Raw genomic sequence first — 72,089 nt, 5'->3', positions numbered from 1 at the left:
GTTTCGATTATCAGTATCCACAACCCATCTTCGGATGATGACAAGATTTTTCTTGCTTGAAATAATTTTTATCTTCAGCTATTCACTTCAATTTCATTGATTTTTTCACAGATTGCAAACCATTTCATGTCATATTAGACAATGGAATTCCGAACTAATGAACGGCACCATGAAACCTTATCAACTACCTTCAAACAAACATCAAGTTGTAGGGTTTTTCCTACAACTATTCAGTTTAGAAACATTTCATTTGTTTATTGATTTTTATTTAGTATCATAAATTTTTATCACAAAATTAACTTTTCATAACTTTTTTATCGCGCAGTCGTACTGCTTGGGTTTTTATGTTAATTCTTTTATTTTTATATTTACCTATCATTTTCGTTTTTTTTTTATCACATATTGAAATGCTCTCTTCTCTCGAAACAAGAGTTCATTGCCGAAAAACAGATGATTATTTAGAACGAAACCATTTGGGATGTTTTGAGTAGGTACTCATTGTTAACACTCCTTTGACTATATTTATGACTCAACCATTGTCAGTTAGCAAGTTACTTCGAACACAATTTTCAGCCGGTACATTCATTCATTCTGTTCTGACATTTCGGCCGAGAACTATTTCTTATTCAGGGTTTTCCGCCAAGAACTAAACCTGCTCTAGAGTCTCCTCGCTGATCGAGAATAGACTTAGCGTGGGTTTTTGTTCGCCAAAAGATTTAGCTAATCGTCTATATTGAAGAAAAATCAAATATATAAATCACAATAATGACATGATGATATAACCCTCTTATTTGATCAATAAAGGGCGAGATTTAGCCAATGGCTACTTTTACATCTGAACTTCTAATGATCAGCCATCAATAAAAGTACAAAATACCGAATAGTTGTAAACATGAACTAGGAAACACGATTACGAATACAAAATGAAAAGAAAGAAATGTCACTGACCTCAGGAGCATGATCGTAGGGTGCAGAGTAGTAAGATGCAAAGTAATAACAAATATTCACGCTAGCGAATATGTTCCCTTGAAAGTGCCTAAAATAATTTTCTTGACATGAGTTGAGACAGAATTGAATAGTGAAACTCCTCTAAAACATAGCTGTCGTAGTTCAGTATGAGCTGAATATCATCCGCATTAGTCTGAACATCACACCTGGTTATAGATTTCAATATAATTGCTGTATAAATTATAAGAAACAGGGGACTTGAAATAATTCCCTGAGGTACACGTGCTATCAAATGAAAGAGTCTGAATATCCTTCACCTGATTCAATCCTCTGCTTTCTGTTATGACAGTAGACAGTGGATATTCAGGACAGGACAGGAATATTCTTAGAATGTATCAAAGGTCCGTCAGGAGCACTTCCAGGGAATATTTTCCAGAAGTTACATATATCCATAGCATATTCATAGCATAATACAATATCCTCAAATGTATATTCATGAAATCTTCCTGGAATATCTATTTTTATGTGGGTTAGGTACGTTGGGACCTATTTGAGAGATCATTCTTGTATCTTTTAATTTTATATCGTAATACTCCAGTTTGTCGAGTAAAGTTGGAAAATCAATTTTTTTGAAAGCGCGTTTGAAATCCAAGAAAATGGCAAATATAAATTCATTCTCATCGATGTTTTTATCATTTCGAAACAGTAAGCTGTGAAGTTGTTTCACACGAATGCTTATTTCTGAATCCAGACTAAAAATTCATGAAGCGTTCATTTATCCCAATATATTCGCAGAAGTGAGTCGTACGAGTACCTGGCGAATTGAAAATGAATTTCATTGGCATTAAGTTCGATTAGGGCAAAAACTATGTGGGAATGACTTGGATTTGTGAAATCAAGGAGAATGATACTGCATATATTGAAGAGGAAATAAGTTTCCACAAACGATGCTTCTCCACTCCACTCAAAAAATGTGCGTAATTACTTGATAGACCGGTTTTAGAACTCATTACATTGTCCACCCCACTTACCAACTGAAAGACTTGCAAAAACAGATCATTGATTGAATTGAAGGGGTTATATTTTTATACAGAAGATACTTTTCTCTTCTCAGTTTGTATTTCAAACATTTGTTGTGGATTAAGAATCAGATATCATTCACATGAGTTCTACTTTGAATGAATGGTAATAAATTGTACTAACATGGAACACAGTCCCCCTCACTGGTATACACCGATGTTTCGCCTTAAGACTCTTGCCCTAAGGCTCTTCAGTACCAAATTGGAAAACATTATAGAAAATACACACACTTCATTCATGAATTACGGTTTTGAATGTCACGGAATAAGCTTGATTTGCTTATGTCATCGATGACATCGTAATGACATTCATTCACCTATTTGATTTAATCCCAGCCAAGAGGAATCTTATTTGAATTGAAGGGGTTATATTTTTAGGAGTGATTAATTTTTTGGGAAAAAAGTTTTTGGCTTTCTACTACTCCATCTGATAAAAAAAGGGATGAGATAATCTTCCAAAGAAACGAAGGAAGTAATCAATTTGAAACTCTATACATGAATGTGTAGATCATGCAAAGAAGTAACTTTCAGACACAAACTGAAAGAAAGTCCTCCTGAAACAGCTACTTTCATATAAACATTGAATTACACGAAAGAAAACAATTCTTTCGAAACAAATACTTCTATATGAACACTGAATTATATAGAAGATACTTTTCTCTACTCAGTTTGTATTTCAAACATTTGTTGTGGATTGAGAATCAGATATCATTTACATGAGTTCTACTTTGAATGGAGTAGTAGAAAGCCAAAAACTTTCTTTCCAAAAAAAAAGGTCATTGATATTTATCGCGAAGTAGTATATCAAGTGCTGCAACATGTACAACAGTTTGAAGACCTGTATCATTGTATGGTAGTTGGCGAACAACATCCAAGAATTCACTTGATGTATATAATGAGTAGATTTTTTCGTTTTCCGAAAAAGATGTTGGCATTTCAAAGCTTTAGATATTCTAAACGACTGGATTGATTTTCAAAAGAGATCGACATTGAATAGGAAGTCAGAAGCCCTATTCAATGAGAGATCATTCAAATCCCTTCACAAACATACTTGATTTACTTTTGGATTTCCGCGAAAAGTTTTATACTTCACCTTATGTTTTCGAAAGCTCACATTGTAAGCTTTTTCCAAGATCATTGGATCTTCGAGACCCTTTCTCATTATTGGTATTTGCGGTTTGATTCTTTTATCGACCATACAGAAGGCATCTTCGTAGAGTAGATGTACATTCTTACTTGTGCTGAGATTTGTCTTTCAAGAACAGTTGAGCATTGATGACATCGATGTTGGGGTGAAACTGCTCTGTTTGGTATCTGTATATATAGAGTAGGGAGTAGAGTAGGCCAAATGTGACCCATTGTACATCCTCCAGAGGAGTTGTCTTCCTTGAGATGTCTCACAGTGGCCTCCGTGAAGGTTATGGAAGGTGCAGCTAAATTACTGTCATTGCGCGGCTTCTTCAACGTTCTTGAGGTTCCCTCCGTGGAGCAGGCAGTTCCTTACCTTTATTCAGGGCGGAGCCCTTCGCACCCGCTGCAGGAAGTGTCCTTGCCGTTAGAGATGGAGTGAGGGAGGTGGAGGGTGAACTTATTATAGTAGCTGCCACTCCAGCCTCTTTCGCTTCCTTTCTCCTTTTGGCTTTGGCGCCGTAAATTGTATCACATCACGAGTTGATGCTATGTCTATCCTCTTTTTGAATGATAGATTGGGGTGGACATTTCTATTCATCCCCAGCCACCTTAGATTGAGGTGAGCATTTCTGTCCAGTCTTGGGATTGGTTTTTGTTGTTTCTGTTTTTATGCTTGTTTCATTGATGACTGTTCCCACGAGTAGTAAAGGAAGAGTTGGTCACCTCTGGCAGAGCCATGTAATACTGATTACAATGAGGTTTCACTCGGTTCCCAAAGAGGTTCGTTCGTAACCGCATATCACCCTGCGGCCATGCAGCTGTCGGCACGACCTTAGCTTGGGTAGGCTGATCTATGGTGGCATGTTTCGCGAAGGCTTTTGTGGAGTTTTAGTTCCCCTCACGCTACTTATTTCTGCCACTGACCAGGAGTCCAGCGACCCTGTACGTGAGGCCACAATGGCTTCCCGGACAGGGCCCCCAGTCCCCTGGCCGTTCCCCTAGCCGCCATCTGGTGACGCGCCCGATAGGTAGCACAGCCCAAGGGCTTTGTTTGGTATTATTTTGCTTTGTAGGGTTATTACACTGATTTAGAACCTGCTAGAAGCTATGACAAAATTATACTTCTAACTCTCCTCTCGAACGCACTCTCTAACAAACTAACTTCTATAACGGTTATATCTGAATATAAATAGTTTAGAACTATTACCGGAGAGAAAATAATTAATTTCCATGTTGTTTTGATGAGATGACAGTTCAAAAGTTGGACTATTTTTCGAAGGTCGATTTGAAATATAGAAATGAAAATTGAAATTGAAACTCAGCGTGAGCGACACTCTTTCATGATTCGTGTAAAAATATAATTTTCAGATTCGAACAAAACTGTTATATCAGTCTACAGTATTTGCCTACAGTGATAATGCAAAAAAATCATTTCGAATTTTATGTTTAGGGTTTTATATTGTGGACTTTTCACAACTGCCGTAGGCAAAGGATCACTTTTTGAGCCGGTAAATCTTCGAAATCGAAGGATGAGAGAGGTTCATATAGAAAACAATCCAAAATATGCTTCCCTTGGTAACTCTTCTGGAATCGACACAGCAAATATTTCAGAACTACAAGAATTCTTTCCTCAGTTATTAGGTTCACTGTACTTATACTGTCAAAGCCCTGTATATGTACATAAAGTTACTACTGGAAATTCTCAATAAGTGGTTGTCGACTTGTTATTATTATCATCATCCAACATGTTATTACATGTTACATAGCTTATTGGTTTCTACTTTTTCGACAATTTATATTCCACACCTTTCTGATTAGAATATTCAATATCTAGTGAAATATAAGACGCCATTAGTTAGGAAGAAAGGCTTGTCAATCTTGGGTAGCGTTATTATCAGACCCATTACTACCAATTTGTTACCATATGATCCTCACCGCGTGCAGCAAGGTTAACGTCTCTATTATCACACAAGATGTTGGCCATAAGTCATTGTCTAACGTTTGTAAGATGCCATTAATAATAATTAGAGTGCCATTAAAATTCATCAGGCGGTTCTGAGGTAGCTATGCTACGCACTGTTTAGAAGTATCGGAACATTGGAAAAAATACATTGGTTGGAGAATGTAATTGCCGTAATGAGATAAGTTATTTTATTACATAAATCCGTTATTCGGAATCATTTTTTTATATCAAACATTTTTTTTATCTCTTATATTCCAAAATTGAAATTATTGAGTGGAAAGACGATTTGAATAAGTGGACAAATACTACGTTTGTTCAGAAAATGAAGTGAATTTTCATTTATCACTAAAAATATTCATTTATCCATCAATTTCTATTTTGTCCCTTTCAAAGTAGCCTCCCTCGAATTTAATACAAATATCAGCATTTTTGCCAATCCTCGAAAGAGGAACTAACACGAACTAGTAATGACGAGTAAGCAGGTACATTATCGTGATGCGAAAGTTATGGATTGTTTTTCCAGGATACCGGACGTATTGCTTCTCGCAAGCAGTCCATAACTTCGGAATAATACTTCTTATTGACCGTACGACCATCTGGCAAGAATTCCTGCTGCACTATTCCACGGTAATTGGAGAAAACAGTGAGCCAACCTCTGACATTCGAACGAACTTAGAGTTTTTTTTTTGGTCTTGCTATCTGGAGCTCTTCCATTAGGACATTTGGACTTTGGTTTCAAAGGCATAATTATATACCCATAATTCGTTACTAGTACTGACCCTTTCAAGAAAATCTGGATTGCCGTTAATGTCATTGAACAATTCCCTAGCGATGCTAATGGATTTTTTCGTCTAAAATCAGAAATTTCAGAAAAAAACTTCATTGCCATAAGATTCATGCCCAAAATTTCAGAAAAAAATGCTGCATGGCAAGAGCCAACCGATAAGCTGACATCCTCAGCAATTTTTCTAATAATGATTCAACGATTCTTCATTACAAATCACTCCACTAGCTCAACATATTCATCAATTGCTGATGTGCTGGGGCATCCAAGGTGAGCGCGTCATTCACATATTCTCGAGCTGCCTTGAAAAGCTTGTACCATTTGTAAACATTTTTATGACTCAGAGGTCAAATAACGTATGTTACTGTCAACATTTCAAGTATTTTTGAGAACTCATTCAAATTTTTTACACAAAAAATTATGCAAAATTTTTTATCAAATTTTTCATAGTTAAAAGTCGCAGAACACGCAAAACACTTGTAACTTTTATACCTCTCACCAACAAACTAAACATGAAAAATAAAAATATGGCTAATCGAATACACGTAGTCTACGAAATTTGAACATTCACCTTATTTTTTGAACAGACCTGATATTCCAAATTAATTTTTTTGGCACTTTTTCAGCAAATGGAATATAATGCCCCAATTTCCAATTGAAAAATCCATAAGCACAACCATCAAACGGAATCTGATCCAAAACTGATCCTTTTGGAACACCTGTCTTACTCAAAATTAAAAAATGGTTGATTTTTAAGAGTAGTTTAGTTTTTGAAAATGTCTCCTTGTGGTAACTTGAACAATGTTCACAGTTTGCGTTATGTTACTTTTGATCAATTGAAAGGGTTTTCCTCATATTTTCTTACCTTCAAGTGTTTCTAGAAGCAGATTATGATTGACTGTATTGACTCCTCGATAAACTTTATGATACTGGAATTCGCGGCCAAAGTCTAAAATGGATTAAGACTTATCTGACTGGTAGATCACAATCTGTTAAGGTTAGGCTCAAATCTGGAATATATCATTCTGAAAATCCTAACATATCAACAGGTGTTTCCCAAGGTAGTGTCCTGGGTCCTACTCTCTTTCTCTTATTCGTCAACGACATCTCTAATATTAATCAACAACATTGTACTGTACAGTTTGCTGATGATACGTCCTTCTTATTGAGTTCTTCTTCTTGTGAAGGGTTATCTGATCAGGCTGATATTGCAGTTGCTAATATGCTTAATTACTGCGCCAGAAACGGCCACGTACTAAATAGCAATGAATCTAATACCATTGTTTTCTCGCTTAGAGAAATAGACTGCAGTATATTAGTTAGAGCTAATACTGAATCTATTGTGCAGAAAAAATCAGTCAAATTCTTAGGTTTGAACATTGATTCCCAATTATCCTGGAATGATCATATTGACTCTATTTCTATGAAATTATCCAAGCATTGTTTCGTCATTTGGAATCTCAGAAATTCTGTCCCTATAAATATTTTATTGAGTTACTACTATGCCTATGTTCACTCAAATCTAAATTATTGCTTAGTCTGCTACGGTAACAGCAGCAAATTGAATGATCTGTTGATTGCTCAAAAAAAGATACTGAGAACCATGTGTTTTGAAAAATATGGTGATTCTTGTAAGCAGTTATTTACTGAGTTACAAATTCCAACTGTGATATCCATGTATATTTTGAATTGTGTCACTTACATTAAGAATTATTAGCATGAGTTTCAGCAAAGGGATACTATCCGCATAGCTGCTGGTTATAGTCTCAGGCAAAATTATAATCTGATAGTCCCTGTACACAAATTAACATCTGTATCAAACGTACCTCATGTTATGTCTATAAAAATATTTAATTACCAACATCCATTAGGAAAATTTCAAATCACATTAATTTCAAAAATAGCGTTGAAAATATTCTCTACAAAAATGCCTTTTATTCACTTGATGAATATTTTCAAACTGATCTGGCTGCTTGACATCACGATTGTTTGCTTGCTAATATTCTACTGTTCATACTATGTATTTTTTTAATTGTTTTATATAATTATCTCTTACATCTACTATTGTTTTAATTTTTTTATGTATGTTCCATATTTTATTACTTGATATTTTTCAACTCCAATCTTTACTGTGTATATGACGACTTCCATGCTTGTAAAAAAAGTCTCAGGAAAAATAAAGTATTGTATTGTATTGTATTGTATTGTATTGTATTGTATTGTATTGTATTGTATTGTATTGTATTGTATTGTATTGTATTAAATGCTTTGGACAACAACTCACAGACAAGGCTTTCTTTCATTTGCAGTGGAAGAAGAGCCAATATCGTGTTTAGAGAGGATATGCTTCGTTTAAAACCATACTGATGTTCAGATATCAATTTATATTTCGAAACATGAGTTGAAAGTTTTGTCGTATGTCAATATGTTGAAATAAAATCGTTTTTCCAGTTATTATGATTACTTTTTTGAGCAACTAATGAAAAATATGGTCAAAATAAAGTTTTCTTTTCTGATTGATTCTGCCGTTACTTGATGAAGATCCATAGTGATTTCAAAAACTACACATCACGATTTGATCTACACAAACTTTATTTGAAAAATATATCACAACATGTGAATATTCAAATCATTTGACAAAGCTACTGTTCTAGCGAAACATGTGGTGATATATTTTTCAAATGAAGTTTGTGGAGATTAAATCGTGAGGTGTAGTTATTGAAACAACATAGAGTATGTTGTGGATTATCAGTGAACTATATGACAAACATGTCTCTCGTAATAAAAAATTTTGTTGTTATATTGAATATGGCAACATATCAGCTTCGGATGCTGGAAGGTACCAATCCAATTATAGTTACAACCATTGTTTAAATTATAATTTTAATAACAGGCAATAGGCAATGCACTCACATGTGACGCTCTCAATGCAGCTGCCAGATGATTTAACAGTCTCTTTGAGGAATGATATCTATTTTTTACTATCCCACAAAAAAATGAAAGGTGCAACGAAACACTAGATCAAGATAACGTAATTAGAGATTGAAATAATTATCGTATTTAGCGGTCATCTGCTCTCAGCTAAAACAGACTCTCGTATCGAAGCAGGAAAAAATATCCAACCTATCTGGACAATATCAGGGGAGGTTATCGATGAAGTTTTCAATTTACATACGTAGTGAATGCATTCATTTTTTACTGTTATTCTGAGGAGAATTCAAATGAAAATGATGATAGGATCAATGGGGCAAATTGAAACATATTTGATTCAAAAAAACGCCATTAAATCTTTGAACATTTATATATTCGGCCACAATAATTAGTTGAGGAACCATGTTTTTTTTATTCTATATTCGAAAACCATACTTGGCATTCCTCAGCAGGATGAAAACAATTTTTATTGATTTAACTGGTGTGTGAAGTGAAACTTTGTTAAAACAATTTGACAACCAGTTTTTTATATTAAATGATACCGATCGCTTGATGGAGTTGAGAAAATGGGAAAAAACTCCATTTCGTTTCTGAAGAACGTCAAATAATTTTAGAATTGTGTTAGGCAATTTGTTAGGGCAATTCGTTTATGAAAATTCGAGTTTTTTTTTCTATTTTGCTAACTCGTGTCCCGTTTTATATATTTCACTTTTTATTGCATCATTTTATTTTATTATACTAATGATAAAACTCCAGAATTTGCCTTCAATTTTTCATTTGGATTTATTGATGAAAATAACAATTTTTTGTGTGTTGTACAAAATAAGAATATATTTCTTCATTCGTCGTTATAAATCAAGGAACTTTATGTCTACTGAACACGAATTTCAACTAGATTTTTAGTGAAGATGCATCACTTGAGCATCCCAACAAGCTCCTAAAGATAAAAATTGATCGCATGTTTGATAGAAATTGAAAAGGCTACTTTGTCATCCCTATTGAATGAAATATACTATATACTTAATCATAGCTGTAAACTCAATTATATTTGTCTTGTAAATGGGATTACTTCTGTTAGACAACAAACCTTTTTTTTTACACAAAATAATCAAGTCGTCAATCACACATATATTGGCTCGTATGCCGATGTTGAACAGTTTGTCAGAAGTTACGTCATTGCCGTTTCGTTTGGGCTTATCCTTCAAAGACAGCTAGATCCTGCAATGCATTATTAGTTCTTCCATTGATGAGATACATGACTGGTTGGAACAGCGTCGTCTGATGGTTTTGAACTCTGGTTCCAACCAGTTACTTCCTGCTGACAGCTGCAGTGAGAGACAGACAATGCTGAATTTTGTTCGGCGATCAATGTTGATACTTGACTTTGGAACGGACTGCTTTTGGTATCCTCTTTTATTATTGATAGTCATAGAATGAGTCGTCTGTCGATCAAGAATATGGTATCGTCATAAAAGAAAATGTCATCGTCTCTTCTTCGACTTGAAGGAGTTGAATATTTTTTGTAGTGAATTCTTTCCATAGCATACTCGTAGTTCAGAATCGTTCTTGATTAACTGGTTTTGTTACCGTTTCAGAATTTAGATATCTCTTTCATATCGAGAAATGAATTCATAATACTTTGATTGAATTGATCAGAGAAATTACATTTTTTTTTAGAAAACTGCATCTTCGATAAACAACTATTGTAACAAATCACAACTCTGAATATCCCCACATGAGAACTGTTAAATTACAGGCACAATAACAAATAACCAGTAAATATCATATCATATTGCAGCTCCCGCAAGAATACAATACAAGTCATGGTGGATAACCTGCTCTGTAATGATTTACGTTTCTACTTCACGTCCAACCTGTATTTATGATATACTACCAATAAATATAACAACCTATAGTAACTTAATAACACGGTAAGTGTACAGTGTGTTTGTAACATAACCTTCAGATAAATTATAATGTAGATAGATGTCAGTTGAAAGCATTCTGATTCGAAAAAGACATTTGGATATTTTTTCATCTGAGAAATAGAAATGATCGAAAACAGGTTTTTATTACTCTTCGAAATCAATGATTTTGACCATAGAAGAATGCGTCAGTGAGAGATAAAATATAACATCAAATGGAGTTCAAGTAACGTTTACTATTGGGTGTACAAGATGATCCAGAAGTCACAGATCGAAAATAGAAATGTTAATAGGACAGTGAGATTCAAGAGTTATCGAAATTCATAATTGTGAAGGAAAAGTGGGTTTATAACATCATGAAAAAGCATCGCGCAGGTAATATAGACGTAAAAATATAATCAAATTTCTAGGATTCAGTTTAGTTGGACATCATTAAAGTATTTAATTCATGTTTTGGCCTTCTACTTCTTCATCTTTATACTGAATTGAGGGCAAATTAAACTGTTTGCGAAAATGTGCAGATCTTATAATATAATATTATATAATATAATCTATAATATAACTTGTTAGGAATCACATGTTAAATGGTGAGACTTCGTTAGTTTCGTACAAGTTTCGACTTCTGAGGGTTGTCGTTCATAGGGGTGCGAAAGTTGGTTAACGAAAAAACATATATTGAACGTATGAAAAATTATTAAAAGTAACCCTGAAACTGAACTGAAACTGAAAGAAAAATACCTTCCTCCTAATACAATCATTTTCATATGAACATTGAATTACAAAAAGAAAGAGTATTTTCAATACAACTCATTTCATAAAAAATTCATGCGATATTTTTAGTCCCAACATTTGTGATGGAATTGAATCAGATATCTTTCATGGGTGCGTTATAATGTACGGAAGAGTAACGCTATAGTTGCACACACACCGATTTTGGACGGCCGACTTTGTACCGATCGTCCAAATTCCAATAGTAAACCACATGTGGGAACGGGACCTTGCACACACGCCGACCGGTGATCTTCGCCGGTAAAATACCGGTGAGCAGCCGTCCACTGCCACTGTATCGCCAGCAGTACCGGGAAGTAGTGGCATACATGACTAAATACACTCATGCATACTCACCGGTTTTTTACCGACCATTCCAGTCTCGAATACTCGGTGAAATTGTAGTTATTACGCATTAACTTCGTTTTGGTAGTGCAACTAGCGTTACGCTAGTTCTGTGTGTGCAACTAGCGAAACGCTAGTTACACACACACCGATTTTGGACGGCCAGTATAAAATCGGCCGATATTTTATTGTTAGCGGGTGCTTGCACACTCACCGGATTTTTATCGGTCAAACAATCAGTTGCTTTGTTGTCGTAATTAGCACGCACTACCAAAACGAAGTTAATGTGTAGTAACTACAATTTCACCGAGCATTCGAGACTGGAATGGTCGGTAAAAAACCGGTGAGTATGCAAAAGTGTATTTAGTCATGTATGCCACTACTTCCCGGTACTGCCGGCGATACAGTGGCAGTGGACGGCTGCTCACCGGTATTTTACCGGCGACGATCACCGGTCGGCGTGTGTGCAAGGTCCCGTTCCCACATGTGGTTCACTATTGGAATTTGGACGACCGGTACAAAATCGGCCGTCCAAAATCGGTGTGTGTGCAACTAGCATAACGAGAGAAGCAAATAATCATTTTTTCAAGGATTGTGCAATGGATATAGTTCAGTGAGACACAAAATTATCATAACTGATAACCGGATAAAAAACATCGTCCGGACTGTCGTAATCTCTGCGTGTCCCTATGTAACAAATGATTTTCCAGAAGGTGGAATGAGTATTGAAGTGACTGGGTCGACAGCACATCAAGTTTCGAGAAGACAAATGTGCATTGTTTGTATTTCACTTGGAACAAACTTATACTTTATCAAAAAAGTTTTTCGAAAAGAAAAAGTTACTTTCGAGTATGTGGTCTGAATGAAAAAACAATGTGGAAGTGGCATTCAGACAACACGCCACGTTATCTGATTTGTTTTTTAATGCCAAAGATGAAGACAAGTTGGAGAAATTTGGAGTTTAGAAGCTTAAGTGTTTATGTGGGACAATATGGTCAAAATTTTCAAAAACGGTATGCTGAACATGAAAGATTCTTCAGACGTTTTCAAACCATTCCTTGGCATACAACCCTAAGTTCTAGAATCTACACGATACGGAAATTTGGCAGTATGCAAGGAAGGATTGCAAACTCAATTATTTGGAATCCTTGGAAATTCACAGGTATAAACATTGTGTGACACTGTATATTATGAAAAATCATGAGTTGTTGAAGCTTTCTTCTAGTTTTTCATTACTTGACTTTGCGAAGTGATAACTTCTTATACGAGGGAAAACCGCTTCATAACTTCATAACGGCTTTCCTGTCTCTCACGCATATGACAACGGCAGGCAGGCTTCGCCTCTCTCATTCTAGCCCACAGTGCTAGCCGTATTTCGCATAACTCAGTGTTGAGTGTGCGATAGACATATACTGTAGACAGTGCCACCTTATTTGAAGGTTACCTATCATAAAAAAAAGATGAAACAAGCAGAAGGTGATTCTTGTTATATATATATATATATATATATATATATATATATATATATATATATATATATATATATTTCTGAATTTTAATTCCGCTATTGCATAAAGTTTATACTCTACCTTCACACCATGTGGAGCATTTCTTTGCATCTCAGGGGACATTCTTTGGTAACCAAGCTCTCTTGTTTATAATGTTATAGAATTCAACAAATCAAATTCAAAAATGACATTTGTCATTTGTTGGGTCACCTGAATATTCACCACCAATAACCAAGTGGAAAAAAAGAAAGTTGTATGAGTTGTATGACTACTTGTGAAACACATATTATAGAAAAAAAAGGAGTATACGAAACGGAACTGCATCAGAATGTGTTAACTTGCAGGAAACTTTTGAGCTCTTTTTTGAATTTATATAAATTACTATGGTGTTTTAGCGAATCGGGAATAGAATTATAAAGATGAAAAATCGAATACGAAAAACTTCTCTGGAAAATTGCAGTCTTGTGTTGTGGACACGTGATTACATTTTTGTGGCTCAAATTTATGTTGTGTACGTCTGTCCTGAATGTTATTTTACGATATAAATAAGGCGGATTCCTGTATAATATAATTTTATGAAATAAACATAATGAATGAAATTTGAACCCATCTTTCATATTAAACCAGTTCAGTTCCGCAAGCTTGTGGGACACATGTTCATACTTCCTAATTCCATATATATAACGAATACAAGAGTTTTGAACACGTTGTACTCTGGACCAGGTATCGTAGTCAAGACAAGGTCCATAGACCGGAAAACAATAATTGAATTGTGCTAAAACTAGAGACTCGCATAACATTTTCTTTATAGGTACATTGAGGTACATTTTGTGAGGATATAGTAATCGTAGTGCACCATAGGCTCTCTGAATATTTCGATTGATATGTTCTCTAAATCTTAAAGATTCATCTAAAATTAAACCAAGATTTTTGCATTACTTTCAAATCTAATTACTTCATTATTCAGATACAGTTTCAAGTTATTTTTAACTGATGCTACATGAGCATTGCTTCCAAATACTAGTGCTACTGATTTTCTTGTATTGAGCACAAGGGAATGCAGTTCGGCAACATTTGATATGGTTTCTAAGTCATTGTTGAACTTTCTAGCAGCGTTGTTCAAGTCATCAACTTCAAGAGGGAGGTATAGTTGTATGTCATCAGCATACATGTGTATTTTGCAATGTTCAACACGTTTATGAAATTGGCTAGTATAAAGTGTGAAAAAAAGTGGTCCTAGAACTGAGCCCTGAGGTACTCCCAAGATGACATTTCTAGCTGCAGATAATTGATTTCCCAATTTGACGCTTTGTCTACGATTGTTGAGATATGATTGGCAAAGCTGCAGTGATTCCGTACAGACTCCACTTGTTTTCAAGATCTTTAGTAAGGTATCATGCCTAACCGTATCGAACGCTTTACTAAAGTCAAGCATTACCAATACCGTACAGTTATTTTTATCAAGTGATCCAATAATATCATCAGTTACTTGTAGAAGAGCCGTCGTGCAACTATGTCCCTTTCGGAACCCCGACTGAATAGAGGGTAAGATTTTATTTTCATTGAGATGTTTATAGGCCTAAGGTCAGAAAACTGTGAGGGATTTTCGTTTTTCGGAATAGGGGTAACAATAGCAAATTTCCAAGTAGAGGGATATTTAGATGACAGTATTATACTATTAAAGATATGTACCAAGAAAGGCAAGATGTAGGGACAACTTAAGTTGTCAGAGCCAGCAGAGCTGTTTTTTATTCGTATAAGGAATTTGAGCACTGTAGCTTCATCTATAAGTTGAAAACTGAATTCTTTTTCACATAAGACAATATTATCGTAGAAAGTATTTATGGAAGTAGTAGCTGAGTTCTTAGGTATGTTATCTATAAAGAAATTATTTATTGCATTTGCGTCTTTGAACACATTTGTTATATCAGTATGCGAGTCATTAGCACTGGTTAGGGATGTAAGTTTTTTCCATAATTCTTTTCTGGAGCTATTCAAGAAGGCATTATTAAAGTACTCACGCTTTCGGTTCTCTACTTCGCGGTTAGTTAGGTTTCTCAAACGTTTGAATTCATTCCAGTTGTCTAGTGTTGGTTTTTTTGTATGTCTCACTTTGGCTTTATCTCTTTTTTTCATTAGTTCTTTGATTTCAGTATTCAACCACGGAACATATTTTTTAGTTATCCTAACGCTTTTCTCTGGAAAATGCATATTATATAGACTGAGTAATTTTCTTGTAAGAATTTCGATCTTTTCGTCGATATCTTGTATATAAAATATTTCACTTAACCCAAGTTCAGAGAAGTCATTAAAAAAATGAGTACTCATCTAAGTTTTTATTATCTCTAATTTTAATTATCAAAGGTTCAATTTTAGGTTTTCTGCAAATTAATGTAGAGCTAATGCACTCATGCAAGGAAAAATCCGATTCTATTATCTCAATAGATTCAATAAAATTCATTTTGTTGCATATCAACACATCAATGAGAGATTGGGAATGAGATGTAATGTGTGTAGGTTTTGTAACAAGATGGTGCATTTCCATTGCTGAGAGCATTGAGTTGAAGTATTTTACTGATGGGGCGGTATTATTTAAGAAATTCACATTGACGTCGCCAACACATACTATCCTTTCAGAATACGACATAGCAATGCTTATACTGGCCTCAATATTATCAATGAAAAATTTGTAAGGTTGATCTGGTGGTTTATATGTAACACCAATTTCCCACATTCATTAGTTCCTTGAATTCTATTGAACAATTCAGCTGTAAATATTGAATTTGGTTTCACTATGTTTATACAGGATGCTGAAATTGGATTCTGAAAATTGGATTCTGAAAATTCCCAACTGATATTAAACTTTTCCACCGGATTTTGAATTCTTTGTTATTTGGATTCAAAATGATGGTAATACATATTACGTTTACGATTACTTATTCATTGTACTGTACTGTAGTTATTGTAATAATGAATAATTGTAAACAATACATATTCAGCATTGAATCTTTGAATTTACTTTTAAAACAAAAACACGCAACAGCTCTATGGACGCGCATATATCTAAGCACGTAACATTCTTTCATTAGGTGAAACTTGGTTGAAAATGATGATACTAATTTTGTGTCTGTATATTATTTATATCACATTTGAATGAATGAAGTGTTCTATTTCAACAGATTATCAGAAAATAGTGTTCAGGTTTCGAGTCTAAAATGTTCTTTCTGCACACAGAACTACACTTAAATCGTTCGATAAAATGAACAAGATCAAACTGAAAGTTGATGTTATTGCAATTACAACAGTGAAAGGAAAGGAACTTGGAAAATGGAGATGGTAGCTCAACGTTTTTTTCTAGGGCGCTCAGAAGTCCCATCATTCTTCAGCTGTACAAATGTGATTTCAAGTTTGATTTTGTTTTTCTCCAGAGCCATCGGGTCTGTTGATACTTCGTGTCACTAAGCAACAGATGCCAATCTCTATTCCAACAAAATATGGAACCTCGTTTTTCCACTGGACTCTTCAAATGTCACCGATTTATCGTACTTGAACTATTTATTTCCTGTAGTAATATTAGTCAACTTGATTTCTATTGACGTGTGTACCCACACTGCATTGCTATTTTTTCACCTTTCTTAGAAATCGAACTAAATGAGAAGTAATTCATTTCCCGTAGTTATAATTGCACTAGAACGGTCTACTTGTAGAGTAAAGCACGCCACCGGCGATTCGCTGCACTATCATTAGACCTTATTCTCTGGAGAACCGACAGTAGCAAATACAAGAAGCTCCTTCTTATAACTTCCCAGTTAGCAATTAAAATAATTTAGAGAAGCTTTGCAAAAGGTACAATTAACTATACACACGGGACAAATAAATAAATTATTGAAACTGCTCGAATAGATTTGCGTGTTGATCTCGTGTAATTATTAACATAGGCGTAGTTTCAGTGTTAGTCGTTTATATTAGTTTATACTATTTTCAATGATACTGATGATGATAGATACATTTTCAATATGTATATACCCAGTAAAATATAAGTAATACATGAATATGTGGTTTAAGATCAAACATACAAAAATAAAGGACACAGAAGAAAGTATATAAAAATATCTATCTAATATCTAACAGAAACAGATTTAACAGATCTATGTATGTTTTGGTTATCGAAATAAATATCCCTCGACACGTAGCTCATCGTTCGTAAAATATTTTGTGAATTGGTGACCAAATGAGTATATTTATTTATTCATTTATTTTTTAGTAATTGACTAGTTCATTTATTCATTCATTTATTATCCGAACAAGCTATTACAGCCTAATAACAAGGATGAAAAAATGAAAATATAATCCTTGAAATACTCATGAATGTGTTAAACTAGTAAAATATTTACCAGAACTGTAGAAGAAATACTGTTTCAATAGGTAAATCTAACATATATGATCCAATTGTTAATTCAAAGAAAGGTAATTTTTTTAAACTGTTTTATTTTGCTTTTCCTGTTTGTTTAGGTCAAATTTAGTGATTGAAGTTTGACCCACTTTATATCGACAGATTGATCTGATATTTGATACACACATTTAGTTTTGATGACAATACAATTTAATACATTCTGTTTCATTGTGAATCCAAGATGGCCGCAACCACCAAACGGTGGATTACATATTGTTACACAACTACCTCCTCAATATGGGTATCAAATGACAGGGCTTGACTGGAAGAATAGTAGTGAACTTTGAAGAAAATGCAAATTCAAAATGGTCACAGCTACAAAATGGCGAATTTCATTAGTTCGGACTTCTGATATTATTGTCTGATATTATTTGAAATGATTTGAAACTAAAAAAGAAGAATTAGAAATGAACAGATGAACATATTTTATATAATATAAGACAATGGAAGACCGAACTGATGAAATTCATCATGAAACATTGCCAATCACCTTCATACAAAATGATGATTCACATATTTTCTCACAACTACCCCAATATGGGTATCGAATGACAGGGCTTGACTGTAAGAATAGTAGTAGGTATACTTTGAAAAAGATGCAAATTCAAAATGGCCGCAGCTACCAAATGGCGATTTTCATATTTTTTCACTATTACCCCAATATGGGTATCAAATGACAGCTTGACCGGTTGAATAGTAATACCTACTCTTTGAAAAAGATGAAAAGTCAAGATGACCGGATTATATATCATCTTGTGATAGTGAAGCACCAAATGAACTGAACAGAATGAGATGAATTCAGTGACAAAACTAAAAACTTGAAAATGAAATAAGTAAAAGGACTGTTTCATGTTCAACGGGTTTTTTGAAGAAAAAAAAATTATGATGTTGATAATATACTGAAAACTAAAAAATAATTTGAAAGGTCCTAGGTAGAGTCATCACACCACTCTCCTCAGCAATCTACGGTATTGATCAGATAAAAAATAATAAAATAGTTGGGCGTAGCGATTGGGACCTTTCGGATTATATTTTAGTTTTAAGTAGGTACATTATCTACATCATTATTTTCTTTTTTCTCCAATAAAAAAGTTTGATATTCAAAAAGTTTTTCACTTATTCCATGTCTCAATGAACTTCTCTGTACATTTTTGTATTAGATCTGCCCGCTGTCCTTTCAAAAAAATTCCTGATCCAGCTTTTTCAAATTTTTCCAGTACACATAAATGAAGTGAAACTTTCCCTAGTAATATTAAAATATCAAACAAAATTAAATTATGGGCATATTTGGATCAATAAATTACCATCATATTATAAATAAATGAAATAAAACTTTTATTATAAATGGAATTTTGTTCTCTGCAAAACCATATAATTCATTTCACAAACAGACAAATGTCTATTGGTATCCTCTAAACATTATAATATTCAAACAACATGTTACCGTCAGAAATAAAAGAAAAATGTCACACATCATAATCTTCACTTAACGGTGTGCTACAGGTGGTCATTTTTTGTAGCTTGAAATGTGTATTTGGTTCACCTGCTTTCAAATACCCCACGCATTTTGATTGTTCCTCAGGTAGATCCTAAATTTCTACAATTTGTCGGTTTAATACCGAAATTTCAACCCCTTTCATATCTTTACTCTAATCTTATATTTTACTGTCATTATTTAATTATCTCTGTCACTTCCCTTTTTTATCTTCAGCTACTGATTGACTCGCGTGTGGTTTCCTTAACAGATAATTTTTCTACAATTCTTAGGAAAATGAAATGAATAAAGTTGAATTTCATTGATTTACACTATAGTGTTTTATTGTCCAGTTATCAATTACATAATAACAGACATACAGTGCACTTTATGAAACGTGCAAGCATAAAACAAAAAAGTAGTTTTTAATTGAATTATCAATAACCTCCATATCAAATCACAAAATATTACATTGAAGTATCTAAAGGTAGAATTATTCAACTAAAAAATTCGGTTAGAAAGCGCAAATACAACGTTTTTTATTCATGTTTGATGATCTGAGTAACAGGTTTTTATAAGATACTATGAAATTTTAAAAAACTGATTATTTTGAAGGTATACTTTTCCCTAAATATCTGTCAGCAACCGACGTACTCTTCCATCTACCATGGCACTTCAGTGGTATCATTTTCCTCTAGAGAAACTTTGGAGTTTGGCAGAGACATTTACCTGGATCGTGTTACCGCAGGGCTAGTACTAGAGTGCCACCAAGATTTAGTCAAAGCCTCGGTAGATAATAACATTATCCTGAGGGGGGTCAAAGGGCACGACAGAAGTAAAGGTAATCGCATTGCCGACTCTTTAGCCAAGGAAGCAGCTGGACTAAGAATTTCAGGACCCAGTGGCATTCACGGTCTGATGACTTCGACAATTACGGAAATAGCCAAACGTCACACCCATGCTCAATACCTAAAGGGGTGGGATGGAATCAAAGGATACAATCTTGCCAGGATCACCCTAGGCGACCCTGTGAAGCTGGCGCTGAAGAAATATCTAGCGATTATCAGGAAAAATCTACGCTTAACAGTAGGATTTCTGACTGGCCACTGTCAACAAAGAGAACACCTCCATAATATAGGGCTAGTGGACACACCTCTATACAGGATATGTGAACAGGAAGATGAATCTATCAGACATGTTCTATGCGAGTGTCCGGACATTGTCTAAGAGAGTGTGTGTTCGGCGAGCCTTGGACTACACCTGCCGATATAAAGGAGATGTATCTCAATTACCTGTCTACCTTTCTGGAATGGACAGGATGGTCGATGACGTAGGAGGACAACTCCTTGGGAGAATGTACAATAGGTCACATGTGGTCTAAGTGCTCCCTAGTCTACAGATACAGATACATGGATCATTCAAATTCAGATATTCTACATTGACAAACAAAATTTTTCCGGATATGTTTCATCTAACTGGATGTACGGTGCAACGACTCTGTCTATAAGCCAGAAAAAGTTTTTGTTTCTGGATAACGAAATGGGTCTTAATACATGTTATCTGCTCCCCGTTAACAACGGTAAAAACTCTTTTTTATCAGTTATTGTCTCCACAACAAAAAGCAAGTTTCTACCTTCAACGTGGGTAAAATTGGTTTATTAAGAATTTCCTCCCGTCGACATTCAGCAAATACATCGAATAATAGTTCAACGAATACATGGATAACATTTGGAAATGTTTTCGTGAGGTCACCGAAGCATCCACGAAGCTCAGTTTCATGTTCTACATATCATCTCTGTTGTAGATGTCTCTTAATCAATGTTCTGAGCATATTTCTTCTGCTTTTTAGACATACACAATACACATTATCTTTCAATATCTCATTCTGCCTAGATAAATAGAATTTGGAATTTCTGTAGTGAAGAGAATCTATCAAAAACACTTTTCTTTATAGAAGAGAAATGCTGTCACTTGACTCGCGTTTCATCAGGAGATGACTGAAACTTTCGGTTACAGCTATATTATTGTTTATGTCAGGGTCAATAGAATAATTCCTAGTATTTTGTTATTATATCTATTACTACTTACTACCTGATTGATACCTGATTGATACCTTATTTTTATCGGTATACTACACACTCAGTTTCTACACACGGACACTCTGTTTGAAGGATACCCGTTACTTTCAGCTATCTCCTTGATGACATTTTTCTCGATATTTCAAAGGAAACGTGGCCAGTGACCAGCCTATGAACAAGAAAATGTAGCCCCGCCATTTTCTGTCGTGGGCAATGTTGATAGCTGTCAGGGTTATATCTGGAAGTGCTAGTGTTCTTTCTGTATACATCAAATTCTAAACCCATATCGATAGTTTTTATAACTAGAATATCCAAGAATGAAAACTGTTAGTTGATTTCAAGTTCACGTATGGAATTTACATTGACAAGCTGATGTTCAGGCTTATGGCCACTATTGTAGGGTTCAATTTGCCGCAAGTATTGAAATGACAGACAGTTTATGGCCATATCTCATCAAGTTCAATCACAGAACAGTTGGTTGAAATCATTCAAGCACAAGTTTTCAATTGTGGGCCTTGTTACACCCCGGACTTTTTTCCTCATGTACCTCATTTTCATTCAAATATTGCATCTTGATTGCAGTGAAAGGTTACTTAGACTTACATGGTACACAAATAACTATTATATCTGATGGTAGCTGGTTGGGTTGACGTGAGTGATTTGTTTCACGAACTTGTTTCACAAGAACTCGTTAATCCTCTGCTCGACTTCTGAGGGTTGTTATGCGTAGAAGGGGACAACTGAAAACATATATATTCATTAGATATAATTTTCAAAATTTCTGATGGAGATATCAATCAATTTGTCGGGTAGAAAAACATTTGACGAAAATTGTTTCTTCGAATAATTGTAAATTCTTGTTAGAAACTGTCATCAAAACTTTAAAAATGGGTGCAAGAAAGGTTGATGATTCAGAGTAAAGATAAATTAGTATACCTATGGTAATATTTGATTGAAAAAAAAAAGTGCAAGTGCATTTATTTTTTTCCAGCCGCCCCCTAGTAAATTAAATTTCGTTTACGAATCTTGTTTTTCTGGTGTACCTATGCTTTTTCATTTAACATACTTAAAAGGCTGAAACCAATTCGAAAAATTTCGGAATTCATATCAAGTGAAATCAAAGTCTCTGTACATTTGAGATCATGGCAAACCTGCTCCATCAAATAGCAAATTAGTGAAATGCATTTTGGTAATGAAATGTTCAATCGTAGATTACCGCGGCATCTGTTAGTGAGTAGTGGAATGAATCTCCATGAATGAATTCCTATGTAGGTAGCACCTTGCGAATACTATAGAGATCTTATGTATGTTCATATTCAATGAAAAGTATTTACGCCATTGTCCAACAGATAGTTGCCTATACATGAACGGCGAATTCAACTTAAATTCAATGTTGGAAATACTTAGTATAATTTTTATTTTTAAGTAGAAGACGAAAATGTTTCCAATGAGTTCATAGTATTATATATAAAAGGTGAATCTGACACATTCTACAATAATGATTATAAAGGAGAACTAGATGAACTAGAATTTTTTTGTTGAAAACATGTCATTTTGAGAACATTTACCTTTTTTTTTTCATTTTGACCTAACGTTTTCTCTTGAAGTATACTCTTATTTTTTTTAATCAATGGTTCTGAATGGATAACACTGAAATTCATGTAGACCCACTTTTGTAAATAAGTAAGATCTTCAAGGTAAGAAAGACCACCATAAGAAAATCGAAAACCGTAGGAGATTTATGAGAATTTATGGAGAAAACAAATGGTAGATGATTATATTTTCATATAGAAAATTAAATTTGATGTGGTTTCCCAGAAACAAAATACTGGTTTAAAAATCTATCAATGCAATGAAAAAGAGTTTTCGTTTTCCAATATTGGTCGATAACCGATGTCTAAGTTTTTCGTCAATCTTACAAATGACGTGTCCATGAGAAAAATTATTCATATTTTTATCTGTTGTATAGATTTAACGGAAAGGTAATGCTTGCCTTGATTCATAATGGGTAGATGTTGAAACATGCTAGTTTTCTTTGTACTGGAAAATTTTCCATTCTTCAATATTAAATTAACTAAATCATTATTTAGTTAATTTAATATTAGGTCTCGAGAAGGAACTTGACATCATCAAAAATGATCTTCAGCGGAATGGATACTCCAAAGCGATGGTAGAAAAGACTTTGGCTAAAAGACAGCAGGAGCCTCGCAAAGAAGAGAAGCCGTCACAACCAGTGCTTGCACTTCCCTACATCAGAGGATTATCGGAGAGGATAAGAAGAATTAGTTCCAAGTACAACATTAGAACCTGTTTCAGATCCGGTAACACTATCCGCAGCAGCCTCACGAAAACCATGCCCCTAAACGCGGACTGCGATTCCAAGAATTGCATTTACCGGATACCCTGTGAGTGCGGAAAATCCTATATTGGTGAAACTAAGAGGCCATTGAATGTTCGCATTGCCGAGCACAAGAAGCACACACAGCGAGGAGAAACCAGAAAATCAGGAATAGCAGACCATGTTTGGACCCATCAACACAACATCGAGTGATCCCAAGCTGAGATCTTGCACAGAGAGGAACATTGGTTCAGGAGAAAATTTAAGGAAGCCGCATACTTGTTATCCAACAACGTATTCAGCCAGGCCAGCGTAGATATACGAAACATATGGAAACCCATCATCAAACGAAAAATGACCAACTCCCGCCAAAACGGTCATCTCTCACGGAATCAGTGAAGCGGAAAATGGAAAGCAGAGAAAGTGAAAGTATTTCAACGACCTATAAAATAGTCATCTCTCGGAGGAATCAGTCCAGTCATCACCCGAAGACGATTGTAGATACCAATAATCGTCGTGAACTAACGTGACTTGGAATCTCTACACTTTTTTATTATTTTCTTTTTTCATTCCTTTAATTTTTTATTTATTCAATTATTATACTTTTACTTGTAGGTTATTTCACTATCATTTCATTTCAGGTTTATTTTTTTTGCTTAATATAATTGTTATTTTTAGCTATTCTTTTTCAATTATTCTTTTTACTTGTTTCAGGGATTTCAAATCATTTTATATAGTAGGCAATGGAAGTCCGAACTAGTGAAATTCATCACGAAACATTGTCAATCACCTTCAAACAAAATATCACGCAATTGGTTACAACTTTTCAGGAACCACTGGCAAAAAGCCATGCGGCGTTCAAAATCTCCTGGTCTGAGTTGATGAACCCTGCTGGTATGGTATGGTATGGTATGGCTTGTATTTTTTCAAAATACTGCTTACGATAGTTCTTGGTAGACCCGTTCATATTTTCAAATTTTGCACTGAAGAATTGGAATTATTTTCAACACCTCCTAAAACGACTATTTCTTCCAACTCTTCATCCCTATTTGATTCATATAATTTTGGCCATCAATTAGTTTGCGACGCAATTTCGCGAAAATGTCTTTAAAATGTTTCTCTGGATACCTCTCATGATATAAATTGCTTGCTGCTTCTGCATTTTTCCCGGTTTGAACAGATTATCATATCTCATGTTTCATAATTCTCATACTCCATTGCGAATGTGTATGGAAATTTAACAAAATGACAGGTATCAGTAGAGATTTGCATTCCTTTTTATCGCCTCATCTTAGACTTGATCAAAGTGTGCGTTAAGTCTACATGAAATATCTTATAAGCTCTGAATGTCATATGCATATTGAAATATGCAGTAATTGTTTTCCATCAATAGCTATTGATATCTCATTTGAAAAAAATCAGTTTTTTACACCATTGAACTCTCGACTTACCTACACTGTAGGTTAATGGACTGATACCTATTAGAAAACAACTATTTCCCAGGCTAATACCATGAAGGGCGGTGGATTATATCTAACAGGTGTCAGTACAGGAATCTTCACAGAAGTATTTCCTGCATATGTTGTAGGCGATTCAACTACTGGAATAAATTTTCAGTTATTGGAACACACTTGCAAACCGATTTCTGGCTATTTGGCCTCTCGTTAGTGCAAGGTTGCGATATTACTTGGATGTATAGTTGTTTCCTGAAAGGTGTCAGACTATTAACCTACAGTGTACGTGAGTCGAGACTGGCCTGAACAAATTGTTCTTTCAGTTGATTTGTTTCACAGCCAGTCATCAAGTATGCCCACTGAATATATGTGGACGTTTCTTTCCTTACATGAGGAATATTTATTATCATTATTTTCTTTCACTGTTCCACGACAAGCATACGTTTTTGTAGATTATCACTTATATTTATTTATATTTCATTTCATGATATAATAGGTACTATGTAAATTATGTACAAAAATATCATCAAAACCATTTACCTACCTGCTTAAATTATTATGTATCATATAATTAACTGTGTCATTTGTTCTAGTGAATAAATTTATTATTATATTATATTATTATAATTGGACGAATTTTGGATATCCGGTTGGTTAGTACCTTGTTCACCAGATGGAGCGATGACAAACTTGTTATTTGTCGTTTACTTCAGCTTGGTTAGAGGAAAGATACTCTGAAGGGAGTTCGATTTTCAATTATGGAAAATCATCAACTTCAGGTTGATGATGGCCACTACCTTGCACCGACGAGAGACCTATTCTATATAAATTTTCAATTGAAGGTGATTCATTAGCAACGTCGCACTAGAAGTGACCAACGGATAATCCTCTTACCAACTCTGCAGAGGCGTACCAAAATGATATTTTTATTCATTCAAACACATAGGTAATTACGAAAAAATTGTTATAGTAGGTGGCGCTAACTGGTGTGAATGGTAAAACTGATTACATTTTTTTATTATGTTTCTTTTATATAGAAAAAGAACTACAAAGCAAAGAACACGTGTTATGCCTATGAAGTTTCAGAATCCATTGACTCGTCTGAAGAGGAATCCCCAGTCACACTTAAATCTATTATTATTTGGTCGAAAACTGTGTCTCTTCTTCTTTGATCACATGGGCTACAGCATTAGCCCAATCTTTTTCCGTATCCGTTCCATTGCGAGTTCTAATAAACGTTGGACATCAGAAATTTTATATGTCACGTTTTCACGAGCTACGTAACCCTTAATTTGAGCCCAGATTAATTCTATCGGGTAAAATTCACAATGGTTAGGAGGAAGTCTCAAAATGGTGATGCCTACAGCACGAGCTATTGTATCCACCACATGCTGGCGATATCTGTCACGATGCCGTTTAATGACACTCATAAGTTCGGCCTTAACCATGTCGTCGGAAAATGAAATTCCTTTTTGTCCTAACCAACTCTGCATGTCTGCGTTTCTGGTGGTCATAGTTTGCAGCTATTTTACTAATCGGCTGCGATGAGAAGCGTTATCCATTACTATTACCGAATTTGGCTCTACTCGTGATAGAAGGAATTCAAACCATCAAAGCGTTGGGCGTCCATGTCTCCGTGATAATCCCCGTTTTTTGGATGAAAAAATTAGTGCACTATCGTATAAAAAACCACTCTCGCTACCTATATAGGGGACAATTAGTCGTTGCCTTTACCCGTTGGTCCGCGTAACCCTGTTGATAAACCGTCCACAAATACTTGACAATAACTAGTTACAGTAGTATCTTGCCAGATCTTAGATACTGTGTGACCAGCTATCACCGACGTTCAGAACGCATCTCTTTAATAGAGCGAAGATATCTCCGTCGCCATGAGACTATTCTTCTCTTTTTCAATAAGACAGATTTACGGGATCGTTTGGCATATATAAATTTTGAATCTTCTTTTATTATTTTCCTCAACTTCTCTTTACTCATTTTTGGAATGAGATCATTATCCACTACCTTTGTCCTAATGGATTCGAGGGCGGCGCTTTATTCACAAAAAAGAAAGAATGAATGGTATAGCGTACAAAATTTTTCTGGTAATCGTCCAATTCATTTTTTTTCTACCTCGACAATGTACTTTTGTAGTTTGCTGGGATTATGCAAGCTACAAAAGTCACCTTTTTTCACGTACAATGCGTTCAACTATCGACAGGGATATTCCCGGTAAAAATAAACACTGACCTACAGCTACCACTGTACGGAGTGTATTTTTTAAATTTTCGTACACTCTACAGACAACCTGTTTTTCTTCTAACGGTATAAACTTCCGCTTTCTTTGTACATTACTTGGACCTGCTACGGTATCCATCTTAATACTAAAAAAATAATAAAATTCAATGATATTATTCAGCTATTTGTCAGTTCTTTACTTACCTCAAAAACTATTTTGAAGTAGATGTATTTTGAAAAACACTTTATTGGGAGCTTTTTCAAGCGTGTTCACTAACAAACTGCTTCATACATTGTGATTTATATATACTCTTCGAAATATTACTATCCACCTGAATCTAATAATATTCTAGGAACTAATCAATGACAGTTATATCTGAGTTTAATGACTAGCTCAACTAATCATCTCACAATAAAGTGTGAATGTGATGGAAATCTGTGATAATGTATTTTGAAAAACAAGTATCGGCCAACTCTATCTTATATTTTAAATTTAATAAATATAACAGTCTATTTAATAAATATAATAAAATATATATAATAAATACAAAACAAAGTCACCTTCACAAGAAACAGAACACATTACGCCTATGCAGATAAGGACGCTTGATAATGAAGAAATCGAATGACTAGTTATGGCATTTTGAGGACGCAAATATAATAGACCTGCAAAGTGTTGATCAGTTTACCGATGTTCCAAAGTATTTAATGAACTGGTTCACCTATTCGCTCGTACATCCTATCGATATGCAGAAGCTATCTTGTTACGGGAAGCAAATTTTATGGAATCATCTTACTTTTCAATTATTTACAATAGCGATGCATAGACAATAAAAATGACCCCGGTGAGAATGTAGTTCTAATATTTAACATTGTTGCCGTTAGCTCTCAGTTCAATTTGTATATGAGTTACCTTCAATTGAAAATTGTCAGACTATAATAGCCCGAAGCCGGTCTGCAAGTGTACTCATTTCTATAATTGAAAATCTATTCCAGCAGTTATATCGCCAACAGCATATGCAGGAAATACTTCTGTGAAGATTCGTGCACCTACACTTGTTGAATAAAATCCAACGCCCTTCGTGGTATTAGCCAGTTTTCAAGTATACCCACTGAATATAGGTGAAGGTTCATTAGTATTACTGATTATTTATATTACAATATCACCTTTTTGTGGGTGGAATGGGGTTTTTATTTGAATTTCCCGACAACGTAGCCATCAACTCATCGTCCCAAACAAGACATTTTCCAGTGGGATCCTGCACATCTAAAAACTGTAAATGTAAAGTGTCTTCCGTGACTAGCATACAGTTTACCACTTTGCATTTTATAATAATGCGTAGCCAAAATAGGACAACTTCTTTCGCCTAATCTAAATTCCTCTCAACTCCTATCTCAATATTCGCCAATCTCCAAAATACTCACGTTCTATCGTTTAATCTGTTTCCCATTTTCTTTCTCGTAGTTTGCATTCCGCTTTCTGTTGTTCTCGACAGCGATATTCGTACGGATCGGCTGGCTTTGGGGGCTTTAGACTTGTGAGATTTTGATATATCTTGAGAAATGTGTTTTGCAGGTGATTGACTGCTATATTTTTTATTATTTTGGGAGAATTTTCGGTTAAAAGACCATTGATTTCGTGAGGAGAAAAATTTTTAACGTTTACAATAACATATCATTTTTGACAGATTGGTTTTTATTTGTTCACATAATATTTCGTTTTGATACATTTTAATTATAAAGCTAAGATGTTTTCTATATTCTTTGTACACCACTCCTCTTCTTAATGGCGAAAATGCAGGACTTTCAATGTCTTCAATCAAGTGTCTATGTCTAATAAAATATGTATAATATTTAGGCACTAATTTATTCCCCTTTATTCACCAATCGAAATTGAAATCATAAGATACTTTACTTACAAAACCAATCGTATAGACTTGCCTGCAAATGATCATATATGAAATATTGTTGTCAAGCTAGAAAGTTTAATAATTGGAGCTATTTGATAGGTGCAAGAAGAGCGTCCGAGGTTCGTGTGATAAAATATATTGTATTAATAAAATAGAGTGTAGTGAATGCTCTGCAGTATATACAGGCCAAACCGGTAGAAATGTTGACGTAAGGCTCCTTGAACACGTATTTTCACCTTCCACAATCTGAAAAATATGAAAATTATAATGGAGAACTTTATACAGATGTAGAAAGGGCAAACTTTTTAGTTAACCTCGATGAGTTACTGCGTAAAATCAAAGTATTGTTCACAAAGAAAAATGTTTTATTCATCATTAACTTGTATTTAAGAATTTTGTCTAACAAAAAAATACTAAGAAACAATATAATAGTTATCTTAACGTTTTGGAGGCCAAAATCTGCCTCCGTCTTCAGAAATGGAAAAAAGTTGAAATATATATGCAGTTACCGTGTTAGGAATCACACGTTGAAAGGTAAGTTGAAAGGTAGTCCTTAGCTCGCTCAAGTTTCTCAACTTCTGAGAGTTGTCGTTCGTATGGAGCGACAGCTGATTAACTGAAAAACAGATTTTAAACAGATTTTTTGAACAGTTATTTCTTTGCTGATTATTCACTTCTCAACTTCTTTGACAGATGTCAAAGGAGTTGAAAAATAAATAATCAGGAAAGGAATAACTGTAGATATCTTTGAATTTTTTGTCAATTTCTGAAGACGACAGCAAATTTTGGCCTCCGAAACGTTGAGATAAGTACCTATTTATTATATCATAGCATTTTTTTCACAGGCAACATCGTTGAATACGACAAGTTACTGATAAATAAAAAAAATTACTTTTTGAAAAATACTTCGATTTTACGCAGTAAAGTGCAGAAAAGGTAATCTAAAAAGTTTGCCCTTTCTAAACTTGTATAGAGTACTCCATTATAATACTTATATTCTTCAGATTGTTAAAGGTAAAACTTTTCATATAACGTCGATAAAAAAATGATTTTTCTTCACAAAAAAATGACTTTCGTTGAATATTTAGACAAAAGTGTTTTCATTCATTTCATTAGAGTGAAGAAGGTAGATAACAAAAGGTTTTCCACAAAAGTGACTTTCGTTCGAGTATATTGAATCTTGAAATGACTAACTCAATATTTCCTCGACCGAATCTAGTCATTTTGTCCTCGACTTGGTGAATGGAAGGTAAATTTCGGAAGGGTATGTATTATTATGTTACTACGGAGATTGAAACACAAAGCCAGATTTGAATAAATCGAGAATGATGTGAACACCGTCGAATTTTATTAAATTTTTGGTTCTCAATTACACCGAATTAAATCTTATTCATCAACTGTGTGTCCTACCACTGCTGAAGTCCACGCTCCGTTTGTAATTCCACAGGCATTCACACCTCTTTTCAGTCTGAAGTATCCTTCTTCACCCCATGTAGTACCTAATGAATTTTTCATTATCCAATAATCGGTACCATTTTCTGAACCATAACCTATAATTACGGCACTCCATGGACTTTCGTAGTTTTTTTCATTTTTCTCGCATGTAGCTCCATCTATTATTCCTGACGTATAGTTGGCTAAGTTGATGCCATCGATGGTGACTGTAAGCGGTCCCGTTTTAGCTGTGAAAAAAATTGCACTGATATAAAAATTTAGTCTTGCTTAGCCAGAGTCACGTTTAAAAAAAAAACAAAATCCAGGCGGCGGACTGTGATCGATAAAACATGTGGCATAAATTGACCACAGATTTTTTTTAAGAACAAAACACTAGCACTACCGGAAATTTCTTAAGCCCCTCTTAGAGCGGTGCTTGTGCGAAAGTAGTGATTCACATTGCATTTGATTCGCTGGAAATTAAATTTATTTGAAAAAACATACTCAGGAAGTTTGTTCCACATAAACGCCGTTCTTCAAATGGAAGAGTTCTTAAACAGTGAAGTTCGAGGTGTACTGACTTGAACCTCAAAACGATGAGCAGCCAAAGTCCGTCGCGTATTTATGATTTGTACTGCTCTTGGTGGAATCAAATGTGCCAAGTAATTTGAACAGTTCCTGTGAAAGTGCCTATAGAAGAGAGACAAATATCCAACCTTCCTTCGATGTTCCAGACTATCAAGGTTGCATGCAATTGATGTTTGCGTCTCCAATCAGGCGGATGACTCTTTTCTGGATGGAATCCAGCAGCTTCAGGGTATGTTTGGGGGCAGAGCCCAATACATGAGAACAATGCTCCACAGAAGGTCTGATCCGAACTTTATAAAGCATCGAAATTTGCTGAGGTGTGTAAAGTTTTCTGGTTCGGAACAGTGTTCCAAGCTTTTGAAAAGCAGCCTTTGCAATTCCAGCGACATGGTTGTGCCAAAACATATTGGTGTCCATTTTAACCCCCAACAAACTTATCGAAGCAGAAAGCGGAATTGTCTAATAAATCACGATTGCGTTCTTCCAAATATGGGTGACATACGATAGAAGGTCGCCTGTTGATCGAAAGCCATATTGATGATCGCTCAAATTGTTGAAACCTTCCAAATATTTTAGAATGTGATGGTTTACGGCTTTCTTATTGATTTTGATATCACTGATAGTGACTGGTCTTTCGTTTTCTTGCCCTTTTTGGGAATAGGTTGAACACGAGAAATCTACCAACTGTAGAGTGGGACGCAAAGTGTTCAGCTAGTAGATTTGCTTTCTCTATGGCTTTTGTTGCAATTGAACCATCCGCTTATGTTAGTGGTGGAATTGTGGATTCTGTAAAATTCTGATTAAGAGCTTCAGCTGAAAAGATGAGGTCTTGTTGAATTTTTTTGGTTGTTGTGTTATCTGAATCTTTCAGAATGGAATTTGATCCTCTAATTAGAAGGGTGTAACGGTACACATAACGTGTTGGTTTTCTGAAAAACCCAAACTGTGATTTTCAATGTTTCTTGCTAATGAAGCTAATATTGTTCTGAAAAACTATTATTCTATATTACCAAGAAGGTTTTTCAAATTTTCAAATGTTCATTTTGGTTCTTTGTATTTAGAAAACGATAATTTCATGAAAATAATTTTCATTCTGCGAGTAAGATGTTTTTCTCTTGCACTCGCTTTCATTTGAGACATATTTAATTTGAACATTCTCATATTTGAGATACGTACCTATATCCAGCAAACGAATCTGAAGTGACATTAGTCATATCGCATATAGATTTTGCCTACTACGCTGATAAATCTGTGTGCATTCGTAATACAGGCTGGTTCACGGTGGATGGCATTTTAGACGTTTCTGGTGAACCAGAAAACGGATCACTTTTGAAATTCATTAAAGAGAATATTCGGACATTCTCTACCAAACTAAAGTATTTAAAAAAATGCGGTGTTGCTGCGTCCATTAAAAAAGTAGTAGAAACATAGATTTTTCGAATGGAACACCCTGTATATAATATTATTCTTGGAATCTACAACAATTACACGACAACTTTTTCGATATTTCTACACACCTCCCTGTTACCGTTTTTGAGTTACCGTTTTGAGAAAGCTGTTGAAATTTTCTTTTTTTTCCATGATTTCCGAAGAAAAAAATTGGAATTAATTCATATTTTGAAAACGTTAACAGATAGGTATAGGAAAATATCAGAAGAAGTTTTCTGGTAATTGTTGTAGATTTCAAAAGTAATATAAACGGGGTGTTCTATTGTGATAAAGATTTAAGTCACATATTTTACATTTCAAATAGGTTACCAAATTCGTATTATATTCAATTGTCTTTTCCACAATTCTACGTATAGAAACGTTGCAGGTTCATTAAACTCACCTCGACCTAATTATGTATTACTGGTACCTTTTCACTACATTGAACTGTTTGCAGTTCAAATATATAACAATTAGATAATAAGTGATGAGCAACCAATTCTGTATAACCCCGATTCTGATGAATCATTAGTGTGCATATACTCTTCGATGTAAGATGTTACTTTGATACGAATAAAAACGAAACTCTTGGTAATGACTGGCTTCAATTAAACTACCTGGAAAACCCAACATTTCACTATTCGAAAAATCAAAGTTGTTACTACTTATAGCAGTGGCAAGACAGCATTGTCGAAAATATCCTAGTTGGATAGAGAATGTTCGAATATGCTCTCCATTGTATTTTCAAAGTGATCTAGTTTCAAGTTTCACCACATACTACTGCTTGATCGGTATCGGTATAATATCTTTAAGGATGTCTTTTTTTATTCTTATCATGGTAGTCATTCAGTGTAGGTTGAGTTGAATGCTGAAAATGTTTTTCTCTGAACTCAAGCTATTACTAACGATAAAACTGACTGAATCAGACAGCACACTGAATTGAATATATCTTTCAACACAAGTCAGTTTCACGTAAATTGATTTTTCTTTTAGTATCATCATTATAACCTACCTACAATTTCTTGCAGCAACGTTTCATTGCCGAAAACATAGCTGTATGAAGTGAATACTCTTGAAGAAACCCACTTGCAAAGTCCTTCTTCACCTGTGTAAGGGTATGCTTCTTCAGAAGGTATTCCATTGAGGGAAGTATGATAAAATAAACCAAATACATTTTGCGTGAAAGCACAATCCAGCAAATATTGGACACTCAGGTATTCTAAAGTACCATTGTAATTGAAAAGTCCGGTTTCTATTGCAGATGCCTGTGAGAATAATGAATTGGTTTGTGTTGCATGATATTCATTTTAATTTTTGTTACATGAATAAAAGTACACGGGACGTTTCATAATTGAATGTTGATCCTGAAGATAATCCTTGGATGATTTTAGGAAAGATTTTCCATATGAACATAGGTCCGCTTTTTTTTAAATTTCAGTACATGCAAAGTACGCATAAGAATAATTTTTCATCATGGTGAAGATCATCCTAATGTTCATCAGTGGCGTCCTTGTTAACATGCTCTGCTATATTTTTCTTATCGAAATCATGATAGGCCAATGTCCTTTTCCCAAATAAATATTATTTTCGTAATTGCTACAGTCTCATGAAACTGGTCTCTAGCCTTTTTTTTTCGTCCGGCAAACGGTTTTTGAGGTAGCAAAAGAAATGCGTTCACCCACACAGCACTAGATATTCATGGAATATTCCCTGTATATCATAAAACGAACGTATATATTCCAAATATTCATAGAATATTCTTGGAATATATACATGCCTTTAGAATATTCATAGAATATGCTTGAATGAATATGGCAGGATTATTCCCGAAAGAATGTGCATAGAATGTCTATAAATGGATTATTCTCCCTTGAATATTCTAAGAATATTGTCGATCGAATATACCATATGGTATATTCTTAGAATATATCCCCACGGTATATTTTGGAATATTCTATACAATGGAATTTTGAATTATCTTATAATAACGTATTCAAATAATTCAATATTATTAAAAACAAAAATATTTGAAGATCTTAATCGAATGCATAACCTAATGTATATAACCCTGATAGTGTTAACCAGTTTTTGAACTCAACGCAAATATTCTGGATGAATTGCTCCAACAGCAACTGTTGGAAACGACAAAAAAATTTGAATGGGCCAATAAATGAACCAATTGCATCAATAAATTGGTTAATTCTCATCCTATTTGTCTTTTTGTATTTGAAATTATTTAATTACAAAGCGAAAAATCCTGGAAACAGAGAAATGGGGAAGTGAATAATTGGAGTAAACGTTTCTCATTGGTCAATTGAAGTGTAGCGCGCGACAGTCGAATAAGCTTTGTGAAAGCGGCTGTCCCTTAATGCATGGTACATTTGCGTCTGCGTTAAATTCGACATTTGATTCAACATGGCGGTTGACGTGGCAGGTTCGCGTGTGTAATGCATGGTGTGTTGGTGTTATTATCAAAGTATAATTCTGTCACGTTCAGTGTACCATTTATAATTTGGGGTTGTCCAATTTGCAGTACAGCGAATAGTTTGATTTTGGATCTTCAAACAGGGAAGTTGCATCTATTCAGTCTTCAAGAAAAGTAAGTAAAATGCAATAGTATCGATAATAAAGTCATGGTGATTAACCTACTATACCTCATTTTAGGTTCGAGGAGAGTTGGTGTGTGGGATTTGTTGGTTTGACTAAGTACATGTTTGAACTAGTGATTTCAGTTGTGTATATTCAATAGAGAAAAGTAAGTGAATGACACATTCTTTTGTATCATTTGTTTTCATAATTTTTATCACTCGTTTTCAAGATTGTATCAATTTGCCCAAAAGGAAACAGAGTGGTACCTGGTACAGGCAGGTGCGCCAAGGAACTGAAAACGTAATGATTACTTTTCAACAAGACAATGCAAGTTGCTTTCCAAGTCATAAAATGTTGTAAATGTTCATAAGTAACCTATGCGAAAAATATCTATTTGATTTTTATTCCAGTTTTATTGTGCCTTTTTCAAATAGTGATAATGAACGTTAATGTACATTTTGTTCCAGGTATTACTATTGGAACACTGGCTGATGCATTGTTGGACAAATATAGGGAAAACTATTCTGGTGAGCAAAGTTTGAATAACTTTAAGTAAGTGAAGTTTATTGAAGAACGCATCATACCACTCATTTTAAATACTTCATTTGTGGGTTTATTTTTCTAAATGAGAAACCTAACCTAACCTATTTCTTGATGTAATACACTTTTTCTTTTTCAATGAAATGATATATTTATTATTTTTTAATTAGTGCTGATGAATTCACAGAGTTGTTATTTTAGTATATTTTTAAGTATACATTTGTTTGAGAGTAGGAACATCCTAATTTGAATACATTTCTAATATTTGTAATATGACAGTATTCAGGAATATTTTATTCAGTGAATAAATATTTTGAATTAGATTTTTTATTTTTAATATTGGTTGAAACGTCAAATATTTCAGTGTATATTGTTTTTAAAATATATTTGTTTATGAATATTATGTGTTTTATTACTTTTGTGAATCTTGTATCAAAATGCAATATATACATGCCTAATAGCGGTTACTCGTCACATTCTTGGAATATTCCAAATATTCCTAGAATATTCATAAAATATATTTAAAGAATATTCTATGGTGTTTCTCTATTGTATATTCCTACAATAAACTAAGAATATCCTGAATATTTTATGAATATTCCTGGGGTTCTATTCCTGGAATATTCTTAATAGAATATACCTTAGATATTCTAAGAATATTATAAGATATTCCAAGAATATTCCCAAGGAATATTCTTAAAATATATCAAAGGTTCGCCAGGAGCACTTCCAGGGAATATTCTCCAGAAGATATATATATCCATGGCATATTCATAGCATAATACAATATCCTTAAATGTATATTCATGAAATATACCTGGAATATCTATTGCTATGTGGGCATTTGCTTATCCCTATGAGAAATCAGCCGTTGAAGTGTAGTAGGAATGTTTTGTGGGATACATACATCTGGAGTGCTAATTTAGTTGTCAACGTAAACAATTCTGACACTTCTCAAGCTGGATACGTGATGTTATTTACGTCATATCAACTTGTTTATTCAAAAAAGCATGGTGAACTTTTCGAATAGCAAATAAACAGATATGCATTACTAGTATTGGCTTGCTAACGAAAACGCATATTAAACCAGGCGACTGTACCTATATTAGAGCTAGCAACGTTTTTGAGAAATAATTTCAGAACAGCGCTCCTTATAGTACGAGAGCTAGCAACGTTTGGAAAACAAGAATTTCAGAACAGTTGGTTTTTTGATATGCTGTCTTTTTTGCTCTTTCGGTTAGAGTCCGGGTTACCTGTCTAGCGGTAGAGGTTGCGTTTATTAATGCGCAATTAATGCGGTAAAAATCCTTAACTTCAAAATAATTATTTAAAGCGTAATTTTAATTTTTTGCCTTCAGATAGATCCACCAGACATACATTTTTTATTGCCAGGCATTTTTATTGTTGTGAATTATGTTCCACCCGTGAATCTTTATTTTTTTGAAATAAAAAATTCAAAGTATTTCGAATGTCTGTAATCGTTATATTATGTTCTTTAAACAGAAAATAATCTAAAATCAATTTGCTAGGCGTTAATTCAATTGTTAAGTATTAAATATAAATAAAAAAGTAATGGAAAGTATTGATTCTTGTGGTTGGAGAGCGAGAGAGAGAGAGAGACAGTTTAAAGTGCAAGACAGATAGAAAGCGACGGCAGCGCATCGGCAAATGGACAACATGGCGTCAGTCTAAAGTCACATGTTTGTTTTGTGTTTTCGTTATTTGTGATGTTTTATTTATTAATTTTGTTATAATGGTCAGTGATAAGATGAAATGTGTTTTCTATAAAGGACATAAAGACAAAATCATACTTTTCGTGGTTAATATACTGAAAAAATGCCAGGAAGTTTTGAATATACGTTTAAAATATAAATTAAAGTACCGTGATCCATCGACTGAAATAGATAGTATCAGTAAATCTACTTCACATACTTTGCCATTAAATACACCAGCAAATGTTAGTGAAACTATTGCGGAAAACATAAACAGTGAAATCGTTATTGAGGTTAGTGCTTCGAGTTCAATTCATCACTCAACATTCGATGATAAATATGATTTTGTCTGATTCGTTGTGGAATTGGCAGCGGTTCGATTCCCGCCTCGACCAGATATTTTTCTCGAGATAATTCATCTGGTTGAAGCTGGGATGATTCTGCAACCATGTTAGAAATCACACGTTAAAAGGTAAGACCTCGTTAGTTTTCAGCTCGCACAAGTTTCTCAACTTCTGAGAATTGTTGTTCGCATGGGGGCGACAGCTGATTAACGGAAAAACAGATTTCAAACAAAGTTTTTTTTGTAGGAGAGCAATTACCTTCCATAGTTGCAGATGTTATTATTCAAAGTAGGTATTGAATAGAACATTAATCGATAGAAACCGAATTATCATATAACGAACAAAAACAATTACAGGAATTTTAATTTTTTTGTTACAGATGATGGAATATTGGAAGACAATGACAATTCTCAAGACGATGATATAAATAATTCTGGCAGTGAGAGGGAAGATGATGATGATGATGATGATTATGAAGATGCTTCCTTTTTTTGTGACACTATTATAGACTGAAGATATTTTAATTTGAAAAAAATCTGAAACTTTGCATTATATATTTGTAATTCACGTGTAATAATCACTACTTGTTCAATTAAAAAAATATAATTTTTGAACCTTCCTTGATAAAGTTTTTATTCCATTCTTTTCAATTTATGCTTTTTTTATTATATTTTCATTTTTATGTTAAAATGTTTTCAGTGCAATTAATGTATTTTTGCAATTATTTCCTGTCTCCTTCTTAAAATTTTCTGCCGATACGCTGCCGTCGCTTTCTATCTTTCTTGCACTTTGAAGTGTATCTCTGTAACCACAAGCATTATACCCCAATACTTTTCATTACTTTTTTATTTATATTCAATACTGAACAATCGACTTAACGTCTGGCAAATTCATTTCAGATTATTTTATGTTCAAAGAACATTATATAAAAATTACAGACATTCAAAAATACTTTGAATGTTTCATTTGAATAAAATAAAAAATCACGTATGGCACATGATTAACAATAATAAAAATGCCTGGCAATAAAAATTGATGTCTGGTGGATCTATCTAAAGGCAAAAAATTGAAAATTACGCTTTGAAGAAGTCTTTTAAAGTTGAGGATTTTTACCTGTGCAGGTAAGATGTACATTTATAAACGTAACCACTACCGCCAGCCAGGTAGCCCGGACTCTAACCGAAAGAGCAAGAAAGACAGCATATCAAAAAACCAACTGTTCTAAACTTCTTGTTTTCCAAACGTTGCTAGCTCTCGTACTATAAGGAGCGCTTCCTAAATAGAATAGTTTCCGTTGCTCGAACGTTTTCAAGAACCCACAGAAGATTATGTGAGACAGAACGTTTGGAACTAAATCATCACCTGCATCACTGACTGCTAAAACAACAGCAATTGAGGTAGCTGTTCCAAACTCAGTTGAGGAAAATTCTGAGATGAGTATCTTCAAGGCAAGTTGCCAATAATGAAATTTCGCTTATATGCATGGATGATTCTGTATGATTATTTATTATATTCCTGTCTGTTTGAAGGTGGTTGACAATGTTTCATGGTGAATTTCATTAGTTCGGACTTCCACTGTCTAATATGATATGATACGATTTGAAATCCCTGAAACAACAAATAAAATTGAAATGAATAGCTGAAAACAACAATTATGTCAAGCAAAAAAACCTGAAATGAAATTTTTGACGCTGTCTGTACTGAGATATTTTCACATCATGTTTTAGAAGATTCCACTGTTGCAGTCTTGACCATAACAGCTCAGCCTTTTCCTTAGACAAGCGAAGATCTCTTATATGGTCACTCAACTCTGCTTGACTAATTCTGTGCGGATCACTAGACCTATCGCTTACCTCAAAATCAGGGTCATAGGATGTAGAAGGATATGTTGCTCCTTTTAAACAGTCTTCATCACCTTCCTCTGAAATTTCATAGTTTTGGGGTGGAGAAGGGACTGGCAAATTGTCTGAGTGTGGTACAGGCCGAAGAGCAGATGGGAGATTAGGGTATTTAACCGTTCCTCTTTTCTTCATAGATTAACCTTGCTTAATGGGAGGAGTTAAGCAGAAATAACAGTCGTCTGTATGATTGGTAGGCTCACGCCAAACCATAGGTACTGCAAAAGCCATTGCCCGGTTTTTATTTTTCAGCCACTCTCGCAATATGACGGAACAAGAATTACAACATATATGAGGAGCCCATGATTTATCTTGGTCCCCAACTTTCACACCAAAATAATGTTCATAGGCTGTCTTAACGATAGGTGTCATTTTACGTTTCTGAGCCTTAAATGTTATTTCACCACATATATAGCAAAAGCTATCGACAGAATTCACACACTTTCGAGGCATTTCAGATCAGCACTTAAATTAATTTAAAAATCAACTTCACACGATAATTGCAATAGCAACCACGTGCGTACAATTGACAAACTCACATAGGTTATGTTTACTACTTAAGAACAGCTGATGAGAGGGGTGTTATGTAAACAAACATGTGTACCAACTGTTGGTGATGAAATATTTCATTTGTTGAAAACTCAATATACATATATATATATATATATATATATATATATATATATATATATATATATATATATAATATAATGATACTATATCTTGAAAACAAGAGCTAATATATAATTTTTATGGTCACTTTCGATTTTAACACGTGGAAATACATTAAAATCATCTAATTTCAACCCCGAAACAAAAACTTTGTTGTGTTGTGAATTAATGAATAATATGGGAATTATTGATAAACAACTGTGAGAAGCTTGCCTAGATTTTTTGATTATCACAATTGTCATTTCAAGAATAGGAGAAACAATCGAATAGGGACAAACAAATTAGGGCTTTTTTCTACCTCAAAAACCGTTGACCGGTCAACAAAAAAAATATTTTCATGAGAAGAGGTTGATTACAAAAATTATATCCATTTGGAAAAAGGACAGTGGCGTATTATAATAGTGATGAAATAAAATATGGTAGAGCATGATAATAAGGAGGCCACTTATTATTACCATTCAGTATTATCATTCAATATTGAAACATCCTGTATATACCCTACAGTTTCATTTGGAAATTGAAATACATTTGGTGTTTCGCAGGCGACCTTCAATTTAACTTACAGTTGGAGGGAATATTACTTACAACAGCAAATGCCCAACTTTTAGTGCTATTTCCCATGTCTCTTGGAGGTAATGTGGCGTTGAAGTTCCTCCAATCAAAAAATACTGGAATGGCATCATTCACAATTGATTGACTAACCTGAAATTAACATTGATACAAGTTTATTTTTCTTGAACCATCCACCCATGGAAAATATTCGAAATAATAATACAGTTTTTCATATAAAAATTAGGAATCTGTGGAAAAAAGATATGATCACTTGAGAATATATATTTTTATGGTGCACGAATCATACAGAAAACTGAGTTAGGAAGTATTGATTTTAGTGGACTGGGTGAACTGATATTTTTCCATCGAATTATGTTCAGGTATTCTTGATAAAAATGTCTTTATAAACGGTACAGATTCTTTATCGACCTTTTTTGGGCATTTTCACCTTTCCCAATCTGAAAAATATGAAAATTATTATGAAGAACTTCATACATTTGTCGATGTCAAAGGGGTAAACTGAAAAGTTTGCCCTTCTAACACCTGTATGAAGTTCTTCATTATAATTTACATATTTGGGTATAAATATCCAAAAAAAGTCGATAAAAAACTGATTTTCCATCACAAAAAATGACTTTTGTTCAATATCTTGAATAATTCAATCCAACCAAGAACAATTGCTAACGAATAAGACATGAATTACACATGATCATCAGCAAATGTAGTTCCATTAGCTTCCACAAAGTGAATAGGAAATTTCACACATCATATTCACTGAATGGTAATCCACTAACTCGTGTCACTTCAATGAAGTATCTACGAGTTATCTTTGATAAGGAATTGCGATTTGTATATTACATAAATCATATTGCTGTCAAAACAACAAAATTGGATTTATTCATCAACGTAATATCATCAAGAGCCACACAATCATTCCAGTGCTGCTCTAACATTTCAAAACCTCTTTTATAGAATGAGACTTTTGTCTCAGAATAGGTCACACTTTCAGCGTTAACCCTTCCATTCGAGCAACATTTCTTACCGATGACCATTTTATTTGAGGTCTGCGAACAGTCAGTAGTCGCTGGGAGCCAAATTTGGCGAATACGGGGGATGTGGGAGTAACTCGAAGGCCAATTCATGCAATTTTTCCATTGTTTTGTTTGATTTGTGACACGGTGCGTTGTCTTGATGGATTCATTTTTTTCCTATGCCATATGAGGTCTTTCCTTTATCTCGGCCTTCAAACGCTTCAATAACGCTATATAATACTCACTGTCGATGGTATTTTCCTTCTCCAGATATTCGATGAATATTAACCCGCGCACATCTCAAAATACAGAGGCCATAACTTTTCCAGCCGCTTGTTGTGCTTTCGGGCGCTGTGGACGAGGTTCACTAGTTGCTCTCCACTCAGATGACAGTCGTTTTGATTCCGGAGTGAAGTGATGCGTCCATCCATGTTTCATCCACTGTCACATATCGACGTAAAAATTACTGTTTATTATGTTCGAACATGGAAACACTGCTAAGAATCATCAAAACATCTTTTTTTTTTTGTCATCAGTGAGGCCGCGCGGCATCCACTTTGAACGGAGCTTTCTAAAAGTCAAATGCTCGTGAAATATAAATCAAACACGTTCTTCTGATATCTCCAAAATGTCAGCTAACTCACGCAACTTCACTTTTGGACCATCAAAACACTTTTGTGTGTTTTTTTTTGGGTTTTCTGTTACTACCTCATTCGATCATCCAGTGACCACGTGTGAAGTCAGCAAACGTTCAATTGTTGTTTCTGGTGGAGCGGAGTCCTTATAACACTTTACGAGCCATTGTTTCGCTTGACAGTTTTTTCCCATCAAAAAGCAGTGTAAAATTGAAACACAAAATTGTTTTTCATCCATTTTTTTGACAATAACAAAAGTAGTGTCACGCTTGGCACAATAACTCACAAACATGAAATTTCAACAGCTTCTTTTTGAAGGCCAGAACTAACTGAAAAAGCGGGGAATGCAATAAGACTAGCGCCATCTTCAGGCCCCAGGTAGTATCAGTTATATTTGATGCTTGTACTCGTACTATTATAAAAAAGGTGATCTCGTACAGAACATAAAATACCCAAAAAAGGTCGATAAAAAATTGATTTTCCCTCCACAAAAATAACTTTCGTTGAATATAAATGAATGAATAAATGAATATGGGCACCAGGAACGCGATATTTCTCTATCCAATATTGTTATAATAGTGGCATTTTGAGAAAGTCCTATGAAATTGTTCTTGTTTTTTGAAAAAACTAGAGGTCCTAGAGAATAGTTGACTGAGGGCTGTCAGGTACATATGTAAGGCAAAATCACATTCCACTGCAAATCACTTTTCATCAGTCAGACAATTCTTACTGTACCTTGTTTATTCCTTTTAGAAACCATGAGCCTAATTCACAAAAAATACTCTAACTCAGCAGCAAATAATGACAGACGTTACCACACGAGAGGAAGTCGGAATTTACCCAATCCCAAAATCACAAAAATTACAAAATTTTCTTTGATATATGAGAGCAAGAAAATATGCAACCACCTTCAAATGTGCTATTGGGCCATAATATTTTTTTTTAAATCAGAAAATCAGTTAAAGGAGTACTTCTGCAAAAAACCTACTATGACTTGAAGAAATATTACAATAATGTATTTTGACTATCTGTATTTCAGATTCCTAAATATCTGTAATGATTAATTTATTTATCATCTGTAATGGTTTATATATTGCTTTATTTATGTGTATTCGTATATGTACATTTTTCAACCCTATAATGACTATTCGATGTATATCATAATTAAATTTTTTTTAAACTTCAATACTGTTGACTTCATAAAGTTTCACTAGCTTTGTCAATGAGAATTTCTTGAACATAATTGATTGATTGAAACTGGGTATTATTTGAGGCTATTGAGAGAGGCCATAGAAATACAAAAACATGACAATGATAACCAGGGAGGAAGCTCAAACATAAATAAGACATGAATATCGACACTCAAGGAAAGATTGGACCAATCAGATACAAACTTTCACATTAATTATATTGACCGGATTAAGTCATTCCTAATTTGTATTGATATTTTAAAAAAAGCAACATTTTTTAAGAATGTTCAGATAATTTTTTCATCTGATCATATTAGTCTGTCATACCTTGTCATGTCTCCATCGATAATGATTACTTTCAGCTTCTACAACAAAGAAGATTGTAACAGTTATAATCAATAGTTTCATATTGATTTATTCTGGAAAAATAATGTTTGACTGAGTCAAGTTACTGAACTGATAACTAATTATTGAGTTAACATTGACATGTTAACGTACATATTTACGAGAAGCAATTTGAAAACTCTCCGTCTGATAACACATTTCATTAAGCGTACTCCAGATAGTTTATCTCGAGTACGATATATGGGAACAAATAACCTAGCTAATCTCATATCATTACCATCTATATTATATGTATCATCAGAAAAACTCGATTTAACATTTTGAATGAACTGTTTGCAATTCATTCAAATTTGAATTTTCGAAACTTACGCGAAGATTCCATTGTTGCCAATCTAAAATAAGTCGACAATTTTTTCATAGAAAATAAAACTCTGTAAAAAGTAAAACTGGATTCTCTAGCGTAGAATACCTCAATACTCGTTTCGACGCGAGATGGAGAAAACTCAACCATTTCGTTAGGAGATTGTGTAATATTTCGAGGATCATCTTCTGCTTGTTCCATCGATTTTTTTCCAGACACTTACAAAAGCGATGGTAGTTTCAGGTCATATGATCACTGTCAACAGTATATGTCTATCACACACTGAACACTGAGTCATGTGACTCAGTGTTCAGTGTGTGACTACGTAACGAAGCGGTTTATCAGCCCATAAGAAGTAATCACTTCAAAAGATAAACAATGGGCTGTTCGGAATGGGAACTTCGTCACTATTCATAGTTCTCATATCACTCTTGCCAGATTATTTCCAGACTTTCCAGCGCATCTAAAAACCTAGTGTCGAATACCGATCCCACCAATTTCACACCGTTTTCCTAAGCGACCGACACAAGATTTTCCTGGTTTTGGCAGTTTGCTAAGTAATGGTGGTCTCTGACACGTGTTTCAATGGCTCGCTCAATCTGACCGTTACATTTTCGTCACGTTTTCTCAACTCATTTTATATATCGCAGACCTTCCATTTTACAACATATTTTCGTGGGGTTACCTTACATTTGTTGAAGTGAGCAAGAAGCTCTGATAAAAAAATTTAAACCTACCATATTGTGGTGGATAACGATGTGGGTTATCGAGAGTATATCTGAAAGTACTTCTGGCAGTATTATTCGAAGTAGGACTAAAATGTGAGTAAGAATACTTTCCAAGGACTTGGATCCGATATGCAGACGAAGCATTTGCGATTTTTGATACAAAGAAATCAAAGGTAGAGGACTTTGTTTCAACTCTTATTAATAACAAATCCCCAAATATTATGTTCATATATGGAACTGAAATCGAAAATTAGATACCGTTTTTAGATATTACAGTGATTAGAAGAGCTTAGCTTCTGAAATACATCAAAGGAAGAAAGAGTACTAGCACTATTGAATACATTCCTGATAGCTTACACCATTGTCTACAACACAAAATGGTCGGTCGGATCTCTCTTGTCAATAATGAGCCAGTGTATTGATAATTTATAGCAAAACAACATTTCTACGAGTACCAAATTGAATTTAGACAATTTTATAAACAAAATTCTGTTTCTCGACGCAATCTTTTCCATTGGGGTCACTTAAATAATAGGGTTTCCCCATTTTCTACGGTTCAGTATAGGTTTGCTTGTTGGTATAATATATTTATGGTCATTTCTATTCTTGTATTAGATACTTTTATTATTTCTGTAGTTACTCTCCGAAGAAGTGGGGTGTTGAACTCACCTTTGCTGACTAAATTTCCAGAAGTCACTTCTGCCTTCATGTGAAGTGGCTCTAAGAATCGTATTAAGGACCAACTGGGAAAAAATTGAAATTTTCTGTTATTTTGCAACTCGAAACAGAAAACATAATGCATTCAGAGTAAAATTGAATATCGGTAGAGGATTATGGTTGTCAGTCAAGCAGTCACATCTGAGGTGACATAATTATCGATGATATCACGCTGATAGATAGGTAGATAGCCTACGTGGTTGTTTCCTAGAAGTGCCAGGTCTGTTAACTGGAACCACAGAAATACGATTGGCTCCTATTGGTGACTTTGTGCATATATATTGTTCACTCTTTCCAGCAATCGAACGTTGCCTGCATCGCGCTGATAGAACCAATAGCCAGTTCTACAATTTTTGATTTAAATCAGAGTTGTTGAAATAATATCCTCTGATAATCTCTTTGCAGTATAGTTGTTTCTATTTCGAATTCGAACGCCAGTTCAATTCCGAATTTTCCCTCTTTATGAAACTCCAAAATATTTCATATTGCAATGACTGATTTCGAAAATATTCGACTATGTATGATATGTTCAAATTTCATACATTGACCCCTTCTTTTTTAAATGTTTTGCTCAATATTTGTTTTACCGAAAAAAATAAAAAATATCGTTCCACATGATGATGTGCGGGAGCTGAATTCGGATGACCTGATAATTGACCCGCTGAAAGGGTGATTTTAACAAATTTACAAACTTCCTATGTATCAAAAGTATTGAGAAAATGAATATTTTGAATAAAATTTTGAAATATTCACCTCGTATAACATTTCTACAGTGTAGGATCAGGTGAAGTATTTCAAATCATACACGATAGACATTCAGGTAGGTCGGTAGTTCGACGTGGGTGCTTTGTTCACTCAGTCAATCGGCCGATGTGTGAGTCGATGGTTCAAGCCGCACTTGCTATCGTCCAACCCGTGTTAGGAATCACACGTTAGTTTTTAGCACAAGTTTCGACTTCTGAGGGTTGTCTTTCGTAGGGGTGCAATAGCTAGTTAACGAAAAAAACATATATTAAACAACATATTAAACAAGTTTGAAGGTGGTTGACAATGTTCGGTGGTGTATTTCATCAGTTCGGACTTCCATTGTCTAATATATAGACTATATATTAGACAATATATAGACTATATGTTGGGCAATGGAAGTCCGAACTGATGAAATATTAAACAGGTATTTCCATTGAGGATTATTTTGCAGATGCTTCTCTCTCTAACAGTAGCAGACCTGGCTGTGATCAATCAATTGGATCACCTACTTTCGTTAGCGAAGGAAAAGTTCAATCCAAACGCAGGAAAATTCCAATCTAAATAGAGCTTCTATTGAATGTTGGATTCGTTCATCAGTTGGAGCTGATACTTGCTATTAAATATTTTTCTCAGACGTAGAATTCGTATAGTAGAAGTGCCACGTCGAATATACTTTATGTTCTTTTTTTTTGGGAAAGAAAGTTTTTGGCTTTCAACTACTCCATCTTGATACAAAAAAAAAAGATGAGGGAATCTTCGAAAGAAAGGAAGAAAGTAATCAATTTGAAAATAGCAACTCTAGTAGCAAAATAAGTAACTCTATACATGGATGTGTAGATCATGCAAAGAAGTAACTTTCAGACACAAACTGAAAGAAATACCTCTTGAAACAGCTACATGACTTTAAAAATCGTAATTCATGAATGAATTGTGTGTATTTTCTAAAATGTTATCCAATCTGGTACTGAAGAGCCTTAGGGGAAGTGTCTTAAGGCGAAACATCGATGTATACCAGTGAGGATGATACTGTTCCATCTAAATGCAATTGGTTACCATTCATTTAAAGTAGAACTCATGTGAATGATATCTGATTTTTATTCCACGACGAATATTTGAAATACAAACTGACTAGAGAAAAGTATCTTGTGTATAATTCAGTGTTCATATGGAAGTAGTTCTTTCGAAAGAATTTTTTATTTCGTGTAATTCAATGTTTATATGAAAGTAGCTGTTTCAGGAGGACTTTCTCTGTGTCTGAAAGTTACTTCTTTGCATGATCTACATATCCATGTATATAGTTACTTATTTTAAAATTGATTACTTCCTTCCTTTCTTTGGAAGATTCCCTCATCCTTTTTTTTTGTATCAAGATGGAGTAGTAGAAAGCCAAAAACTTTCTTTTCCAAAAATCAATCACTCCTAAGCATATAACCCTTTCAATTCACTTTATGTTCATATTGGTAACAGTTAAGAAAATATTTGTTTTTTGCAAGCATTTACCAGATTCTACAGTGTATGTACGTTAGGATAGGTGAGTGTTAAGAAATTTCATTTTGAAATAAATTTTTCCTAATACGTACGTTTTTGTCCTGGGCATATTCACCCTACTGTTTTTGAATCGCAAAGTAGTCACTCTGGATTCCACGCTAAGAATCGCACGTTGAAAGGTCAAGTGTCGTTAATCCGTAAATCGTCCAAGTTTAGACTTTTGTGAATTTTCTTTCATAGGTAGGCGATAGCTGATAAATGAAATATCAGATTTCAACAGACATATTCTTTAACAGATATGTGAGATTATAAAAATTGTGAAGATAACAACCAAAATTTCAACAGTAACATGATCTTGTAAAGTTGAATGAATTTTTAGAGTCTGGAGTATCGTTCTGTAGATGATGCATTTGCTTTTCAGCTGCTGGGAAAACTCCTAAGAAAATCTTCAGTGTGAGGTATGCTGTCTATAATGGAATGAATGAATCAGTTAGACCCTACTCTGCATTCACTGAATCAGTTACAACTGACCACACGCGTTTCACCAACCAAGTTGACGGCTTCAGGAGATGAAGTAGAGGGTCATCTTCAGTTTTTCGATTTCACCATAGTGAAAATTGCCCGGGTGGCAATTTTCATTTCAATTAGAAAGAAAATACTTTTTGGAGATGATTGATTTCCAGGAAAAAAATTCCAGATTTCTACATCAATGTACTTCAAAGTTTCTGGTAGAAATACTTGTTTCAGTTTTCTCACCAGCACTATTTTGCATAACTACAGAAACTGAACGTTTCAAAAAATTACGACTTAATGTCACCTGAATAGATAATTCTGCTTTTGTCTAGATGACAGTCCGTAAAATATTCATACGATTAGCAAACTTCATGGAAGCCATGGAAATTTTGTATAAACTGAAAAGAAAATATCTTCAAAAAGACATGTTTCTTTGTAAAATCTTTTTGTTCGAAACTTCCTTCCTTTTTCGAAAGCTTTCCACATTTATTATATGATGATACAGAAATGGAGAGCCGCAAAGCTTCTTCCAGAAATTTCATAGTGTGTCATTAACATAAATTCATAACAGTCGTTAAACCGAAATAAAAAGTGTGAAGTGAAATTATTAACTATATATATATATGCCAAATTCCATCCAAATCCATTAAATTGCATTAACGCAATGAAGTGAACACATTTACACATACAAACATTCACATTTATAATATTAGTAGAATAGTTCATTCATTTGAATAGATAACAGCAAGTGATTTGATCGTTAATTCAGTGAATTTATCTGATAGTTTTTATTTTCATAATAATGAATAATTTGTTCTAGGTGCTTACTGAAAATACATGAAATATCAATAGAATTCAAAATGTTCAACATATGCACTGATACATCTGATTGATCTTCAGTATATCTTGATCGTGCTGAGATTAGAAATTTTTTTTAGATTCAGCTTGTTCTGTACCTTTTAATATTCGATAGTTTCAATAACTCCTCAATGAAATATAAAATTATCTTTGATATGTGTTGAAGAGAAGAGTAATTTGATTGGATATTTTTGGGGAATTACATTAGTTCGAAATTTCATTGTCTAAAGCAGGGTCCGCAATATGCCGCGGTAGGCCGGGCGGGCTGACCCGGGCGGCCTAAGCCGCGTTGATATAGACGCCCCGGGCGGCTTTGCCGGGTTAGAAAATGCCGGCCCGGGCCGTGCCGATCCCAATCCGCATAAAGTAGGTACAGATCAAAGGAAGCCGAGCCGAGCCGAACAAAAATATAGAGTGGGGACGTGCCGAGCGGCCCCGAGCGGCTTCAGTTACAATTAAACCTCCGATCGAACTAGACGAATTATTTTATTTTCGACTCAGTTTGTTTAAGTAGGGTTTTTTATTGTTCATTTCAAGTGATGGAGTGGAATGACGAACAAGTTTTAATGTTAATAGACTTATATAGAGAACGTCGTCTTCTATGGGATAGTTCAGATTCCCAACATAAATTAAAAAACCAAAGACACGACAGTCCCACAGAGATTGCTGTGTCTTTTGGAGTGGATAAAAATGAAATTGAGCGCAAATGGAAAAATTTAACCAGCCATTTTTGGAGGGAAAAAAAGAAAGAAGCTGAAACGAAAAGAACAGGAAGTGGCGCTCCCCTACTTCTAAAAAGTACTCTTCAACGAAGTCACCAGTCTTGGTGTTGAAACTAAATAATGTAGGTAGAAATAACCCGGTCGGCTTCGTTTTCGGTGTGGCGTCGTGCCGGCCCGAACGTACCCGCCCGGCTTAGCCACCCGGATCAACCCGCCCGGCCTACCGCGGCATAGTGTGGACCCTGCTTAGTAATATACCGAGTGATCTGGAACCAATTTACCCCCCTTGAATCTTCGTTGTTATTATATATGGATATTTCGAATTTTGTATTTCGATTTGATGTTATAAATGTACAAGTTAACAAATATCAAACTGAATATGACACTTCCGATTTGATTGGAAGCGCATCCTATTTTTATATTTCTAATGGAAAGTATGTTTTTTTCAAAATCACGTTTCGGTATAAAATTACCTTTTCAATGGTATGTCATAATCATACTTTCAATTCACAATTTGTCGATATGATTGGGATTTCATAAAAAATTACTTTTTGTATTCCCTTCGTAATGGAACATTCTCATGAAAGTATGCTATGGAAAATTGAACAATACCGTATGAGTAACAATAATTCATGACCAAATTTTTTACGCAATAAGTTTTATGCAGGCTAACTATTTTTACAATTTTAGTTTTTCTCCATTTTTCAACATCAATACAGTCATTTCTTTTAAATGTTTACTTAGTAATTTTTAAAGTTGGTTAGGAACTCCAATGCTTATATTGAAATGCAAAAAATGAAAAAGCCTCCATATTTTTGTTTCCTATTTATTTTTTATGGAGATAATTTCTGTGTTTCTACATTTGTATTGAACCTTTCAACTTCAATTGGCTACGATATTGAATTTTTTCTATAGGCCTGATATTATTTTTGAAACTGCAAAATTGAACGCAACAAAATATTTATTTCGATAATTTTCCTACAAAAAAGTAGACATTTGGAACATGTATAGTTTTCTAACTCAGCTCAAAAGAAATTGTACACCGACAAACTCAATTAATCTAATTGTTCAAAATGTTGCCCGTTAACGTCAATGGATTTTTGTATTTTTTCGGAGCATGCCCGTATAAGTGTATTTTATCAGTTTGGACTTCCATTGCCTAATATAATATAAATTGATTCAAAATTCCTGAAAAAATATTAAGAAGATTAACCGAAAATAACAATCTTATTTGAACAAAGAAACTGAAATCACAAAGAAATAACATAAAACCAAACAACAACCGCAAAATAAAAATTGAAATATTAATAAAAGCTGAAAATTAAAAATTATTATTAACAAAAAATTAAAAATTAAAATTAAAAGATTTCAAACCAAGTTATGTCACGACGTTTCGATTGTCAGTATCCACAATCGTCTTCGGTGATAACTGGACTTATTCCTCCGAGATCCGACTATTTCTAGGCCATTCGAGTGCTTTCACCTATACCCTCTTCTCTCTCTCCGCTCCATTGGTTTTTAGCGGGAGATGACCGTTTAGCGGGAGTTGGTCGTGTTTCGTTACATTAGAGGTTTCCATATGTTACGTATTTCTATGCTAGCTTGACTAAATGCATTATTGGATAACGTATACGCGGCTTCTTTGAATTTTCTCCTAAACCAGTGTTCCTCTTTGTGGATGATTACAGCTTGAGCCCACTTGATATTATGTTGATGAGCCCAAACATGCTCTGCTATTCCGGATTTGCTGGTTCCTCCTCGCTGTGTGTGTTTTTTGTGCTCAGATATGCGAACTTTCAATGGCTTCTTAGTTTCACAGATGTATGATTCTCCGCACTCGCAGGGTATCCGGTAAATGCAATTCTTGGAATCGCAGTTCGCGTTAGGTGGCCTGGTTTTTGTGAGGCCGCTACGGATAGTGTTCCCAGATCTGAAGCAGGTCCTAATGTTATATTTGGACCCAATCCTTCGTATCCTTTCCGATAATCCTCTAATGTAGGGAAGTACAAGTACTGGTTGTGGAGGTTTCTCTTCCTTGTGGAGCTCTTGCTGCCTTCTAGCTAAAGCCTGTTCTACCATCACTCTGGAGTAACTATTCCGTTGAAGGTCGTTTTTGATGATGCCTGGTTCCCTTTCGAGACCTTCCTTTGTAATACAGAGCCCTAAGGTACGGTCTAGTAGAGTCTCAGTCGATTGATGGTGGTTGGATAACATTCACTAGTTGAGCCGGAGTAATTTCTTTGATGACTCTCCTTACTCCGTCTTCAAGTTCCTCGTAATTTTTAGGTCTTCTATGAGCATAAACTTAATTCTTCAAGTGAGCCCAAACAAAAAATCCATTGGCGTGAGGTCTGGTGACCTTGGTGGCCAACGAGCTGGACTATCAGTACCAATCCAATTGTCGTTGAAGGTTCTAGTAAGATGCCGTCGGAAAACGTTCGAATTATATGAAAGTGATCCATCTTGTTGAAAATACATAACACGATGTGTCGCTAACGTAATGTCTTCAATTAAATTTTGCATTTCATCATTTAAAATTTGTAGGTACCGTTCACCTGTTGAAGCTCCATAAAAAATAATTGGTTCTGCTTTTCTGGTTCCAAAAATTTCTAGCGAAACATTGAATCCGAATCTTTCCTGGTATCTTCCTTCTCTGAACACATGCGGATTTTTTGGTGCCCAATAACGTGACTATTGTTTGTAAAGCGTGATTTATCACTGTTATAATACACAATCCTCTGCACATCATCTCCATACAAATATTGACGATCTGCCTCAATGATGTATTTGGAATTTTTCCTTGCTTCTCCATGAATCAACTGCATATCAACTTTTTCAGTTTGGGTAAATCGGTAGTAGTTGTTCATTTCACAAATGTTTATTTTAGAAAATTCGGAACATTCAAAATGTCAACAGTTTGGCGTAAACACAACGACAGAACAATTCAACAAACTTTTTTTCATAGCCAACTAACATTAAGTTGAAAGGCTCAGTACAAATTAGGTATACCATGAAAATTATCTTCATAAAAAATTAATTCGGAACAAAAATATGAAGGTTTTTTTCATGTTTTGTGTTTCAATATGTATTGGAGTTTCTAACCAACTTTAAAAATTCCCAAGTTAGCATTTAAGAGAAATGAGTGTATTGATGTTGAACAATGGAGAAAAACTAAAATTTTAAAAATAGTTGGTCTGCATAAAACTTATTGTGTAAGAAGTTTGGTCATGAATTATTGTTACCTACACGATATCTTTCAGTCTCTCATAGCATACTTTAATGGAAATGTTCCGTTACGAGGGGAATACAAAAAGTCATTTTTTATAAAATCTTAATTATATCGGCAGATTGTGAAATGAAAGTATGATCATGACATATCATTGGAGAGCTAATTTTATACCGAATCGTAATTGAAAAAAAAAAATCTTTCCATTAGAAATATAAAAATTGAATGCGCTTTCGGTCAAACCGAAAGTGTCATATTTTGTTTGATACTTGCTGAATTGTACATTCATAACATTAAATCGAAGTACCAAATTTGAAATATCCATATGGAATAACAACGAAGATAGAGGGGGGTAAATTGTTTCCAAGTCACCCGGTATAAAATGATTTGAAATCCCTAAAAGAACCGATACAAACTAAGGAATTAATAAGGATTGCTGCAAGTAACAATTATGTTAAGCAAAAATACTGTGAAATTTAATTAAAGTTGAATAAAATACAAGTAAACATTTTTTTTACTTGTATTTCATTTCACTGTAATTTTATTTCAGGGTTTATTTGCTTCATATAACTGTTATTTTCAGCTATTATTTATAATTTTTCAATTTGTATTGATTCTTTTGAAGATTTCAAATCATTTTATATATTATTAGGCAATGGAAGTCTGAACTAATGAAATTCATCATGAAACATTTTCAATCACCTTCAAACAAACGTTTGGGGAATTAATTTAATTGATCCTAATTTCTGGGGAGTAATGTAGTCTAGCATAGCTCACGTTTCAAATCTGATTAGAGGTCATTTTCACCCTTTCTTTGCGAATATTATTCCCAAGAAAGAGTCTAACAGAACGCCCATGAGGATTGCACACCATCCATCCCAATCGCTATTAACCCAAATGATCATTAATCCTCCTTAGGAGAAATATCACTCGCGATACTTCCTGACATTTGGTTTCTCCATTAACTCGGGTTTTATTAATTATAGCTTGATAGTTCAATTCGAAAATATCGATCATTATTCTTGAAGAAATATTCCGTAAAAGAGGAGAACAAATTTTTGTAATGAACTTTTTATCAATTTGAGAATTACAAAAGTTTGATATTTTTTTCGTGATCAGTGTAATGTATCATTTGGAATGACCCTGAATGTTAACAAATATATTGGACATATGCAAATACCTGCAAGAAACAACAAAATTATTTGGTGATCGATATTTAATATAGGGTGGGGTAGCAAATAGTTTCAAACTGAACTAGATATCCTGATGGGATGAACTTTAGGGCAGTACTTTTTGAAAAGAAATGCAATAGTAGTACATTGCGCAGAAAGTGTCCTTTTTTTGTAATAAAGAAGAGACTTTCATTTCTGGAAATCAGACTGGTTTTATTTTGAGTTTTGAGAATAATTTCAAGATAAAATTAATTCACTCTAGTTTTATTCCTACTGTTTTTTGTGTGTATACCCATCCACAATCGGAAAAATAAACAAAACTGTATCAATAGAGAATCAGTTTGTCCTCTATTACACTTCTGCATATTACCTTCTTTTGACTTCTCCACGAAAATGTCTTCTAAAGAATCTTAACTCTAGTTTCCGTTGCAAGAACTTTTTCTTCGACCCACAAGTTCTGGAATGAACTTCAGTTATATATTGCATACTTAAGATTACACATTTAGAGGCTTCATATCAGGTGATCTACTTGGTCATTCTGAACCGCATATTCCGGGGATTTTTGAAATCCAAATTATACGCTATACTACTACAATCTACCCCAGAGCTCGTAGAAAGATTAATAGATTCTCTTAATTACTCCAGAATATGGGAAATGGAGTTTTTTTGCCAGATGTTGAATGGTGAACATTTTGAATATTCATCGGGTGAACTTGGGTGAGTTCTTTGAATAAATATAACAATACAGATTATTCAGGATCTGATATTGAAAAGTGGAACGTTGCTGGGTAGATTCCAAAAGTTGTATCACAGAACCCTCCCATCTTTTATAAAAAGTTAGTAGCACTCTCTTGGCGTAAAACGATGCAATACTTTTGTCTTTCTCAGTAGAAAGTAATGAAAATAATATATTGCCACGTGAATTTCGTGCAACTTGAATAAAGTCGTGTTGAAAAATTGAGAGGAGGGAGACATTTCACGACAAGACTGTTGCATATAGTGAAAGACAGTTTATTCGCAATAGTGAGAAATAATATACATACAAATGAATGAACACACATAGAGAGACGCATGACCGGTTGTTTCATTCAAAATGTTATTATATTCCTTACATATACCTACAGTATAAATACTAATATGCAATATGCCAAACGTATATTGATCTCAATAACTGAAAACTATTATTTAGAATCATCACAGTGATATTTTACTATTGGTGTCTGTAACTCTCGAAACTCAAAATTTCGACTTTGAAAATTCTGGAGAAAAAAATTATTAGGAGCTTCCTCTGAATCATTGGAGGAGTCTAGATTCTTTATCAATTCTAAATGTATGCAGATCATATATGAAATTGAATTCCCTTCTACATCATCACGTATTTGAGTTCATAAATAACAGTTACTGTGACACAGTGCCTCACACTCACACGAAATATAACGAATTCATTACATTGTCTGCAGCTGTTTCCATGATTCTGTTTGAATGGACTCAGAATGGACAGTGCCCAGTGAGTAGCTCTGAATTCATTCTGAGCTGCCATTTTGGATCAGTTTTCAGTTATCATTTCAAATAGTTCTTCATAAAAGGTGTACTCGAAAGTATTTTTGCAGTACTCTTCACTGTACTGCATCTTTTTTCTCTAGTATCCAGAAACCCAGTATAGAGTCAATGGATTTTGATCTTCCAGTTTCTTCAACCTGGTTTTATGGGTGAATAGTACCATGGACGACTTAGTTGATTGATGATGAGTACTTCCTTTACGTCGATTGATATCTCTCGAATAATTTCACCACCAACGCTGGTGTTCCCCAGGGATCCAATCCCCATTTTATCGTATATCAACGACTTATTGGAAAAAACCAAGTATCCAATATATTGTTTTGCTAACGACAGTACACTTGTCTCGTCATTCCATTTGGATTCCAGGTTCAATTCAATGCGACGAAAACCAAGGCATCGGTTTTCTCCAAGAAGATGAATGTTTCCAAACCGGATATAATAATGTCAAGTCAGACAATTCCGTTTTCTGCTTCGATGAGTTTGTTGGGGGTTGAAATGAACACCAATATGTCTTGGCACAATCATGTCGCTGCAATCGCAAAGGCTGCTTCTCAAAAGCTTGAAACTCTGTTTCGACACAGAAAACTGTATACACTTCAGCAACTTTTGATGCTTTATAAAGCTCAGATGACACTTTTTTTTTGGTATTGTTCTTATGTATGGAGCTCTGCTACCAAATATACCCTGAAGTTGCAGGATTTTATCCTGAAAAGAGCCATCCGCCTGATTGGAGACGCGAACATCACGTGCAGCCTTAATAGCCTGGAATATCGATGAAAGGTTGGAGATTCTCTCTTCTATAGATACCTTCACGGGAGGTGTTCAAGTGACTTGGCAGATTTGATTCCACCAAGAGGGGTACATATCAGAAATACGCGACGGACTGTGGCAGTTCATCGTTTTGAGATTGAATTCAGTACACCTCTAAATTCACTGTTTAAGGAACCTTCCATCTGGAGAGCTGCGTTAAACTTCCTGCAAATGTTTTTCCAAATGGATTTAATCTCCAGCGATTCAAATCCAATGTGAATCTCTACTTCCACACAGGCACCGCTCCGAGAGCGCCTTAAGGATTTTCCTGTAGTACTTGTGTTTGGTATTAAAAAAAAGGCGTTATTGACAAATTCCGAGATTCATTTTTTGATGTCAGTAATGGATAACTGGGTTTTTATAGAAAAGTGCAGTATCAATATTCTTAAGGTTTTTTACGCGTTTCTTACCGTTGAAACCGTTAATAACTATCACTAGTTTGTATGAAACATGCTAATGTACTATCGATTAGATTGTATATTCGACAAACAAATTCGAGTAAGTGAACGTAAGAAAATAATTTTTTTAGTGGTTACAACAATTACTAAAACTATAATTTGTAAAACATCAGTTTTTCGTATAGTATACCTCTGATAAGAAATGCAGTAAAATGTTGAAACATTTCATATAAATGGAAAAAATACAGGGTGTTCCATTTGAAGAGGTTGAATTATGTCTGTGTGAAAATAAATGAAACTTGACCGGTTTCACCGAGCACCCTATATATTCTATCCTAAAGTTGAAATTCCCGAAATTATAATAGTGATGTTGACTAACGATTCTTGAAAAAATCTACTCAATTGCTGTAGACATGTGGGTGGTGAATTAAAAAAATATTATCTGCAAAATGGATATTTCTGGAATGACTTGACAGTGCCGCAATGGAAACTCGAAAACAAAAATTCCTTAGAGAAGTAAAAAATATGAAATCGAATGACGTACTTATATACTGGGTGTTCTATTTGAAGAAATATAACTTTGGTTGGCCACGCTCGGCTGAATCACCCAGTATGCAAGAAAACAATTTCGAAAGATGGTATTCAGAAAAAATTGAGCAGTTCGAAAGATTGTTTCCTCTGATAGCAATGGACCGAGGGAATCTTGTTGACTCACCCTGTATTCCTCAAGAGAGGCACATTTCAATAAAATTATTGGAAAAAATCCAATGAGTTTTCTGTTAAAATTATCTCAGATGCTCTCAATTGAATTCGAAAGAGATACCTTACAATAGAAACAACAGTAGATTATTCAATGCCATAATTAACCTAGGAGTCAAAAATCAAAATGTATCCAAAGTATCCGTGAAAGCTTTCTGCATTTCAGTGAAATTGTCTGTAATTCAAAAAAATAACAAAAACATTATAACAACTCGACTAAACAATCATTTAAAATAATGAGACTTATAAAAGTAATGAATTTCAGCAAACAACTCTACAGAAAACAAGATGTAAAATTAGCTGAACAAAATCCCTGGATGAGAGTTTCTGGGAGTGCTGGAATTTGCATATTTCTGCTCAGGGGTTTGTCAACAAACCACCCACCGCCATGATTAACTCTCATCTTGAACTCACCCTCATTTCATTAGACCCCAGTGACTATCTTTGCACCTCGTTATTAGCGAAGAACTTCCAGACTTTCAGAGTCATTTCCAGAATTAGGGATATTCCTTTTGGACATGTTCAATATGTTTCGTTGGAGTTTTATCGAAATAGTGTGGGGTGAAATCAGAAAAAAATTTAGGTACTACCCTGTAGACTTTTGTCTCGAAACATATTCAGAAATGAATATTTTTATGGAGATTGATTTTGAAATGGATTCCTTGAGGGGCATCATCAGAAATGCCTGTTATAACTCTAATTGAATTATAGAATTCCGAAATAGAATTCCAAAATAGAAGCCACTAAATTCTAAGAAATGACTGACGTTTTTCTCTTGCAGTGGCGTACGGAAATTATACTAAACAGGTGAGGAAAAATGATGATAGTTATATAGAATCTCAACCTTGACAACAATGTTTTCGTTTCATTGCATTGATATTTCTGAGAATTCAGTACTATTATAGAATTTCACTATAGATATTTATTTTATGATGTAGGACAATCTCAGTGAATCCGAGTGGAGTTTTAATTTATACATTCGAGATTTAACATAATTTTCGGTTATCTGTACGAGCTGAAGAGAAACAAAAAATTAAAATATGGAGAAAAATGAACGGTATCATTGTATAGAGTACATTTTCTATCGACCAGTATTCACCACGACACAGTAGAATGAATATTTTTCGAGATATGAAGCTACAGAAACACATTATATCGAAACTGAAACAATTTGAAACAACCTATAATAATGTATTGTACAATTAATTGTTGTAGAAAGCCAATTCCTAAAATGCCAATTCTTAGAATGCATATATCTTCAAAATAAAGATCATTTAATAAAATAACGTAAAAAGTCATAAAATACTTATAAATCTCAACAGAAGTTATGGAGTATTATTCGAAATAATCCAGAAGAACCTTATAATACAAGAGAATGTTCACGATTATGGAACTGCAGATTAATTTTTTTCACATACATTATTTTTTTTGTATATTGATACTGAATTTACAAAATTATACAGTTGAATCGGTCAATCTGGAACACACGATGTATCTCCACCTCACAAATGAGATCGAAATTATGGAAACAATAAAAAAATTAAAACCAAGAAAGTCATCCGGATATGATAATATCCGATCAGAAACTTTGAAAGAAGTAGTGAATGAGATATGCTCTCCGCTAACATTTTTATGTAACAAATGTTTCGATCTGGGTGCTTTCCGACGGTTTTAAAATGTGGATTGATAAAACCTTTATATAAAATGGAGATTAATTGAAAATCGGTAACTATAGACCAATTTCTTCACTGTATAATATTTCTAACAATTTGGAAACGGTTAATTAAAATTAGACTGACCAAGTTTTTGAAGAAATTCAACATATTGTCGGAACTTCAGTACGATTTCAGAGAAGGTAGATCAACCAAGGATGCCATTTATGAACTAACTACAATTGTTTATAGTGCTCTAGATAAAAATACCCATACTTGGAATATTCATAGACCTCTCCAGGGCTTTTGACTCTGTATGTCATAAAACCCTTTTACGAAAGCCGAATGATTATGGCATCCGTGGGAATACATACAACCTTTTGTGCAGTTATTTATCAGATCGTGAACAGAGTGTTGTAATTGATGGTGTCCTAAGTGTTCCCAGAACTGTGACCTATGGTGTTTCTCAAGACAGTTCTTTTCACTATGTATATGAATAGTCTATTTTCTTCAAATACCACTGGTCAAACTATCAGTTTCGTCATTTTGTACACTTCTTCAAATAGGCAAAATATGAAACAAACCGTTGAAGATGATTTTCCAAAAATTTCGGAATGATTCCAATTCAATAAATTAACTGTTAATTAACAAAAAAACTTTGTACTTACCAATCACATCTTATATTAGCGGATTACCGAACTTAGATATCCTCAAAGTAGGCTTGAACAAACAAATCCCTTCAGCAACATCGGTGAAATACCGTGGTGTCACGGTAGATCGACATATGATTTACATATGAAATAACTTCTCAAAAAATTAGGAGGGTTCTTTCGAAATTTAGATATCTTGAATAATTTATGGACATTAGATAATTGAAAATGATTTATTTCTCGCTAGTACAATCACATCTTACGTACGGAATTTTAGGATGGGGGGTCGTTATAGTGATTGTTTTACAGAAAACGGAATTGTGGTGATCTCTTATATAAAGAAACTCAAATCATGGACATGAGACGACTCTTCTGCATGGAAATATTATTACTCATTGAAAATAAAAAAAAAACACATTACAAGTGTATGAATATGTTCATAATACACGATGTGACAAAACGATTGGACAACGAGGTGTCAATTACCTGGGACCAAGATTATATAAGCAAATACCTCATGAGATTCAGAATATTGGAAAATTTAGAAAATTAAAAAATTCTTCAACTGAGTGGATTCACAAGATGGGGACGTATTATTTTAGTAATATGATAAATTCTAAGTGTCATTATATCACGTACAAGCAGTTTGAACTGCTTCTGTAATTTTTCTGTTTATTTGTTTTTTACATGTGTTACATTGTTTTGCAAGATTTTATTTTATTATGCAAATAAACATTATTATTATTATTATTGAATGATGTCAGCAACATTTGATTTTTTTTTCAAATACAATGAATTTTTCAGTTTTTGACTCTGAGCTTCTAGAACTATTCTGCGTTTCTCTTAATATTTCTACGGTTTCAAAAATGAAATATCACATATTGAAATGATTTTTCACACATTTTTATTCAATATAGGTATCTCACGTACATACTTTTTCATCAATCTGTTTTTTAGGAAAATACGTTTGACTCTTATTAATAATTATGAAACATAATAGAATTAGAATTATTCAATTAGAACAATTCAATACCCAGCATTCAATATAATGTTAATTTTTCACGCCAAACCTTTTTTTTGTGGTTGTAGAAAAAGCGAAACGTAATGAGGTGTTATTTGTATTTCATCAGTTCGGACTTTATTGTCTAATGTAATATGAATTGATTTGATAACCCTGAAAAAAATCAAAAAGATCAACCCAAAATAACAATTTTATTAAACAAAAAACTGAAATTACAAAGAAATAACATACAAAAGCAACCAAACAACTAAAAATTGAAATATTAATAAAAGCTGAAAAAATTGAAAAAATTAAAAATATTATTAACAAAAAATGAAAAAATGAAAATTAAAAGATTTCAAACCAAGTTATGTCACAACGTTTCGATTGATAGTATCCACAATCATCTACGGGTGATAACTGGATTTATTCCTTCGAGATCTGACTATTTATAGGTTATTCGTGTGCTTTCACCTATCCCCTCTTCCCTCTTTCCGCTTTATTGGTTTTGGAGGGAGATGACCGTTTGGCGGGAGTTGGTCGTTTTTCGATTTGATTAGCGGTTTCCATATGTTACGTATTTCTACGCTAGCTCGACTAAATGTGTTGTTTGACAACATATACTTGGCTTCTTTGAATTTGCTCTCAAACCAGTGTTCCTCTTTGTGGATGATTTCATATATTGTGTTGATGAGTCCAAACATGCTCTGCTATTCCGGATTTGCTGGTTTCTCATCGCTGTGTGTGTTTCTTGTGCTCAGCAATGCGAACTTTCAATGGTCTCTTAGTTTCACCAATGTATGATTCTCCGCACTCGCAGGGTATCCGGTAAATGCAATTCTTGGAATCGCAGTCTGTGTTTGATGGCCTGATTTTTGTGAGGCTGCTACGGATATTGTTCCCAGATCTGAAGAAGGTCCTGATGTTACACTTGGACCCAATCCATCTTATCCTTTCCGGTAATCCACTGTACAAGTACAAGTACTGGTTGTGGTGGCTTCTCTTCCTTGTGGAGTTCTTGCTGTCTTCTAGCTAAGGCCTGTTCTACCATCACTTTGGAGAAACCATTCCGTTGAAGGTCATTTTTGATAATGCATAGTTCCTTTTCGAGACCTTTTTTTGTATTACAGAGTCCAAAAGCACGGCCAGTAGAGTCTTGATGATTTCTCTCTTAGTCGAATGATGGTGGTTGGATATCTGGTTCAGATACTGTCCTGTGTGAGTGGGTTTTCGATATACAGATGTTTCCCATTTAGTGTCGATCCTCTTCACCAGTACGTCTAAGAGAGGCAATTCGTTGTGGATTTCCTTCTCCATTGTGAAAGTGACTGAAGGCCTTACGTTATTGAATGCAGAACTTGACACTTTCCCGAAGCACATCGAGTTATCACTCGAAGACGATTGTGGATACTAACAATCGAAACGTTGTGACATAACTTGGTTTGAAATCTTTTAATTTTTAATTTTTTGTTAATAATATTTTAATTTTTTTCAGGGTATCAAATCAATTCATATTATTTTAGACAATGGAAGTCTGAACTGATGAAATACACCACGAAACATTGTCAACAACCTTCAAACGAGGTGTTATTTCATGTACTCGATTATAACAAATATTGCTGAGGGTATGATGAACTGTGGGAGAAGAGTTCTTGCCTACACCTGCGAGAATTCGTGGGCAAAATCGATGACCAGTGGCGTGTATAGTTATAATTTGTTCCAATACAAACTCTTGATTTCAGAAAATAACTGTTAACAGATTGCCTATTCATATTTCATCAATGTTGAATACGGTGTCAACAAATATATCATGATAATTTTTGAATGAGAATGATATGCAACAATGTTAACATGAATATCAAATTATACTATATTGTAATCTGAAAGAAAATTTGACGATGTAGGTACCTAGAAAAAAAAGTGTGCTTATATTTTTCCATTTATTAAAGAATAGTAGTTACAGTATAGTAGTATCTGGATGTTTCGTCAAAGAATCCAAAGCAAAAAAAGGTTTGGCTTTTTATCATACATAAAAAAAACATTGAATTACAATAAATAAAAGTCATCCCAAAACAGTTACTTTCATGCAAACATTGAATCGAAAAATAGTTTCACCATTCAGTCTGTTCTCAAAACATTCCTTATGGAGATGCAACAGATATCTTCCACAAAACTTTATAAATAGAAGACCATTGATATAAAATTTCACTAACATGAAATTCTAGTATTCTCAAGGTGTACTTCTTGAAGTCTCTGGTTGGAATAAATTGTTTCCAACACCTTATCAGCACCTATTGTGACATCACGACATGTGTCAAAAATAAAAAGTCAACATTAACCTGAACCTGTTTATTCATCGGCGAATTCTATTAAATTAGTTTCTATCGACCTATGGGGGAAGAAACCATGCTGTTCACTGATTATGATTTTCTTGATCGTATTTTTTCAAAAAGCTTGTCAAAAACATAATTTACTGATCGGCCTATAATTGTTTACATTGTGTATGTCGCAGCTGTTGTAGATTGGTGTGATATGCGAAATTTTCCATTTAGCAGAGGAGACGAGGAAAGTTGGATCAAATATGTCAATAGTTGGGATGGACTTGTTTTTTGAAATTTTTAGCAAAAAGGTTACAAATTGTGTCCTTGGTATCTGCAGTTTCATTGTTAAGATATAACGAGCTTGTGATACAATTTGTATTTTTTCTCAATTTTTTTACGAATTTCCAAAACATTTTTGAGTTCCTATTAATTTCATCTTCCATATTTTTAGAATACTCTAGAATACTGTGTAAATGCCTGTGTTTTTTTTTTTCGAAATTCAAATCGTACTGTGGTACTGTTGAAAACGTTTTGACGTATGTTTTTCTTTGTTTTGACGCAATCAAAACGATCCTTTTTCGGATCGGATCGTCAAGTGTGATGAAAAGTGGATCATCTACGTCTAGGACAACACAGGAGACATTCAGGACAGTAGTTGGATACCGATAGCACTCCCCAAAGGCGAAAACCCATAAAAAATAACATGATACCTGTATGGTGGTTAACAGTTGGTGTGAACACCATTACTTTCTGCAACCGTGCCAAACCATCACAGTAGAGTCCTATTTTGAAGAATAGGACTCTATTGTGTACGACGAAATGTACGACGAAATGTACTGAAAATTGCGTCAACAGCATCCGGCACTGGTCAACAGAAGAGGTTTGATTCTGCTCCTCGACAATCGTGCGCACGTTATACAAATCACCGTCCAAAAATTAGAGAAATTGAGCGAAGAAGTTTTGCCTCACCCTCCATACTCCCCAGACCATACGCCAATCGACTATCATTTTTTCGAGCACTTCGATGAGTTTCTTACCGGCAGAACTTTTGCCAATCAGTACCAGGTACAAACGGCCTTCGTTGACTTCATCGAATTCTGAGCTGACGAAATTAGCCGATTCATGTTACATTGGCAAAAGTACACCAATGGAAATAACGCGTATTTCATTGAATTGAAGTATTCACCGAGATATAACAGGTCGAAGTAGACTCATAAAAACAAATGAAACTTTTGAAACAACGTATTGTATAGGCTGTTCACGTTAAGAAGACAATGCTGTCATTTTTGGTAAATTTGTATATCCATTATTACAACGTTAAAATTCCCACTGAAATGCGTTCAATAGCAATGAAACTAGTAAAATTTCATTTTGTAAGTTGGTAAACTGATAGTGAAATATCAGACGTTGCCGAATCGAAAATAACTCGAAAACTGTCAGTCTTTCTTGTCTTTTCAGAACTGATCATTTCTTTTGATGAAACCTGCCTATATTCAATATGCCTAAAGCATTGTCAAAACAGTTTCAACAAATAGTAGCGTCTTTAATAGACTACTTTAAAAAAGAACGTGAAAATGGAGGACCTTCACTTCCACTAACTGCTGTTAGAGATGTAAGTTGTATTAATTGTATTAATTACCTATCCGACATCTATAAAAACTAAACAAAAATTATACAGCGAATATATAAATGTTGGGTTAGATTAAATATTTGTCGATTGTTGATTTCAGAGGGTTGCAGATGCCTTGGATTTCACTAGTTCGGACTTCCATTGTCTACTATATAAAATGATTTGAAATCCCTGAAACAAGTAAAAAAGAATAATTAAAAAAGAATAGTTGAAAATAACAATTATATTAAGCAACAATAAACCTGAAATGAAATGATAGTGAAATAACCTACTAGTAAAAATATAATAATTGAATAAATAAAATTAAAGGAATGCAAAAAAGAAAATAATAAAAATGAAGTGTAGAGATTCCAAGTCACGTTAGTTCACGACGTTTCGATTGTTGGTATCTACAATCGTCTTCGGGTGATGACTGGACTGATTCCTCGAGAGATGACTATTTTATAGGTCGTTGAAATACTTTCACTTTCTCTACTTTCCTTTTTCCGCTTCACTGATTCTGTGAGAGATGACCGTTTTGGCGGGAGTTGGTCATTTTTCGTTTGATGATGGGTTTCCATATGTTTCGTATATCTACGCTGGCCTGGCTGAATACGTTGTTGGACAACATGTATGCGGCTTCCTTAAATTTTCTCCTGAACCAATGTTCCTCTCTGTGCAAGATCTCAGCTTGGGACCACTCGATGTTGTGTTGATGGGTCCAAACATGGTCTGCTATTCCTGATTTGCTGGTTTCTCCTCGCTGTGTATGCTTCTTGTGCTCGGCAATGCGAACATTCAATGGCCTCTTAGTTTCACCAATATAGGATTTTCCGCACTCACAGGGTATCCGGTAAATGCAATTCTTGGAATCGCAGTCCGCGTTTGGGGGCCTGGTTTTCGTGAGGCTGCTACGGATAGTGTTACCGGATCTGAAACAGGTTCTAATGTTGTACTTGGAACCAATTCTTCTTATCCTCTCCGATAATCCTCTGATGTAGGGAAGTGCAAGCACTGGTTGTGACGGCTTCTCTTCCTTGCGAGGCTCCTGCTGTCTTTTAGCCAAAGTCTTTTCTACCATCGCTTTGGAGTATCCATTCCGCTGAAGATCATTTTTGATGATGTCTAGTTCCTTCTCGAGACCTTCCTTTGTATTACAGAGCCCAAAAGCACGGTCTGATAGAGTCTTGATGATTCCTCTTTTTGTCGATTGATGGTGGTTGGATTCGTGGTTCAGATACTGTCCCGCATGAGTGGGTTTTCGGTATACAGATGTTTCCCACTTAGTGTCGGTCCTCTTCACCAAAACGTCTGAGAATGGCAATTCATTGTGGATTTGCTTCTTCATTGTGAAAGTGATGGAAGGTCTCACGCTGTTGATGTGTTTCAGAAAGGCGTCTAGTTCTGTATTCCCATGGTTCCATATTATGAAGGTGTCGTCAACATATCTCAACCAGACTCGAGGTTTCTTGTGGGCTTCTTCGATGGCCAGAGTTTCAAACCACTCCATATATATGTTGGCTATGACTGGTGAAAGTGGCGATCCCATTGGCAGTCCCTCATCTTGTGTAAAGAATTACTTGTAGGTTATTTCACTATCATTTCATTTCAGGTTTATTGTTGCTTAATATAATTGTTATTTTCAACTATTCTTTTTTAATTATTCTTTTTTACTTGTTTCAGGGATTTCAAATCATTTTATATAGTAGACAATGGAAGTCCGAACTAGTGAAATTCGTCACGAAACATTGTCAATCACCTTCAAACAAAAGATGCCTTGGAATTGAGTATTGCACACCGTATTGCGACTAAATCTAATAGAGGTGAAATATATAGCGAAACAGCGAAAACGAGTGAATCCAGAGGTAGATATTGATGATTTCGATCAAAGTGCTATTCGAAATGCGATCTATGATATTATGTACAAAACCAGTAGGTATTTTGTATTGATTTATTCAATATATAATATTTGACGACAACAATAATTTCAGGAAAACATATAAATTTGAAAATTTTGAGAGATGAACTGGAAGAACGTGATCTTCTCAAATGTTGTAAGACATCTTTATGAGAAATTCTGAAGAAAATTGGTTTTACATAGAAAAAAGATGATCCACGTCGTGGTTTAATGGAGCTGTCTCGTATTGCAATGAAACATATATACTTTTTATGTGATTGCATGAAACTCAAGAAACAGGGTTTACGCCAGTTTGTATTCTTTGATGAAATATGGATATTCAAAAATGGTACCATTGGGCGATCCGGGCAAGATTCTAACGAAGTGTCAAAAAGACTAAAGTTGGTGGTGCAAGGTAAATACAATCATAAACTGGTTACAGAATATACTAGCTGATTTTTTTTTATTTCAAGATATATTGTACTCCATGCTGGATGCAGTAAAGGGTTTATTCGTGGAGCAGACCTAATATCATTTGTTCAAAAACAAAGGATTGTGATTACCAGGAAGAAATGAACCAACAAAATTTTCTGCATTGGTTTGAATACCAACTATAGATGAATTTAGTAGAGCCTTCAGTTATAGTCACGGATAATACAAATTATTACAGCACTGTTATCAATAAAGCCCCAACAACAGCATCGAAGAAAGCTGATATCCAAGGATGGTTAACAAACAATAACATTCCCTTCGAAAATACTTTTCTCAAACCCCAGTTGGTGGAATTAATTGCAAAGTAAATGAGATTTTTATAAAACAACGATAAAAATAAAAACAACAATAGAAATTAATTTGCGCTCCGGGGCGACTTCATTGATTCCAGTGGCTGAATCAATACATTATAAATTTACGTTGTCGGAATAAACCACCACCTATATATGAAGCTGATTCGCTTGCAGAAAAATATGGGCATCAGGTGATTCGTCTTCCACCGTATTCGTCTTCCACTGCATGTTTAATCCCATCGAACATATTTGGGGATTAACAAAAAATTTTTACAGGGATAATGTCGGAAGAAAAGGCACTTCAGCTGACAAATCCTGGACTATATGAAAAGAAGCTTTAGACAAAGCTACACCTGATATATGGGCTGAATCTGTTCGATATACCGAACAAAACATAAAATTTTATTGGGACAGAGAAGTTGTGTTTGACAGGGAAGATGTTCAACCTCTCATAATAAATTTCGATCCCGATGACAACTATGACGATGATGATGACGAGTTGTAATTAGGAAATATATACAATTAAACGAATTCAAATAAAATATTTTCTTTTCCACTAGTTATGATGAAAAAAATTTGAGAAGTGCCACCATAATTGTATTTCAACTAGGTAAGATAATAATGAGCAAGGTTAATAGCAATAAAACAAATCAACTACAAAAAAATTGAAAAGTTCGAAATTGTGCACATGTTGGCAACGCCGTAACTTGTCATCTTGTGACGTCATTCTCTTCTTAACATGAACAGCCTACATCATCGTCTGCTGTTGGCTACTTATTTTTCAATTCATTCTAATGAAGTAATTTTTTCAAACAGTGTTTAGGATTTTAAAAGGACCTGTTGAGAAATCCACACGATATGAAGATAGAAATATGTGTTATAATACAGAGTTTTGAACTCATAAAGCATAGTAAGGTACTTGTGATGTAATGTTTGGAACCTTTGGTGTAGTAATGAATATTACTGTAATTCAATCCCAACACCAAACCATTTTTTTTAACACTTCGACACGTCTTTCAATCACCAAGTGAGCATCTTCAAGAGGAAAATTAAACTTCATTTCGAAGAAGGTCACTTGTTGATTGAAGCACGTGTCGAGGTATAAAAAATAACGGTTTGGTGTTGGGATTAAACTCCAGTAATATTCATAGTAAGGCGATAACAATAAAGAAAATAATCTAACCATTTTTATGTTTTGTTGAACTGAGCAGAAGAAATTCTCAAAGAGTTAATTTTTATAGAATTTTGAGATCGATGGTAAAGTTTGAACATAAATGATATGTGGAAATTGGGTGAAAATAAAATATGACAAAAAAATGTTTAATAACATTTTGCCAAAAATATCAGTTCAGCGATTGTCATTTTGAAAAAATAAGGTACGTCGTGGCTAACCATATAAGTGACGATTTGAACAGATTCATCGAAAACAATGAAGATTAATCTTCGGATAGATCAGGAGTATATGAGTTTGAGTTGTAGTTTTTGCTCAAAACTTTATATTGTCTAATCAGAAATAACCTTTCCTTGAAGAATGAAATAATATAAAAGAAGTTTCTTGAATGTAAAGACTAGTTTCACATTTGAAAACCATATTACTAGAGATGGCATAAGTTCAACTACGACTATGTAGTATTACATTCGAAAGAGAAAGGTTCGAAACTCGATCTTCCAGTATGCTTACATACTAATTGATTCAATGATTCTGAAAATTTACTGAATGACCAAATATAATTGAATTCTTTTCCTCTTCTGGATCTGTTATTTATTGTGGAGATTGGTAATTGATTTATTTTGATGAATTTCATCAGTTTCGAGTTTCATTGCCTGATATTATATAAAATGATTTGAAATCCCTGAAAGAACTAATGAAAAAAATTGAAAAAGAATAGCTTAAAATGATAATTATATTAAACAAAAGACCTGAAATGAAATAATAGTGAAATAAAATACAAGTAAAGATATCCAAGCCAAGTTACTTCACGATGATGACTGTCATTAACCGAAGACAATTGTAAATAATAACAATCGAAATGTCGTGAAGTAACTTGACTTGGAAACTCTTAACTTTTTATTTAAATTTTAGTTATGTTCATTTGTTGTATCTTCACTTGTATTTCATTCCACTACTGTTTCATTTCAGGTGTTTTTGCCTAATATAATTGTTATTTTTAGCTTTTCTTTTTTAATTCTTCTTTTTATCAGTTCTTTCAGTGATTTCAAATTATTTTATATAATATCAGACAATGAAAGTCCGAACTAATGAAATTCATCATGAAACATTGTCAATCATCTTCAAACAAATGGTTCATCATATTTCAATCAATGAGTTGGTGAATTTTTTTTTCGTGATGTTTGGAAATTTGAAAAAAAATCGAAAAAAATCAGTCTTCACTCAAACTCAGTTGAAATTATTGATCATAAATTAGGTTGAAGTTCAGATTATCATTAAATAACACAAAAATTACATGTTCATTCAATGAATTTGATAAAATGTTCTCTTATGATGTTCAGAATCACTCAGGTGAGATTATTAGTCATCATTTTGGTAAAAAGTCATATGTTTCAATTTGTTTTCATATAAAACAAAAACTAGGCAGTATGCAAACGCTTGATGAAGGTATTGCATGGCGAAACACGTGTTGCCGTTTCGTAAACTGTCCACTGAAAATATCACAATAAATTGTTACTTCAATAAATCAGTAAAACGTCTTTTTTAACATCCTGCCTCATTTGTCGTAAATTCATTCTCATGATTTTCATTCCTTATATTTGTAGCTAACGTTACTGCACTTCCATCCTATAGGACATTTTATTGTATATGTATATAGGACATTTTATTGTATATGTTCGAAAATGTCCTTTTAGGACGAAACTGCAGTAACGTTAGTTACAAATATAACTGCTAAAAAACAGAAAATTTCATGACATTCTTTTTTCATTACCTCTGTAAAAGATGCGCTTGCACTTCGTGATGACAATCTATTAGTTTAGTTTCGAAATGGGTTTACCTTAGCTAAGCATTATTCTGCTTTCTTCCATGACAAATATGTTACATTTGACACAATCATCTCGAATAAATTGGGATATTTTTCTTGAAATAGTCATAAATTATTTTTCCGCCCGTTCTGCGGAAGTTGTTGACTTCAAACTTTCCAGACGTCTCATCTGTAACAAAAATTGAAAACTTCTAGTCAGTCAAGTTAGCTACTTGAAACTGGCTAGAAACTCATAAACTGTTTGCAATATTCAATTAAAAAACATGTGCAAAGAGTGGCTATGTCTGAAATAAAGCGATTGGTGCTAAGCTGACGGGGGCAGTAATATGACCAGTGTCGTGTATCTGAAGAATTACCAGGTTATCATGTTTCTATTATCTGTATGTGATTTCAGGTAAAATGTTCATTGAAGTTATACATTGATTCATATTGAAATGGAATATTGATTATATCATATTCATGCAGGTCAAAATACTAACATGGTTTCAGAATAAGAACTGTGTCAATGTCATGACACAGTAGATATGATTAGGAATATGAGTCATTTTTGTAGATCTATGGAAGGGAGATATTCGAATTCTATAAGCTATAAGTAGAATATGTTAGTCACACTGTGACATATTTCAATGAAAGATGAGCGACTGGTGAGAAAATTCTTGCCTTTGGTAACAAAACAATGGAATTATATGGAATTATATAAGATAACAAAACTGAATTCAGTTCGAATTGAATCAGTAAACCATATGACAGATAAAGAAGGGCGAAACATCATGTCAAAGAAATTAACTAGTCTTCATGATTCAAAATTGTTATTTTCAATATACGAACTTGCTTGAAT

At 34.2% G+C, this 72,089-nt stretch overlaps 1 protein-coding gene across 1 annotated transcript; it reads right to left on the bottom strand.

Annotated features, from left to right (window-relative positions):
- Window positions 1-30,629: 30,629 nt before the first annotated feature.
- On the bottom strand, window positions 30,630-44,454 carry LOC111502369 (uncharacterized). The gene is made up of 4 exons (XM_023156440.2): window positions 44,265-44,454; window positions 41,115-41,231; window positions 33,787-34,039; window positions 30,630-31,006 (listed from the first exon to the last, which is right to left on the bottom strand). Exons 1-4 carry the CDS (start codon window positions 44,343-44,345, stop codon window positions 30,711-30,713), a joined length of 747 nt encoding a protein of 248 aa, XP_023012208.2. The 5' UTR covers window positions 44,346-44,454; the 3' UTR covers window positions 30,630-30,710.
- Window positions 44,455-72,089: the final 27,635 nt, after the last annotated feature.

This window comes from Leptinotarsa decemlineata, unplaced genomic scaffold (genome assembly GCF_025532065.1).
Source record: "Leptinotarsa decemlineata unplaced genomic scaffold, Ldec_3_MD MMD2_tig00026314_RagTag_RagTag, whole genome shotgun sequence".
Classification (NCBI taxonomy): Eukaryota; Metazoa; Arthropoda; class Insecta; order Coleoptera; family Chrysomelidae; genus Leptinotarsa; species Leptinotarsa decemlineata.
Note: the sequence above shows the minus strand (reverse complement) of the source record. Positions and strands in the feature narration are given on the sequence as shown.

Bases quoted from the DNA above. Each gene is read 5' to 3' on its own strand.
- LOC111502369 (XM_023156440.2), bottom strand. From the start codon at position 44,345: ATGAAACTATTGATTATAACTGTTACAATCTTCTTTGTTGTAGAAGCT. The intron at 41,232-44,264 runs GTATGACAGACT...TGTTAATTTCAG, and splicing joins ATCGATGGAGACATGACAAG to GTTAGTCAATCAATTGTGAA. The intron at 31,007-33,786 runs GTAGGTTATAAT...TTTTTTTCACAG, and splicing joins GTTGCTGCAAGAAATTGTAG to CTAAAACGGGACCGCTTACA.